The sequence below is a fragment of the Pistacia vera genome, unplaced genomic scaffold, assembly GCF_008641045.1.
Source record: "Pistacia vera cultivar Batoury unplaced genomic scaffold, PisVer_v2 Contig557, whole genome shotgun sequence".
Lineage (NCBI taxonomy): Eukaryota > Viridiplantae > Streptophyta > Magnoliopsida > Sapindales > Anacardiaceae > Pistacia > Pistacia vera.
The window spans coordinates 312,233-384,321 of record NW_022196398.1 but is presented as its reverse complement, the minus strand read 5'-3'; the positions used below and the strand labels follow the sequence as shown (position 1 = coordinate 384,321).

At 33.3% G+C, this 72,089-nt stretch overlaps 7 protein-coding genes across 8 annotated transcripts; 4 read left to right on the top strand and 3 right to left on the bottom strand.

Moving 5' to 3' along the window:
* The first annotated feature begins 13,334 nt into the window (after positions 1-13,334).
* Positions 13,335-14,907, top strand: LOC116108198 (UPF0481 protein At3g47200-like). The gene has a single exon (XM_031394467.1). The coding sequence runs from the start codon at positions 13,335-13,337 to the stop codon at positions 14,757-14,759; it is 1,425 nt and encodes a 474-aa protein (XP_031250327.1). The 3' UTR covers positions 14,760-14,907.
* Positions 14,908-21,961: 7,054 nt separating this feature from the next.
* On the bottom strand, positions 21,962-24,992 carry LOC116108218 (probable voltage-gated potassium channel subunit beta). Its single transcript, XM_031394486.1, has 5 exons — positions 24,564-24,992; positions 24,094-24,289; positions 23,191-23,334; positions 22,455-22,619; positions 21,962-22,275 (listed from the first exon to the last, which is right to left on the bottom strand). Exons 1-5 carry the CDS (start codon positions 24,929-24,931, stop codon positions 22,162-22,164), a joined length of 987 nt encoding a protein of 328 aa, XP_031250346.1. The 5' UTR covers positions 24,932-24,992; the 3' UTR covers positions 21,962-22,161.
* Positions 24,993-41,831: 16,839 nt separating this feature from the next.
* LOC116108216 (purple acid phosphatase 23) lies at positions 41,832-47,618 on the bottom strand. 2 transcript variants are annotated; one of them, XM_031394483.1, is made up of 8 exons: positions 47,208-47,617; positions 46,928-47,119; positions 45,833-46,169; positions 44,549-44,766; positions 44,211-44,401; positions 43,200-43,481; positions 42,544-42,670; positions 41,832-42,019 (listed from the first exon to the last, which is right to left on the bottom strand). In XM_031394483.1, exons 1-8 carry the CDS (start codon positions 47,470-47,472, stop codon positions 41,898-41,900), a joined length of 1,734 nt encoding a protein of 577 aa, XP_031250343.1. In that variant the 5' UTR covers positions 47,473-47,617; the 3' UTR covers positions 41,832-41,897. The 2 variants fall into 2 exon arrangements, with proteins under 2 accessions (XP_031250343.1, XP_031250344.1); XM_031394484.1 differs by lacking the exons at positions 41,832-42,019; positions 42,544-42,670 and having other exon boundaries at positions 43,255-43,363; positions 47,208-47,618.
* Positions 47,619-47,700: 82 nt separating this feature from the next.
* LOC116108197 (probable cinnamyl alcohol dehydrogenase 1) lies at positions 47,701-55,132 on the top strand. Its single transcript, XM_031394466.1, has 7 exons — positions 47,701-47,716; positions 52,846-52,942; positions 53,041-53,154; positions 53,234-53,461; positions 53,665-53,950; positions 54,023-54,173; positions 54,930-55,132. The coding sequence occupies exons 1-7, from the start codon at positions 47,701-47,703 to the stop codon at positions 55,130-55,132; spliced, it is 1,095 nt and encodes a 364-aa protein (XP_031250326.1).
* Positions 55,133-55,714: 582 nt separating this feature from the next.
* On the bottom strand, positions 55,715-58,419 carry LOC116108223 (probable small nuclear ribonucleoprotein G). Its single transcript, XM_031394491.1, has 5 exons — positions 58,377-58,419; positions 57,319-57,371; positions 57,179-57,201; positions 55,896-56,017; positions 55,715-55,791 (listed from the first exon to the last, which is right to left on the bottom strand). The coding sequence occupies exons 2-5, from the start codon at positions 57,351-57,353 to the stop codon at positions 55,729-55,731; spliced, it is 243 nt and encodes an 80-aa protein (XP_031250351.1). The 5' UTR covers positions 57,354-57,371; positions 58,377-58,419; the 3' UTR covers positions 55,715-55,728.
* Positions 58,420-61,044: 2,625 nt separating this feature from the next.
* LOC116108196 (protein FAR-RED IMPAIRED RESPONSE 1-like) lies at positions 61,045-62,031 on the top strand. The gene has a single exon (XM_031394465.1). The coding sequence runs from the start codon at positions 61,045-61,047 to the stop codon at positions 62,029-62,031; it is 987 nt and encodes a 328-aa protein (XP_031250325.1).
* Positions 62,032-62,455: 424 nt separating this feature from the next.
* On the top strand, positions 62,456-64,361 carry LOC116108195 (protein FAR1-RELATED SEQUENCE 1-like). Its single transcript, XM_031394464.1, has 2 exons — positions 62,456-63,057; positions 64,208-64,361. Exons 1-2 carry the CDS (start codon positions 62,456-62,458, stop codon positions 64,359-64,361), a joined length of 756 nt encoding a protein of 251 aa, XP_031250324.1.
* The last annotated feature ends 7,728 nt before the right edge of the window (positions 64,362-72,089 follow it).

The following is a 72,089-nucleotide window of genomic DNA, read 5'->3' as shown; positions in this document are numbered from 1 at the left end:
TTCTAGGTGGAAAAGAATCCTAGAAAACAAGGATTCACATCCTATTAGGTGTTAATTATCATATTAGGAAAAGAATGTTGACATATGTAGCTCATTTTCTTATGTGTTTTCTTGTAAAAATGTTATAGAAATGTGAATCTATTAGGAATAAGAAAACAAGAGTATAATAGGAATAGAATAAGATTCCTATTAGAAGTAGAATATCATGTATTATCTATGAATACATAGGTGATAATCAATTCAAGATTATCAAAGAAGGATGGGTTGCACATGGTATGTGATGTAAAAGGTTGTTAAACACCATACGGTGAGGGTAGGATTGGGATTATTTACACTTTATTGATTATATACTAGATAGGTACTAGGTTAAAGTGTGTGCTCTTGTATTATCCTGTTGAGTTTACATAATAAATTTCTCTCTAATCTGTGAATGTATACGAGTTATATGTGAATTACGTTAAATATCGTATATCTTTGATGTAAATTTATATTCATGCTATTAATCTAGATGGATGTTTTCCATTGCGATATCTCCTAGGGATGAGTATTCCAACTTAAATTTTTAATTTAAACTTTTACACAAATTTCAACGTAGATTTAATACAATGCAAAGGTGTAAGAATCGCAGAGGTGGCAAACTTAATAATTATCTCCAAACTCTTTCTAAAATTTATGGGATTTTTTAATTTAAAATATCTCATATTATATATATATGAATTAATGTCCTACCTAGGCAATTTATTTATATTTGTGAGCGTGGACGATATGAGGAAAATGTATAAAAGCTAAAATAAAAAAGATCGTTACACTGAGGAGACATAGTAATTAAGTCTGACCCCTTTAAAAATAAATTCATGTTTCAAGAAAATGCAAAAGACATGTATGCATGAGAATCCAAAGAGCCATCCTACAAAAAAGAATTTAAAAGAATACTACACTTAGAGAATCCCTACAGAAAAAAATCTAGAATACAATGGGGGCATTACCATCCTTCAATGAAATTATAAAACCTTTAAAAAATTTCTCTCACTTCTATTTTTAAATTATTTGTGATCGGTAGTTATTAGCTATAATAACTACTTGTTATGCATTTATTGTCTTCTGATATCATGTGAGCAGTACAATTGTGATACTACAGACTTTTTTAAACCTATGGAAATGATCTCCAAGTATGAAGTATATTGGTATTTTAAAAGAAGCAGGTTGATCAAAAGTTTTCGATGGAGAATAATGTTAAATGTTAAAAGAAGCAGTACTGAAGATGACAATTGTGGCTGCCATAGGCTATTAAGGTTGCGTTTGGGAAGCAGAACTGAATTGGATTGGATTAGGATATGATTAGATTAAAATAATATTTTTTTGTGTTTGGTGAAATATGAGATTGGATAAGAATATTTATAGTAAAAATTAATTGAAAACTTTTAAACCTAATTTTACATTTATTTTAAAATTATAAAATACTTTATACCATTTTCATAATCTTAATTTTAATAATAATGTTTAAATTATTTCTATCAATAATTATTATATTTATATAGTAATTAACTATAAAAAACTATAATGGGATATACAATCAACATTAAAAAATTAATTATAATCATAATTTAATCTAATAGTAACAATAGTTCATATTTGTTAATCTAATAGTGATAAAAGAGATAAAGGTAGTTACATTTAATGTTAACTCAGAAATTTTTATCACTGTAAAATCAATAATAATAAATGATTCACAATGAGTGACAAAAATTAAGTCACAATATTGTAACTTGATGCACAAATAGTTTTATACTATGAACAAACATATTCATTATCATTCAATATAATGCTAGTAACTCTAGATAATAAATTAGAATTAGACATAAACAAACCAAATAAGATTATGAATTCAAATTTTTAATATCAATATTTTAAAATAATAAATAAATAAATTTAATATTTTAAATATTTATAAAAATGCTTATATTTCATTATATGTATACTATATTACTTATTAAAATATTACAAGAATAACATATCGTGACAAGAATAAAGAAGGTCCCACCTTGGGACAAGGAATCCCATGCCTGCCGTTGGATTCCTTATCCGAATATGTTGGTTCTAAGCCTGAAGATTGTCATTAATCATTTAATCTTAATTCCAATCCCATTCTCTAAAAATTAAAACAAACGAAAGGATTGGAATAATTGTAAAAGTTTAATCCAATCTTACCCCTTTATCTCTCAACCCCCAAACGTATCCGAAATGTTAATAGAACTCTCCTAATTGTTAAGTTAATGTCTACTTTGGTGATTAATTTGACTTCAAATTACACTGGAATTTTTAATGTAGGGGTTTTAATTAGTTTTTTTTTTCTTCCAAAATCAGGCAGGACATTGCATTTCACTAATTTATGAAAGTTTTTTGCTTTCTTTTTTCCTAAATTTAATTTTTTTTTTCTAGACTCATAATTTTGTGCTAATCTTAAATTGAAGAGCGTGTAGTAGAAAGTTTATAATCGAAGGCACTGAGAATGTCCGATTTTAGCTCAATCCACAATAAACCAATTATCCAATGTAGTCTAAAGTTTTTAAAGAGTGACACTTATCTGTTTGGTTCATTATTATGATATTTTTTAGAATAGTATTTTAGAAAAAGTAAAGTTGAGTTGAGTTGAGTTGAATTATTTTTATGAAAATGATAATCGTTAATGTTTTGAGTTGAATAAAATAAGATTGAATTTTAAGAATATTAAACTAAATACATTTTTAAGTTCTTAAGATAAAAAAGTGAAATAAGATAGTAGGAAAATATGGAATTGAAACAAATGAAGCCGTTTTTTTTTTCTTTTTTAAATTTTCCATTAACCTCTCTGAATTCTCATGAGTTATGACTCCTGAGTTCTCATTATTACTATATTTATTATGTTTTGATTTATGCAGCAATGTTGTTTAAATGATTCGTACCAAATTACAGTTGGAATCAACTTTATTGACCTGGTTTGTATTTACTTTTTCTTATTTCCCTCTGCAGCTCTGTTTCCTTCTAGGAAGATTATCAGTATTTCAATTGTTAAAATTGCTGGAATAATGTGAAATATATAAAATTTGTAACGTGTTATTTAACGAATGAAAAAATATAAACAAAAGTTTAAACTTTTAATGATACTGATATGATCACAGTTTACGTAAAACAAAAATAAAAATTAATTAGTGTAATTTTTGGAAAGTATTATAGGCTGGGAGATCCAATTAATTAGTGTTTTTTTAATAAAAGAACTTGAAAACATAAGTTCTTCTTTTATTTATTTATTTATTATTATTATTTTTTTAACAACATCCTTTCACCCAAAGTTTGTCCTAAAGACTCTTTACTATCAAAAAAGTTTGAAACCGAAATATACCCACTTTCCGTCTAAATCTACTACTGAAAACGTAAAATTTGCTAGCAAATTTGGACAAAAAATGGGTATTTTTCATTTTCAAACATGTTGGGCAGTGAATTGTTTCCCCAAGCTTAACATTTCTTTGAATTGTCTTGATAATTGATTATGTTGACTTGATTATATATTGAGAGGAAGCGGGTGTTTGTCATTTTTAAAACTTTTGTTTTCTTCTGTTAATTGATGAGATGTAATTTCTTTTCGGGTTCTGTGCAAGTGAAAATGAAATGCAAACTCACGAGGTATGCAGTAGATACCGCCCGATTTGAGAAAATGTGGCTATAATTGAGATTTGCATCAAATCAATACCAAATATCATAAACTGATGTCAAGAATGATTCCTATTAATCAGACCCCAAAATATGTTTGTTATTGTCTTTGGGCCCTACAATAATTGTAGCCCTCCAGTAATTAAACTGATGTCAAGAATCATTCGTATTTATCATACCCCAAAATATGTTTGTTATTGTCTTTGGGCCCTACAATAATTGTAGCCCTCCAGTAATTAAACTGATGTCAAGAATCATTCCTATTTATCATACCCCAAAATATGTTTGTTATTGTCTTTGGGCCCTACAATAATTGTAGCCCTCCAGTAATTAAACTGATGTCAAGAATCATTCGTATTTATCATACCCCAAAATATGTTTGTTATTGTCTTTGGGCCCTACAATAATTGTAGCCCTCCAGTAATTAAACTGATGTCAAGAATCATTCCTATTTATCATACCCCAAAATATGTTTGTTATTGTCTTTGGGCCCTACAATAATTGTAGCCCTCCAGTAATCATAAAATGACTAAATGAGGGATCGTCACATAATTTCTCCGGCGTTTTCTTCCAGCGAGGAAATCGTTTTTGCCAGGAAGCTCCTAGACCTTGTCGGCCAGCAGCGGCTATACTCAAACAAGTAAGTGACTGATCCTTTCCACGCGATATGTTAAATATTTAATTGTAGTTATACCATGAACTTAGGGCATGTTTGATTTGTGAATTAAAAATTGATCGAATGAAATTATTTTTTTTGTTTATAATAAAGAATATTGATGCAATAGAAAACAATTTGTTGCTTAACTTATATAACTTTATTTGTTCGTTTGAATATAAAATTTCAAAACTCAAAAAATTTATAAAATTATAAAATTATAAATTAAAAAATTTTAACCGGTCAACGCCGGTCAAAGTAGCTGGCCGACCACTTTCCATCACACTTTCAGCGTCACCGCCGACGCCTGAACGATCAGAAGCAACCGATCTACCGTATGGTCGGATCCCGGATGCCGAAGATCGGCAACGTGATGTCACGTTGCATTTGTCGTGATGGAGTACTACCGCGCGTGACGTCCCTACGCCAGTCTTCCATTTTCTGATATTTTGTGTTTTCGAAATTGTGGAGTTTATGGGTCTGTGGATTTGCTTGATAATAGAGGCTTTGTGAAGATGGGAAGACAGTGATAGTCTGATAGATGGTTTTCAGGGCTAGGAGGTAATGGTTTTTAAGGTCATGTTATCTGGCTTTCTGGGTTTATTTTGATTGACTTTTGCTTTTTATTTATTTGAATCTGGTTTTCGGGTTCTTCCTCCACCCGGCAGCCACGATCTTTTGAACCATTTCTTAATTGATTTATGAAAAAAAATTTGGTCGACCTTTTGGAAGGTTTGGGCAGCCATGATTTTCTGAAGTATGGGGAGGTTTCAGAGGCTTGTAACTTGTAAGGCGGCTTATTTTGGGAGGAAAATGAGTAACTTATTATGGTTAAAAAAAAAAAAAAAAGATATTTCATTTTGGCAAAGACAAAAAGGAAAAACTAATTTATTTTAATATGGGAATAAAATGAAAGAAAATGAAAGTAATTTATTTTATTAAGTGAATAAATAAAATTCAGTTTTTATTTTAACTTATTTTGGCAAAAAAAAAAAAAGAAAGAGATAAAAAGTAATTTATTTTATTAAGTGAATAAAATGAAAGAAAATAAAAGTAATTTAATTTGTGAGAAAAAAAAATCAGTATTTTATTTTAGGCGTAAATTCGTCATTTCAGTGATGAGGGTATTTCAATATTTTTAATTTTACATACGTTTATGTAAGGGCATTAAGGTAATTGGATACAATCAAAGGACCTTACTTGACTTCTGGTGTCGGATGTTCGGAGTGACTAATACTTGCCACATAATTTTGGACAAAAATGCTCTTAATTTAATATATGTAATAAATATAATTTTGTTTTGTTTTGTTTTGTTTAAATATAAAATTTCAAAATTTAAATTCAAAAATGCTCTTTTTTCTTTACGGTTATTGGCTTCAAGTATGTTTGTTCTTCTTGAACTTGAAGCCATAAACTAATCTAATTTTTATTTTATTTTTCTTTTAAAAAGGCAAAATTTCCTATTTATCATATTATCTCACTTGGGTTGGAGTTTTTTGAAGTGATTGAAGTTCTTTTAGAAATACATAACATTGTACTTAATAGTTATTAGTTGATGGAAGAAATATAGAAAATCTATTTAGTAATTAGAAGACCAAATCTTGAGTTTAGGAGACTTAAAAGAAAAAATATATATTTACCATGCAAAATAAAATAGAAGATGATCTACATCTAAAAAAAAAATAGGAATTAGGGGTCAAAAAAGACCTATTCTAGTCTAAAAGGGTAATTTTGGATTAATTGAGGTTTAAAATGAGAATTTAAAAATATATACACGATGTACTTAATGATAGGGGCCACTGATCAATTATATGGGGCTGAAAATGACTCCCCCTCCCAAACTAGGGTTGTTTAAAATGACCCATAAGTTATTTATCATATTGATTAATTTATTCTAAATATAATATTATATTGGATTTTTTTTTTTTTTAATTGAACAAAGCGTTTGCCTCCGTTAAATTACCCAAATGGGCTAAACCTCTCCATTTCTTAAGAATGAATAATATGATTTTTATTAACAATTCTAAAATTAAAAAAAAAAAATGTTTTTGTTTTTATTAGGATTTGTGTTTTGTTTTGTTCACTAATTTCAGTACTCATTTATAATTGCGTTAGGTGATTTTGTCAATAAATCTAGGAGAGATTTCATAAACTATCACCAAACTTTCTGCTAATCATTGAAGTAATGACACTTCAAAGAGAGTCAACGTTGTTTGTTTCCATGTTCTAAATACTATTTTATCCATCTTATTCAAAATATATATTTGTTTCAATATTCTAAAAATATAATCATATTCTCTTTAACTCAAAATATTTAGATTTTTTTAATCCCTTAGGTTTGTTAATTTAACTAAACACCCCAATAATAAAAGTTTATAAATTGACAAAAACACCCTCACTCACCCACATATTCTTGGCTGCCGACCACCACCGTCAGAAGGTGGTCAGAATCTGCATGAATGGCTCACGATCTGACCTTTTTCAGCCAGATCTACAACCAAAGATTTGGTTGTTGACTGGCCATCGTCAACAGCTAGATCTTTGGTTGTAGATTTAGCATTTTTTTGCCAGATTGACGCACTATCGGCTAGATCCAACTAGTCGTACGTCATTCCGACAACTTCCAACGATGTTGGTCGGCTATCGACATTTAATGGGTGATGGGAGTATTTTTGTTAATTTTAAAACTTTTATAGTTTAGGGTGTTTAGCTAAATTAACAAATGTAGGGGATTAAAAAAAATTTAAATATTTTCAGAAAATATTTTTCAAAAATTTACTAAACACATTTTCAAATTTAAATTCTTCTCGTAATAACAACCTAGCTCAAGTTTTACAAAAATATTATTCTAAGTACTCTATTAAACACAACCCAAGAAATTATGGCTTGTTCTTTTGCGCTCTTATTCTATTCTTTTTTTTTACATTGTTAAATGTAAACATTATGGGTGTTCAAAAGAACCAGTTGGAACCGGAACCGGCGGGTATCCTGGGTTTGGTTCCGGTTCCTACCTAGAACCAATCGTCAATGGGTAGGTTCCGGTTTCAAATTTTTGGAACCGTTACTGTACGATTCTGGTTCTTATAGTTAGGAACCGGAACCGGAACCAAGAACCAGGAACCGAGACTAATATAAAATAAAATTAAATATTAGGGGGGTTAATAAAAACTTTTGTAGAAAAAGTAATGTGAATATATTTATATTTATATTTATATTTCATAACATTTAAAGTAAGTTGGTTTGACTTTTGAGAATCTACCTTTACAAAGTAATGGAGTTTGTCATTTTGAATTTATAATTTGTAATTTTATTTTTGTTAACAAGTGCCAGGTAGGGGGGGTATTTATAAGTTTTTAAGGGTTTTTTTGCCATTTTAAAAACTTTTGGGGGATCATGAAATTTTACAGGGTACCCAGAACCGGAACCGGAACCGTTGTTACAGGTTCTGATTCTGGGTACCTAGGAACCGGAACCGTCGGTTTCGGTTCTGGTTCCAAATTTCAAGGAACCGTCGGTTCAGGTTCCGGTTCCGGTTCCGGTTCCGATTCCTTCAAAAAGTGTAGGGTACCCGAAACCGAACACCCCTAGTAAACATATGTTCGGTAGTGAATTTTATTTTCTTTTCTATAATACAAAAGAAAACGAGTTCACTTCTTGGTAGTGAATTTTATTTTCTTTTCTGTAATACAAAAGAAAACGAGTTCACTTTTTTGTCCTTTCTTACCTTTTCTCTAACCCTCTCTCATCTCATATAAAAAACATCTTCTCTTCACCAACACTCTTTCCTCTCTTACAAAAATAGCTCCACTTCTCTCAGTTTCTCTCTCTTCTCTTACAAAAACATCGCCTTTCATTTAAATAATGTTTTTTTACAACATTAATTTGAAAATCAACAAATGAAACATTCAAGGTAAGCTCCTCAAGAGAACCAATTTGAATACAAATTATGATGTGTTTATTGTGTTGTTCTGGTGGAGGTAGGGTGGTCTGTTAAATGTTGGTAATACTTATTGGAAGTAGGTAACGATAACCAAAGAAGGCCGCCAGGATGGCCACAATGCAGCCACCATAAGTTGCCAACAAAGCTGCAACATGGCCATGCATGGTGGCCACACCCAGCAATGCTGGCAGCCAACGGGACTCCTTCTTGTGGCCACGCTTCAACAAGGAGATGTTGCTACCACCTTGTGTGTTGCCAATTTGTTTGCTAGATCTAGGGATTGTGTGTGCTCCTAGTTGATTTTAGGTCCAGGGTTTTGTTTTAAGAAAAAGATGACGTGCTAGAGAAATTGAGTTGCAGTGATTAGGAACCTAGCCCAACCTGGTCGGTTGAACTGATTCAGCCAGGACTTAAGGCCTTCACCGAGTCAGGTTACAAATTTTTCTATTCATTCAAAACTTTAGAAATTAGGATATCAATCCGTGAACAATTGAAGGCTAGAATGTTAGGGCTTTTGGAGAGGAATGGTCAATAAGTGGCCTAGCTAGGTCATTGCACGGGTCGATTTTCTGATTATTGTTAAGTTGTGGAAGAAGAAGAAGTAATAAGTAAAATAAAATATATTGTTAATTTATACAATAAAGATTGACTCACAACTCAATCTTATAAACTTTCTCTCATGACCTGATATAGCAGCTCGTAATTCATCAGCTTGTAATGGGTCGCGGGACTTATTGCGAACTGACCAATTGTGAATTATTACGTTGGAGTTGTAAAATAAAGTTTGTAAGATTAGGTTGTAAGTATAGTATTGCCCATTTTATGATATACTAATTAAATGACCCCAAACAACTCACTTCTCAACCATTTTCATATTTAATCAACTATGATTCTCGGTTACCAATAAGAAATCAAAATTTGGAACTTTGAAGAATAAAAAAGGGCTCCAACTCTTTATTTTCAAAAACAAGATAAAAGTAAGGGGGAAGTGTCGTAGTAGTCGATATAATTTATAGGGTTTGGGGTGTTGGTCAGTTTTGTAATGAGTAAACAACTTTTTTCCACCCAAATAATGGTTTAATGACACTTTTTTACCCATGGATTTTTAAAAATATCATTTTATTATCCAAATTTGTATTCCGTTTACTATCCAATCGTCAGCCGATTCTAAAATTGTTACAACCTCAAACTACCATCATTCTCTTCTCCGATTATCACTCAGCAAAACTGTAATAGCCACTACTACTCAAAATCTCATAATAAAATATAAATGAAATAATATAAAGAAATTGGGCCCAAAATTTTCTTTTTATTAAATATGTATATATATTCTTTACAAACATATACATTTTTACACAAACTTATAATGTGTACAAAAACTATTAAAACATGGTGGACAGTGTAACCGCTTCCCCTCGCGTGTCGACATCCATCCGACTGCATCCTCACCTGGATCCTGTAAAACATAGGAAAACAACGGGGTGAGCACTAAAACAATGCTCAATAAGTAAATCCTCTACTCATCTATCCCCGTAACTCTTTCTCTAATTCTTTCCTTACAACTTCTCATACCATTTCTCTTTGGTACTTCTCTTTCTCTTTCTCTTAGAACTCCTTTTTAGTAACTCTCTCTCCAATAAGTCACGGCCCCATCTTACCGGGGGCACGGCCGGGACTCACTCCCACTCTACGTGACCTCTACTTATTCTCGATAATGGAGATAAGTTTAGTTTTGGAGAGGGCCATCGATTGAGTATGTTGATTAGTAGTGTAAAGGCGAGAAAGATGTTGAGAAAGGGGTGTTCTGGATACATTGCTCATGTAGTACAGAGTGGTGATGTTCCACAGTNACATTTCTTTGATTTGTCTTGATAATTGATTATGTTGACTTGATTATATATTGAGAGGAAGCGGTGTTTGTCATTTTTAAAACTTTTGTTTTCTTATGTTAATTGATGAAATGTAATTTCTTTTCGGGTTCTGTGCAAGTGAAAATGAAATGAAAACTCACGAGGTATGCAGTAGATACCGCCCGATTTGAGAAAATGTGGCTATAATTGAAATTTGCATCAAATCAATACCAAATATCATAAACTGATGTCAAGAATCATTCCTAGTAATCATAAAATGAGGGATCGTCACATAATTTCTCCAGCGTTTTCTTCCAGCGAGGAAATCGTTTTTGCCAGGAAGCTCCTAGACCTTGTCGGCCAGCAGCGGCTATACTCAAACAAGTAAGTGACTGATCCTTTCCACGCGATATGTTAAATATTTAATTGTAGTTATACCATGAACTTAGGGCATGTTTGATTTGTGAATTAAAAATTGATCGAATGAAATTATTTTTTTTTGTTTATAATAAAGAATAGAAAACAATTTGTTGTTTAACTTATATAACTTTATATGTTCGTTTGAATATAAAATTTCAAAACTCAAAATATTTATAAAATTATAAATTAAAATTTTTTAACCGGTCAAAGGAGCCGGCCGACCACTTTCCATCACACTTTCGGCGTCACCGCCGACGCCCGAACGATCAGAAGCAACCGATCTACCGTATGGCCGGATCCCGGATGCCGAAGATCGGCAATGTGATGTCACGTTGCAGTTGTCGTGATGGAGTATTACCGCGCGTGACGTCCCTACGCCAGTCTTCCATTTTCTGATGTTTTGTGTTTTCGAAATTTTGGAGTTTATGGGTCTGTGGATTTACTTGATAATAGAGGCTTTGTGAAGATGGGAGAGACGGTGATAGTCTGATAGATGGTTTTCAGGGCTAGGAGGTAATGGTTTTTAAGGTCATGTTATCTGGCTTTCTGGGTTTATTTTAATTCACTTTTGTTTTATATTTATTTGAATATGGTTTTCGGGTTCTTCCTTCACCCGGCAGCCACGATCTTTTGAACCATTTCTTAATTGATTTATGAAAAAAAAATTGGACGACTTTTTGGGCAGCCATGATTTTCTCAAGTATGGGGAGGTTTCAGAGGCTTGTAACTTGTAAGGCGGCTTATTTTGGGAGGAAAAACAGTAACTTATTATGGTTAAAAAAAAAAAAATAAGATATTTCATTTTGGCAAAGACAAAAAGGAAAAACTAATTTATTTTGATATGGGAATAAAACGAAAGAAAATAAAAGTAATTTAGTTTTTGAAAAAAAAAAAATCAGTATTTTATTTTAACTTATTTTGGCAAAAAAAAAAAGAGATAAAAAGTATTTTATTTTATCGAGGGAATAAAATGAAAGTAATTTAATTTGTGAGAAAAAAAAATAAGTATTTTATTTCAGGGGTAAATTCGTCATTTCAGTGATGAGGGTATTTCTATATTTTTAATTTTACATTTGTTTATTTAAGGGCATTTAGGTAATTGGATACCATCAAAGGACCTTACTTGACTTTTGGTATCGGAGGTTCGGAGTAGACCTGGCAAAACGGGTGGGTGTGTCGGGTACGGGTCGGGTTGGGTCAAACGGGTTCGGGTTTATATACGTATCGAATTATACAGGTCCAACATATTGGACCCGTGCCCTACCCTATACGGGTACGGGTGGACCCGTTTTTTCTCTCTCCATATTTTAGTTTTTACAGTTTCACCCATAACAGTTTTCAATTATAACAGTTACACCCCCAAAATTCCTGCAGTTTTAATTTTTTACATTTACACCCCCTAAATCAACTACTCTAAATTCAATTCAATTTAGAACATAAAAAAATAAGAACCAAAATAAACAAATTACACATAAACAAACAATAACATATAATACAAAATTACAAATACCAACCAAAATAAACAAATACAAAATCACTAATACATAATTATACATAAACAAACAAAATAAGTCAATAAACTATAAATACTAACTAAAATAAACAAATACATAATCTAATATTCAACAAAAAATATTCTTAGGACAGCAAATGTTCATCCCACAGTAGGCGCGATAGAGTCTCTTGATTCCACAGTCTCGAGATTAGTTAATAGCACATCAAGATCATCATCCGAATCATCATTCACCTCATCATCTACAAAACAATGATCAACTACAAATATTAATAAATGTACATAATAAAATATATGAAATATTATGTTAACAATGATCAACTACAAATATTATGTAAATAATAAAATATATGAAACAATGATCAACTACAAAACAATGTGGACATGAAGTAATATCCAATTTATCATAAAACATGATGAAAATGGTTTTCTTCTACTTGTCTATAATTTCATGCCATTATTTGTATTCAACCTTGTGACGAGACTTTGTCTCTCCCCACTAAAAATGTGAACATAATTGAAAGTTGTACTCATCATGTTTTAAAAATATCATTTTATTATTTAAATTTGTATTCCGTTTACTATCCAATCGTCAGTTGATTCTGAAATTGTTACAATCTCAAACTACCATCATTCTCTTCTCTGATTATCACTCATCAAAACCCTAAAACCTTACTTTTATCGATCTCATCAATTACCAATAATTGGGTGATTAAGGATTGTGCAGTCGCTCTTCCTAGTCAAATTCCCTACTACTTTACAACTAATACTAAATTGTGCTTACGCATTTTACTTTAATGTACCTATTATGTTAAGAAGTTTGTACTTTGACGAATGAAACTCCAATCATGATATGTTTTGACAACTGACACTTTGCTTAGACTACTCGTTACCATGCAGATAATTAATTAATTTTGTAGAAAAGCAGGAGCTTCGACTTGCCGTATCAAAAGCCTATTTGACTATAACTACTTATTCAATTTATACTTTATTTTCATTTAGTTCAGCCACATGGTTTGCGCAGTAATTATGTTTTTGTGAATTTATATATGTTTGGGAGCATGATATCTCATTTGTAACTCCAGATAGAAATAAATAGTTAAAAATTATTATATCATACAGCATGAAATTCGATCCTTATTTGGTAGTACTTTTCATTTCTTATTTAATTAATGTTTTAGCTTGCTATTTTTAATCGAATGCATGATAATTCTGATATAATTTTATAATTTGGTTGGCTTCCAAATGACAATAGAATAATAGAAGGCGATGGCAAATGAAATAGCTGATTGTCATTCGTCTCGTCAAATTGGCATCGAGATACGGGTGGCTAATGAAACTGGTCATCCCTCATTTACCGATGAATATGATCATCGATTATCTAGTCGTATTCTAGGAAAGCTAGTTGATGTAACTTCAAAATCGCATAATCGTTATATATTTAAGGTACCTGAACATCAACGTAATGTGAATGGTAAGGCCTATGAACCGTATATAGTTGCAATAGGTCCTTATCACCGGGGTAAGAAACACTTAATGGGGATGGAAGAACACAAAAAACGGTATCTGAAAGAGCTTCTCGATCGAAAACCGGAAAAAGATGTGATAAGTTATGTCAAAACCTTAAGATCATTGGAAAAAGAAGCTCGGGATTGTTATGAAGATGATTTTGCAAATATCACGACCGATGAATTTGTGGAAATGATGCTCCTTGATGGTTGCTTCATCGTTGAGCTACTTCGCAGGTGCGTGGGTCTGGTGACGGGACAGAGAGACGGTGCCAATGACCCCGAAAGGGAATCTCTTATTTCTTTGGGTTGGATGACCAAGAAATTGGGCTGCGACTTGTTATTAGTTGAAAATCAACTCCCCTTCTTTGTTCTTCAAGAGTTGTTTAACAGGACGTCGGAAGAGCGAGAACAAGAGTATAATTTCCAGGATATGATTTTGTATTTCTTCGCTTTTTCTGTATTGCCCAACGGATGGCCAGTCTCTAAAAAATCGGATGAAAATTCAACCGAATTAAGCAATCATCTACTAAGCTTATTGCATGATAACTGGCTTCTTTGCTGTTATCCCGAGCGTGGGATCAAACCTGACGTCAATGAAAAATATTGGAGGTTTAGGCGTTGGGTCTATGCAAAGAATCGAATGAAACCTTGTATCAATGAAAATTGGTGGTTCAAACGTTGGTGCGATGCAATTTTTTGGATGTTCAAACGTGGCAACATTTATTTGAAGCTCATGCGTTGCTACATTTATTTGAAGTTCATGCGTTGCTCTACAGAGCTTGAGGAGGCTGGAATCAAGTTTGAGAGTGCTCTGGATGATAGGTTGTTTGATATAAAGTTTGAAAACGGAATAATGAAAATCCCAAGATTAGAAATTACAGGAGAAACCGAATCTATCTTCCGAAATCTCATTGTTTATGAGCAGTTCTCTCCAAATGAAAATTTTAATGGCAGACCTGTGATCAGTGATTATATGAAATTCATGGATTGCCTCATTAATTCCGAAAGGGATGTAGAATTACTTTGTCGGTGCAATATTCTTCATAATTGTTTAGGCGATGATGAAGTAGTTGCCAAAATGTTCTATAGTATTGGTGATTTCGTCAAGCTCTCCCGTGACAACTATTACTTCAGTATATTCTTCGATGTGAACAAGCATTGTGCCCAACGTCGTCACAAATGATTTGCACACTTACGGCACAAATATTTTAACAGTCCATGGGCATACGTTTCCTTCTTCGCTGCTGTTTTATTGCTGCTATTTACCTTGGCTCAAACTGTGTATTCTGTTCTCGCTTATTATAAAAAATGAATCAAAGCTCTGCTCTAAATATGGAGGCCCCCTCATGGAGACAAGTGTCAGGAATAAGGTGCTACTTTTTATGATTATCAAATGCTACTTCTTGCAATTTCTTAAAGGAGAATGCTTACTTTCGTATAACTGCATTTTCATTTAATCTTGTTTCCAACTCTTGCTAACAAATTCATGCAGCATATTGGATGTGTTCATGAATAATGTTTACATCATTATTTTTCTAAATCTTTTTTGTTTTTACATCAATTTTAAACACACTTTTTTTAAATCATGTTATATATTATATTTTTTAGGTATTAAACTAAGAGGGAGATCCTCTCTACTCATCTAACTTCGCATTTTTTTAACAGATCCATTGATACGTGGTTCATTTATTATTCAATGGCTTGGATCAGTGATTATATTTTTTCATCAATTTGATTTTCTAATATATGTATCTGTTCATTAAATTTTGATGTTTGGATAAACGTCAAAAACGATATGTTTTTTTTATGAATAAATTTTAACCAGGTGATAGAATTGTCACATGGTAGAACCTCTAAATATTAGTAAAATTACATGAACAGAGGATCCAAGTCTATTAAGTCAAACATATATATTTGGTTTTATTAAGGGTCTAATTTTGTTTTATTCTTGTTAAAGTAAGACTTGTTTAATTTGTGATAATTGCTATTATTTGATTAATATTAGTATTTCTAGTTTGACTAGAATATAAATGAATTTGTTTGTCCATTAATATTTAAAAGAATAAATAATGGAAAGCGATTTTTTAACCCCACTCATTTTATTTTATTTTTATAAATAAGGATCTAATATTGTAAGATGAAATTGTAAATTTACGAGGATTTCAAAGACTCTTTGGCTTCTTCCACACCCTTTCTACTCACCACCAGTTTTCGAATCCGCTCATATGATTAGCAATGCCTTGGCTTTGATCAATAGATATGCTTCTGTTCGTGGTTAATAATTAAACTTGTGTGAAAATTGGATATTTATGTACATTTCTTATTAAACACTTGGTGTCAGCGATCAGCCAAGCCACTGCTGGGCACGGTGCAAGTAAAAATGAAAGAGATTTAGAGACCTCAGAATTAGTACGTACAAGTGTTTGTGAGATTGCTTTGTATTTGCAGAATCTGTGCTCTACCTTGTAATCAGTGACGGACCTAAGATTTTTACCCAAGAGGGGCCTCCGCAGATTTGCCATTGTTTGCCAATAAACTAGTAAAAACTTTTAAAAAACCACTAAACCTTAAACCAAGGAAATAATACAATATCAAAAAACTGAAAAGAAAGTATACAATAATATAATACTTTTCTACTTGAATAATTCTATGAGAAACAAAATTTTGAGCAAATGTGTTGAAAATAACATCCAATTCAAAGAAAACACAAGAAAATTTTTATGTAGAAAAACCTCTTTAATGTAAAGAGTAGAAAAAACCCTAAACTTAAACCCTAAATCTTGACTTAATTTGCTTTCAATTCAAATTTTTCCCTTAATGTTATTGATGTATGAAATTAGAAGGGAAGAAATGAAGGCCGAATGGAAAAATGAGTTGAGTTGTATGCACTTTTAAAGTAATGTTTTATACGATTAAGTCCTTTAAAAAATTAAATAGTAAACAATTATGCTTGCTCTTAACATTAGATTGTCATGATCAAAGTTCAATGGATAACTTGAATTGAATTATAATCTGATTATTTTTTTTAATTATGTCATGTTATTGTCATTAGTTAGATGATTGATTTATGAAAAGAGTATAACATAATCATTCAAAATTTATTAAAATCAAGGAAAATAATGATAATTATTAAGTAGATTATTAGTTTATAATTATATAAATTATTAACTTTTATTTCTATTAAAAATAGGTATAAGTTACAGCATAGAATCTTTTACTAATAGAGAGAATTGACGCGTGTTAAGTAATTAATTACGTAGAGGGATGAAAGACATAAAGGTAAATACAAATGAAATGACAGTACTGAGGTTAGGTCATAGAATTAAAAATCACAGTTAATAGTGATTTATGTGATATATTATATGGATTAAATTGAGAGAAAATGAGAGGATAGAAATGCCAAATTAATAAGATAGGTAGAATCCCAAAGCATAAAGAGAGATTCTAAAGAAAACTTTTCCATAGATTAAATTGTTTTTTTTTTTAAAATAAATTTGAGGCCTACACTCAAAGGGGTTGGGTCCGCCCCTGCTTGTAATAGAATTTATACAAATTATAAGCTTCATGCTACAAATATTTTGGAGTTTTCACTTCATTGTTTTAGGGTTTTTTGCTTCATTTGTTTCACATTTTTTATCTTCCTTATGATATGTCTTCTTTTTCTTCTTCTTAGACCCATAAGTGTTTTCTTCTTCTTCTTTAATTACTTGTTGATCCGATTGCGTTTTGTGTCCATTTTTGGTTCCTTCTTATGCTTCTTTTTTAAAATTTATTTTAATACAATTTTATCCTTAAATTGGGGGCTACTAATAATAGTGGGGATGGGAAAATCACTTCCCATAAATAATAAGTCTTAATAATAATAATTTCTGTTTAAAAAAAAAAAAAAAAAAGTGATGATCTGCCCTGTCCCTAATTTTATTCTTAAATTGTCCTTGTTTTAACCTCCTTGTAAACGAAAGTATCACTTGACCGAAGTTCATTCAATTTATGGTCTAAAGATGAGCTCAAGAAATAAAAAAATGGCATTTGATGTTTTCCACTTTATCAACTCTTAATTTCCAGAAACTAGTATTAGTGAAAAAGAGTTAATCACTTTTTCCCACCCAAATAATGGTTTAATAACACTTTACCTATAAACTTTTAAAGCATAGCTTTATTATCCAAATTTATATTTCGACAGCAAACAAAAAACAAACTTTGTCCAGACTGTTGAGGCTTTTGAAGAATGGAGACTGATGAGTCTTTTGGTGGTGGAATGTTAAATTTTGGTGGTTATGATTAATCAGAATTTGACTTGAGTGTGGTGGTTGCGCAAACCTTAATTGCTAGATTGCTGACAATTGGCTGGGTCGGCAGAAGTAAGTTTAATGGGTTTTGGTGAGTGATGATCGGAGAAGAAAATGATGGTGGTATGGGGTCGCAACAATGCTAGAATCGAAAATATAATATAAATTTGATTAGTATAATGGTATTTAGATGAAAAGGTATCATTAAACCATTATTTGGGTTGAGAATAAGTCGTTTAGTGAAAAATAAAAAATGGTNGTAAGATGAAATTGTAAATTTACGAGGATTTCAAAGACTCTTTGGCTTCTTCCACACCCTTTCTACTCACCACCAGTTTTCGAATCCGCTCATATGATTAGCAATGCCTTGGCTTAGATCAATAGGTATGCTTCTGTACGTGGTTAATAATTAAACTTGTGTGAAAATTGGATATTTATGTATATTTCTTATTAAAAACTTGGTGTCAGCGATCAGCCAAGCCACTGCTGGGCACGGTGCAAGTAAAAATGAAAGAGATTTAGAGACCTCAGAATTAGTACGTACAAGTGTTTGCGAGGTTGCTTTTTATTTGCAGAATCTGTGTTCTACCTTGTAATCAGTGGTGGACCTAGGATTTTTACCCAAGAGGGGTCTCCGCAATTTTGCCATTGTTTGCCAATAAACTAGTAAAAACTTTTAAAAAACCACTAAACCTTAAACAAAGGAAATAATACAATATCAAGAAACTGAAAAGAAAGAATACAATAACATAATACTTTTCTACTTGAATAATTCTATGAGAAGCAAAACTTTGAGTAAATGTGTTGAAAATAACATCCAAATCAAAGAAAACACAAGAAAATTTTTATGTAGAAAAACCTCTTTAATGTGAAGAGAGGAAAAAACCTAAACTTAAACCCTAAATCTTGACCTAGTTTGCTTTCAATTCAAATTTTTCTCTTAATGTTATTGGTGTATGAAATTAGAAGGGAAGAAGTGAAGGCCGAATGGAAAAATGAGTTGAGTTGTATGCACTTTTAAAGTAATGTTTTATATGATTAAGTCCTTTAAAAAATTAACTAGTAAACAATTATGCTTACTCTTAACATTAGATTGTCATGATCAAAGTTCAATAGATAACTCGAATTGAATTATAATCTGATTATTTTGTTTAATTATGTCATGTTATTGTCATTAGTTAAATGATTGATTTAAAAAAAGAGTATAACATAATCATTCAAAATTTATTAAAATCAAGGAAAATAATGATAATTATTAAGTAGATTATTAGTTTATAATTATATAAATTATTAACTTTTATTTCTATTAAAAATGGGTATAAGTTACTGCATAGAATCTTTTACTAATAGAGGGAATTGACATCTGTTAAGTAATTAATTAGATAGAGGGATGAAAGACAGAAAGGTAAATACAAATGAAATAACAGTACTAAGGTTAGGTCATAGAATTAAAAATCACAGTTAATAGTGATTTATGTGATATATTATAGGGACTAAATTAAGAGAAAATGAGAGGATAGAAATGTCAAATTAATAAGATAGGTAGAATCCCAAAGCATAAAGAGAGGTTCTAAAGAAGACTTTTCCATAGATTAAATTGTTTTTTTTTTTAAATAAATTTGAGGCCTACCCTCAAAAGGGTTGGGTCCGCCCTGCTCGTAATAGAATTTATACAAATTATAAGCTTCATGCTGCAAATATTTTGGAGTTTTCACTTCATTGTTTTAGGGTTTTTTGCTTCATTTGTTTCACATTTTTTATCTTCCTTATGATATGTCTTCTTTTTCTTCTTCTTAGACCCATAAGTGTTTTCTTCTTCTTCTTTAATTACTTGTTGATCCGATTGCGTTTTGTGTCCATTTTTGGTTCCTTCTTATGCTTCTTTTTTAAAATTTATTTTAATACAATTTTATCCTTAAATTGGGGGCTACTAATAATAGTGGGGATGGGAAAATCACTTCCCATAAATAATAAGTCTTAATAATAATAATTTCTGTTTAAAAAAAAAAAAAAAAAGTGATGATCTGCCCTGTCCCTAATTTTATTCTTAAATTGTCCTTGTTTTAACCTCCTTGTAACGAAAGTATCATTGACCGAAGTTCATTCAATTTATGGTCTAAAGATGAGCTCAAGAAATAAAAAAATGGCATTTGATGTTCCACTTTATCAACTCTTAATTTCCAGAAAATGTATTAGTGAAAAAGAGTTAATCTTTTTCCCACCCAAAATAGGTTTATAACACTTACCTATAAACTTTTAAAGCAGCTATTATCACCAATTATATTTCGACAGCAAACAAAAACAAACTTTGTCCAGACTGTTGAGGCTTTTGAGAAGAATGGAGACTGATGAGTCTTTTGGTGGAATGTTAAATTTTGTGGGTTATGATTAATCAGAATTGACTTGAGGTGGTGGTTGCGCAAACCTTAATTGCTGATTGCTGACAATGGCGGGTCGGCAGAAGTAAGTTTAATGGGTTTTGGTGAGTGATGTCGGAGAAGATGATGTGTGGTATGGGGTCGCAACATGTAGAATCGAAAATATAATATAAATTTGATTTGTATAAGGTATTAGATGAAACGTGTCATTAAACATTATTTGGGTGAGAAATAAGCGTTTGTGAAAAATAAAAAATGGTGGGCTTTGCCGCAGTGGCAAACGATTAAAAAAATGCTGCAGTTTCAAACATTACGATTGACGTCAATATTATGTTACGAAGGTGGAACTGAAATTGTTGGTAAAATTGCAATTCATGTGAATCAGATAAAGATGGGAGGAACATACAAATAACTTAGAAGCTCTGTGCCATGTTTTAAGTTTTAACATAACAACAGTTTAGATGCTTTGAGCCACCGAATTAACAGTGTTTCTGTTACAACAGTTTAAATTGTGGGCAAATTAAAACCGAATCATTGCTGGCTTGCGAATAGTTGTGACCAATAATCTTTCAGACATTTAGTACGATTGCTGTCTTGTGAATAGTTGCGAGAATAATGTTTCAGGAATTTAGTACGACCTTAAAATAAACAAATGCGACACAGTTTGATTTTTTGGCTGAATCAAACCACGTATTACTCTAAAAAATAAATTGTAAACAAAACTGTACCATACCATGTAAGTAATATAACCAAACCATGTAGGTAATATAACCAAACCATAACAAAAAAATATGATACGGTACAGTTTGGGTTTTCAGTTTTTTTCAGGGGGACTTTTGATAATATTAGGGGATATTTTGAAAAAAAATTAAAAAACAAATAGACAAACGTTTAGGTACGGCGTCATACCGTACAGTTATTAGAAAAAAGAACCCCTACATCTTTAGTTCACCACCAATGATAATTCATAATCAAGAAATTAAAATCACCAACTGTAAGATGGGCCAAATGCAAGGATCAAATTGGTTTTCATATCACAACTCAGAAGTTTTATCCTTGCACTTAAGGTGGGAATTAGGCCCGGACCCAAAAAGCTCAGTCCAAAAAACCAGTCCTAAGACCAGACCAGGCCCAAGGGAGAGGGCCTGGGCCCAAACCCCTCTCCTTAATTTCCTTAGCCCCTGTAAATTATCCAAAATCCCCCTATTTAATATGAAATTCACAATAAATATAAGAATTAAAATAAAATTTTACCCAAAAATTTGTCCTATGGGCCCATGACCGGACCAGTCCCCGATTATTTAGGCCCGGGCCTTTAAGGACAGACGAAAATGGGCCCAAACCTTGAGGGCCCAGGCCCAAGACCGACTGGGCCCGGACCTTGAGGGCCCAGGACCGACTGGGCCAGGACCTTTCCCACCTCTACTTGCATTCTTCAGAAGATTACAACATCATTTATACAGTAATAACATGTTAAAGTGGACTTTTTCAACTTTTGGTCATGCTATAACAATCACATATTCATCAAGCCTCATTGTTAAGGTGTGGATGATGACAGTTTTCAGAAGTGAGAAAGGTCTACAGGGAATCCTTCACTTCAGTAAGGACTGACCCAGAAATATATTCAAGACAGACAACGGCAATTATCACTTAAAACAATTCAAATTAAACGTCTAAAGCAACCATGTGATAATAATTAGTTCAAAGTTCAAACCATATAGAGTATATGATTTCTTTTTTTTTCTTTCAAGATATCATATCCGAAAATCTCCAAAGTCAAAAGCAGAGAAAGAGTAACTAAAAAATCAGACGCACGTGGTGATAACAAAACAAGACATACGTGCATCAGGTACACTAAAACAATGAAGCATCCTAAAAAGCACCCAGTAATACAAAGGAGCTGATAAATATTCTGCATCTACCTATATGAATCTGGACGCTTTGGTTTGCTTTGAACAACATTCTCAATCTTCTCCAACACCGCAGGGGTCAACAATGGAATGGCATTGATGGCTTTCATGTTCTCTTGAATCTGCATAGAGGAAGGAAACATTTAGGATCCAGAACAAACAACAGAGACCACAGTCCAGTTAAACCTTACAAAGACAGCACATCAAATCCATATTATAAACAAGCATGTAATAGGGGTAGCAGCTCCAGCCGAAATTTGGTTACACAAATATGTTTCAAAGTTATATGTTCAACAATAACCTGAGATTCCTTGGTGGCACCAGTAATAACTGAAGACACATGAGGATTTGTTGCACACCATGCAATTCCAAGTTGAGCTAAGGATATGCCTAGCTCATCAGCAATTGGCTTCAGCCCGTTAACTTTCTTCAGCACATCATCAACCAATGATCGGTTTGCGAGATTCTAGAAGGCATTTAAAACAACACTTTAGCTTTTCAACCACAAAAGAAGAGGTTAAAAACAGATATACACTAATCAGATGCAAGAGATATTTAGAGATTCCCAAGTTATTCAACTGCACTGTATTATTTCATGTGTTGAATTAGCTTTATGATCAAATATTGAAACATTTAATCAATTCTAATATTTTAAAAATAATACTAGCACAAACATGAAACTACAGACATGCTGCACACATGAAAAATCTATGACAGAGATTCACTTGATGATCAAGCAAAAATTTTCCAATTTAATTCATGCTATTAGACAATAGTAGACAGTATCTTTTTCAGGCAACGAATTAGCTACACCTATATATTATCACAGAAGTTTTGCAAATGACAAAAAAAGGAAATCCAAATAATTACACAACAAGAAGTGTGAAGTTTCAACGGTCAATACACAGGAACACACCACTAACTAGAAAAATGGAAAAGTCAATTTTGAATTTAAACAAGTCAAGACTTTTATGTTAGTAAGAGCAGAGTCTTTGGGCTATAGCATACAAAGTGTCTTCCAAATCCAATTAACTTACTTTGTAATTTTCCAATGCGAACCGACTGTCAGGTGGTATAGTTCCCTTATTGTACTTTCCAGTGAGCACCCCAGATGCAAGTGGACTCCATGTAGAAAGACCTATGCCATAGTTGTTGTAGATGGGAAGGTACTCGGATTCAACCTGCATTAATAACACAAGATGAGATCATTATTGAAAGCCCAGAGTTCATTTTTTAATTTAAAAAAAAAAATAAGGCAAACACAAGCATACACACATGGGGCCAAATTAAATTCATCTCATTGTAAGCTATTACTGCAAATGCTTTTTTACAACTTTACTTAACATATTTAATATAAGCCATTAGCATTTGAATGATCAAACTTGCAGATACAAGGTAGATCAAAGAATAAGTGAGAATTGATCCTTCCTATAATGTCATCCAATTCACCCAAGAATGTAGAAAAGCAGACTAAAAAGGAAATCTAGTGCAGCCGGTGACTCATGAAAGGCACACTAACACTCCCTGTATCAGCAGTAAATAAAAACAGAAATACATTAAATTAAAGATAATAAGATAATAGTACTTACAATCATTCAATCAACCAGATGTCACAAAAAGCACAAAAACCATCCAGGAGAATCAAAAACATTGAATGAAATCCAAAATTTAGCTATAAAGTCGTATTTGATTTCTCATATTTAATTTTCTGAAACTGTTGAAAAGCTATGGTCTACATCAATATTTGATTTCTCATACCACAAACACTATAACAATGATATTCTCAAAGCTACAAAACCATATCTCTAAACTACCATAACCCGTCCAAAATGAAGTCAATTCATGTCATGTAAAGACAAATTATTAATAAAACTAGAAACTGTACCAATAACAAGAATTCAATTCATAGATAATTCTGGGCGCGCATAGAAACCACTCACCTTGTGCCTGGACAACAAATTATACTCAGGTTGTTCAACTATTGGCCCAACCAAATCCAACCTCTCCGCTATTCCCCAAGCCTCAGTGATCTGTTGTGCAGACCACTCACTTGTCCCCCAGTAAAATGCCCATCCCTTATCAATCACATAATTCATCGCCCTGACTGTTTCTTCAGTCGGCGTTGATGTGTCTGGCCTATCACAGTAAATCAAATAAATCTATTCAAAAACCCTCATCCACAGAAAATTACTCAACCCATCAAGCAAAATAAAAAAAAACATTAAAAAAAAAAAAAATCAATGGCAGAGGAAAAAAATCAGAATTCAACTAGTCCACATTCACCCTCCCCCATAGGAAACAACAAATCACCAGCAATCAACACAAAAATCAAACCCGCAATCAATCAATTCACAAAAAAAAGACGTAAACTTTCTTCATAAAAGTCAACCAAAAGAGAAAAAAATTCAACCTGTGACAATAAATAACATCGACATAATCCATATCAAGGCGTTTCAAGGAAGCTTTGGTGCCCTCAACAATATGCTTCCTGGAGAGACCCTTATCGTTGGGGCCCGGTCCACCCCAGAAGATCTTGGTGGAAACAACGATATCAGAACGCTTCCAACCCAGTTCACGGATAGCCTGTCCCATAATTTCCTCGGCACGGCCGTTGGCGTAGACCTCGGCATTGTCGAAAAAGTTGACGCCGTGGTCCCGGCAACACTGCAGGATCGACTTTGCTTCCTTGACATCGAGCTGGTTGCCGAAGCTCACCCATGATCCGTAGGCGAGTTGACTCACTTTGAGCCCCGATCGGCCGAGGTTCTTGTACTGCATTTTGGTCGGTTTCGAGTGTGGGAGTTTGACAGAGTACAAGAAAAATGAATGAAGGAATGAAGGAATGAACAAGGCAAGTGCAAGTGAAAGTGTTGATGAGCTGTTGGAGAAGTGTCTGACGATATACGTGGACGGTGGAGATTCGATATGACTGACTGTTGTATTTTAATATAAGAAATTAAAGGATATTCGTTCTAGTATTAGTATTTTCTGCTTGCTTTTGTGAAATATGATAAGGTGATGTAATTTAATTTTTTGATGCAAATTTTAAATCTTAAACATGTTTTTTAATCTCTATATTTCTTCAATAAATTTTAATAATTTATTTATAAAAGAGTGGATAAATATTAAATTTCATAATAAATCATTAAAAATTTAATTATTAGTTATTAGTTATTTATTCTGGATCCATCTTGGAAGTTTCTTATTATTTCTAATAAGTAATATTAGGTTTACAACTTTCTCCCACAACCTCTAACATGACAATACATCATTGGTTATTTCGCAAATGGACTGATGAGACCTATTTTACGAGCTGACCAATGATAGACTATCACGAATTATGAGAGAAAATTATAGACCTAGTATTACTCAATTTCCAATACAGGGAAGGTGATATATAGTTAGGTAAGATGTGGAGAAGGTCAATAAATTTAGTACTTATTTATAAGATTTTTGATGTTATTGAAAAAAAAAAAAGGTCGCTAGAATTTGTGTAAAGTATTATTTAATTTTACAAGCGGTGTTACTGCTATATTTCCATTATTGGAGGAGTAATGCTATAGACACCGAGAATAGTATATTGAATTTATGTATTGAAAGACATAATATAATCTTAACTGTCGATTAATATTAAGTTATAATTAATTGATAGTTATAATTAAGCTACGTTATTCGGTATACAATTTTAGTGTCATACTCTATGATGTTTTTATTATTTTCCTTACTAGAGTGTTGGTGTAATGAAGTGGGGACAAAATATAAGTCTCTCAGGCATGACCATGTGGATTAATTATTCTATATTATTTTACTACATGTGGTGCCGGCCTTGCGTTTTTCTCAGAACAATCTTGTCTTCATACCTCAATAATTAGAACAAAGTACATCGTCATTAGTAATTAATTATATTTAATCTTTATTAATTAATATGTATATATGTGACCTGGATAACAGAGAACGAGTGTTAATATTCTTTTATTTTCTTTTATCTATTTCTTGAAGAATAAATAAATAAATTGCGATTTTTAATTATCAATTTAGGGTGTGCTTGCTTAGTTGGAGGTAATGTTGGATTATTGAATTAATGTATCTTATATTACTTGATCATTACGTTTATTTGTCAAGTAATATAAAATTTTGATAATCTTTGAAAACCAATAATAATTATCGTTGGTAATATATCTCCATTTTTTGAAGTATTTTAAGATTACTTAGTAATTTTATTTTTGTTACAATTTTACATCTTATTAATAAAAATTTTGAAAAATAATACCCTTGTTTTTAAAATAATTTACATTAATCTGTTATTATAATTTTATCCCTGTTTAATTAAGTTTTTTGATAATAATGCATTTATATTTAAAACATATTGTAGACCACCACCTCCACTCAGTCACCATTGCAAGCAGTTGGCCAACCACTACCAGAAGACGTTGAGAGTCTCCGATATGATCGTTTTCGACCATATTGATGGTTGAAATGGTCATATGGTCGTAAATCTGGTCAGAAATAGTCAAATAGATAGATTTGACTGTTAACAGTCAGATTGGCACACGAAGGCTATTTTCGGTCGATCATGTACCATTGGGTTGCTGGTGGCCAAAGGTGGATACCGATGGCTAATAGTGATTGGGTTGGTGGGGGTACATTCATTGATTTTTTAAATTTTTATTTTGAGAATATTTTTACTAAGTTTTTAAACGCAAAAGTTATATTAGTCTAAATAATAATATTTAATAAAAAAATAATTTAATTGATTATATAACATATACATTAATTTATTTCCCACAACTAAATATATTAATACAATTTATTGTAATCAGCTATATCCTTGATATTCGGATGGTAATTAAACCAAAAAACCAGAAAAGTTATTGATTTGACCATTAAAATTTACGAAGGCGACATTTTTGTCTTTTAATGTTTCGACAATTCTCCATAATTCAATATGATTAATGCAATTAAAAGAGTTGGTGAATAATAAACACTGAACATCTCAAACCACACGTGTTTTACAAAAAATTATAGCTACAAAATTTATTCTCTAAAAATAAGTTCACACTTTAACATGATTAAAGCACAAAAATTATTTGTTATTTCTCCAAAGCACTACCATCAAATTCACTTAAAAAAATGTTTTAAACTTTTTAAAGTACACTGTCAAATTAATTGTATATGTAGAGTTGAAAAAGATGTGGGTCTTTCTTGGTTAACAAAAAAAGGCATAATCTTCTTATGTGATGTATATAATGTCGGAGAAAGATCTTATCAATTAATTATTAAAATAAACTAAATGATTATTAGATTATTATGCATGTAAATGTAAATGTAATTACTAGATTTTAATGAAATTCTTGTGTTACTCAAATATGAGGAAGGTTTCGGTGTGTGTACGCGAACATCTCAAAGATATTCTGATGGTGGTAGGTATTACAAATTTATAAAAATTATTTTCTTGTGTTTATTAAAATGCCTTTTGGACCAAATCAAAGTGCATTAAATCTTAATTATCGCAAAAGGTGTCAAATTCATTAACATACTGATACATGAAACGGATAATCAAGGAGATAAGCATTAATTATTAATTGTTTTTATATGCTAATTATCAAAACCTAAATTAATGAGCACTATTAGAAGGGATATTTACCAAAACCCCCATTGGTTTCGGAATCTGTTAAGAAAACCCTATTAAACGTAAAAATGATGTTTGAGTAATATTAAGTCCATAATTTAATCTTATAATCTCTGATGTGACAGTTCGTTATTAGCTAGTTTATAAATGAGTAAGTATGATTTATTTTGTGAGTTAACTAATAACAAATTATTATATTAAAAACTATGAGAGAAGATTGTCAGACAGATGTCAACTCAGAATTACTCTAGTTATATTCTATTAATGAAGTTGAGAAAGGAAAGGAAGAAGAATAACGTGAGGGGGAAAAGAAAATTTAACTTTAATGTTCAATTAAATTGAAAGGTCAAAATTACCCTTCTTTATTGATCAAATATCAATAATACTTTGTTTCAGAAAATTTTAACAGAACGGGTCCAATTTCCGAAACCAACGAGAGTTTCGTGCGAAAAATCCCAACAGCGTAATTTTTGTTCATATCACATCAAATCAGAACTGACAAAATGTCAACGTAACAAGTTTACTTTTTTATGTATGCAATGACGTATTTAAGACTGGACATAAAGCATGCATTTAACTTTTAAGGACAACAGAATCTACAGCTTATAGATACTCCCTCCCTTCCAAAATATATGTCATTTTTGCAATTACACACTTTTTAATATACTAATTTTTTTTTTTTTTTTAATGTAAACAAATTTTATCTCTCCTACTTATTGACGGGTCCAGGAAAGTCTCCGTAGTTCTACCGTTGTTTACCAAATAATTAATAAAAATTATAAAAAATTATCAAATGTTAAGCAAAGAAAATAATACAATATTAAGAACTTAAGAAAAAAGAATATAATAACATAATACTTTTCTACTTGAATAAATATATAAGAAGTAAATTTTTGAGAAAATGTGTTGAGTATATATGGACCAAAACCTTCTTTTATTTTTTTATTATTATTTTTTTAGCTTTCAAATATTATAATATAAATTTTGACTTTGATCAGACATAACCTAAGCTAAAGTCAACCAAAACTTAAATCAAGTTAAAATTACCTTGACTTTTAATATAAATTAATAAAAAAAAAGGGGGAGAATTTCTTAGTATAAACATATATAGTAACTCAAATTTATTTAAAAATTTTGAGCAGCTGAACGGTGACGTTTGAAATTAGGAAAGTAGTGGATAAATGGTGAAGAATAGCGTCCTTTAAAATATAGTTAAGGTTTTAATTTGGAAAAGCAGGTTTATTTTTAAACACAAAATAAACTTACAATATCCATGTCTCTTTCCCTCAAATTAGAATAAAAAACCTCCAAAAAAAAAAAAAAAAAACTTAAAATAAATAAAATAAATTGAAATGAACAATACACATACTTAAAACTTATAAAATAGAAAATAAAGCTAATTGTGACACCTTGAGTAGTGAAAGCTTCAACAATTTCAGTATTTAAAAGTTTTAAGAGCGAATAGCATGAGAAAGAGAATGAGAGAGTAAAGAATTTTAGGGATAAAATCATAAAAAGCAGGCAAAGCCGTGGAGAAAAAGATTGGAGAGACTTTTAAATTTTTAATATGATATGGGCTTGAAATATATATATTAATAGCAAGTTTTTTGTAGGCCTAAATATATATATGATAATTCTTATTTTTTTAAACCCTACGGGTGAGCTTGGGTATATATATTAATAACAATTTTTTGTGGATCTATATATTATTAATTTTTTTGTTAACTATGAGGGTAGGCCTAGAGGGGTTGGATCCGCCCCTGCTCCTACTCCATCTCTTATTTACTCTTCGCTCTCAAAGTGTGGTGGGATAATTTTTGGTTTTCTGGCCTATGTAAAAGTGTATTACTCTTCCATCTCTGTCTTTTCACTACTCACCATGGCTAAATGATGTCATAATGAAAGATATGTGCTTCGGGAAATAGATTAGAATTTTCGTCCAGCATTAGAAGCTACGAATGAAGTTGATGACATAGCTGAGGAAGTTAATACACATGTGAGCTAGAAAAACATCACAAATGAATAAAGGCAGGCTATTTTTGAATCTCTGTTGAAGCAAAGTGTCAATGGACAATTGAAGAAAAACACTACATTTGAGGTGGCTCAATTATTTTCAGTTAGTATGCATACAGTCCAACTCATTTGACAATGGGGAAAAGAAAATGAAGTATTAGATTTTAACACTAATGTGTCTAGCAAAAGCCACTCAATTGCAGGCTCAAGCATCTTCATATTGACGTCAATCAATTTTGACATATTCCAATGCAAAGAAGGACGACACTTAGGTCTTTATCTACTGCCCCAAATTTGTAAGTGACAACGTTATTTAGGTTGTAAAAAAGGGCTCCATGCGTCATCATTCAAATGCTATAAAACATATATTAAAATGTGGAAAACATGAAATCCATAATACGCTTTTGTTTATCAATGATTGAACAAGGCAACAACCCCAGTTGTTTGAGGTTTGTAACCATCGAAAATATTATTCATGTTGATGAGAAGTGGTTCTACATGATAAAGCAGTCAAAGAAGTATTACCTCCTTCCTGACAAAGACGAGCCTTTACACATATGTATGAGTAAGACTTTTATTACTAAAGTCATGTTTATGGCTCCAGTGACACGCCCAAGGTTTGATGAATCAAAGAATGACTTATTTTCTGGAAAATCGGGATATTTCCCTTCATAAATAAAGAGCCTAGAAGGAGGAGTAGTAAAATCGTTTTGTAGGAACCATGGAGACTAAAACAATCAATTATATCAATAAAGAAATTTATCAATCTTTAGGCATGGCAATGTTCCTCGGGATTTCGGGGACCCGTCCTGCCCCGCCCTATATGGGGCGGGGAAGCCCCGGTTTTTTGGGGATAGGGGCGGGGGGTGTTTTAATCCCCGTCCTCGGGGATGGGGCAGGGGTAGGTGATGCCTTTCCCCCGGCCCGCCCCGTATATAATATATAAAATTAAAAAAATGTATATATATATATTTACTTTTCACTAATATTCCTATATTTCACCTAATTACACAATTATCCTACCTATATAAACCCATATTTTCCTAATTTCCCTCACCCTAAACAATTGAACAAGAACAAACTCTGACCCATATTTATGTATAATTAACTATGTTTAAACGATTAATTTAAGTGTTTGTCATGTGGACGAGAATTAACTATTGTGTTTGGTAATGCTCAAATTAATTTATAATATATAAAATTAAAAAAATGTATATATATATATTTACTTTTCACTAATATTCCTATATTTCACCTAATTACACAATTATCCTACCTATATAAACCCATATTTTCCTAATTTTCCTCACCCTAAACAATTGAACAAGAACAAACCCTGACCCATATTTATGTATAATTAATTATGTTTAAACGATTAATTTAAGTGTTTGTCATGTGGACGAAAATTAACTATTGTGTTTGGTAATGCTCAAATTAATTTATGTTTATATAAAATTAACGGGGCGGGGACGAGCCTCCAACATTCCCCTTTGGGACGGGGAAGGGGAATTCCTGTCATCCCCGTAACGGGGATGAGGCGGGGGTGGGGAATGATTTCAAGGGTCGGGATGGGTACGGTGAACGAGATCCCCGCCCCGCCTTGCCCCATTGTCATGCCTATCAATCTTACATAGTTGAGAAACTCTTACCGGCTATCCGAGATAAGTGGCCAAGAATTGATGCAAGAAGTCTAATATTTATCCAACAAGACAATGCAAAACCTTATATTGGTTTAGATGATGAGTATTTTCAAAAAAATGCTACTAAGGATGGCTTCGACATACGTTTGATTTCTCAGCCTTTGAATTCTCCCAATATGAATGTTCTAGACCTTGGTTTTTTTTAATGTGATACAGGCACTACAATACCAAAAGGCACCCAACTCTGTAGATGCGATCATAAAGGCTGTTCATATATCATTTGATGAATACTTGCCAACAAAATTGAATCATACGTTTTTAACTTTACAGTCATGTATGATTTCAATTTTGAAAGCCGGAGGTTTAAACAAATATAAGGTTCCGCACATGAAAAAACATAGGTTGGAGGGACAAAATTGCCTTCCCAAACAGTTAAAGGTCGACCCCGAGTTTACTGAAGAAGCAATTGCTCAATGTCAATGAGTGATCAAGATAATAATTTACTCAATTGGATTATAAGTGTTACAATTGACCTATTTGGTATTGTAGATTATTTTGTTTTGTCTATGATGTTCATATGAGTTCTAATAAGATATTGTGTTTTAGGAGTAGTTTGTCTTTCATTTTGATTTCTGTGTTTTTTGCTGTAAAAAAATTCTACCCTAACAAGCAAAAAAAGAACTTGTTCTATTTTCCATAGACTGCATAGTGGAGATTCCCATTTCTAATACTATGCTTTCTTTATCCATAACGCTTTTCTATACAGATTCCATTGATGAAAGAGTAATGAGAAATTAGACCTTAAATTATCATTTGAACAACCATTGATCTTAAAAGCTGGAAAAGGGATCATCGGTTATTGGAACCTGATGTAGTCAGTACCATTACCAAATTGTAAAAAATGCTTTAAAGAAAACTGGATCAAAAACTAAGTCCCTAAGCATAGACTGAATTGGAAATTTAATCATGCTATTGAAACGTATTCTGGAAACAAGTGATAAGATTGAATTGCACATCATACTGTATCAACTAGGCTCACAAATGAAAAATGATGGTAACCACACCATCTTAAAACTCTAACAACATCTAAACCTCCCACAAACATGACCCAAACCACATATACAATAGTATAAAAAACTCTTGCCCTTCTAATATTTCCAGCCTTCATCCAGCTCAAGAAAACCATCAAGCAACTTCAAAAAAATCTGCAACATAAACACCTGAAACACCCAACGATCACTCGCACCAAGGAGTACAAGACCCGATCATGTTGTGGAGGCCACACGAACCATATGTAATACCCACATTCAAAAATATGGTAGGGATTATTTTATAGTCGTAGTGAATATATTTAACTAGTTTTATAGTGAAATTCCATAAAAGTTTCAATAGGGTCAAAATGGTCATTTCACTTAGAATCACATGTTCAAGTGAAAAGTGAGTATGATAAATATAATATATTAAGTGTCCTAGCCATGAGAATAGAGTGGTAGAAAGGTTATGGACAATATATGTGATGTGATACCGAGATAAATACGTGTTTGTAAAGTAATATGAAGAAATTAAAGAATAAGGGTAAAATAGTCTTTTCACTCATAATTAGAGTTTATGATGGGAAGTGCAAAAGACCAAGAACATGTATTAAATCCATTGAAAGTAAGGGTATATCGGTAAATGCACGTATGACATAATTGAAATTATCATAAAAGTGCGAGGGCAAAATGGAAATATATATTTATTTAATTATAGGACTTCAGTTGACAAAACCCTAACCATTTGCACACCAAAACGCCAGCCACCTTCTTCCCCCGTTTCTCCTCCATTTCTTCAAAGTCTTCCAAAAGAATTACATGAGAATTCATGCCCAAGTGAATATATGTTCATTTTATGGCTTTCTAAGGTAAGAATTTTAGCAAAAGTTTGTGATTTGTGTTTTATAAGTATGAGTTCTCATGAATTTATGTGTTTTAGCATGAATCAATGGAGAAAGTGAGCAAAGGAAGAAAGAAAAGGATTCTTGCAAGAAAAAGGGTAAATGAATCAAACTTAAGCCTTGTTTTGAGCCATAATTGTAATTGTTGATTATTGTATGGTTGTATATGATGTATGGTGAGAATTGTTGGCCAATTAAATGCTTGAATGATGTGTAAAATTTCAGCCATGAAGAGTAGTTCATTTGTATGTGATGATTTGGCGAATTATAGATGAAATATGGAAGAAGTATGGATGGAGTGTTGGAATGATGATTTCGGCCAGATTAGGAGTTGAGTTTTTGGTGAGTTTTGTTCCAATTTTGAGGTATTTGGAGAGGTGTGGAAGTGTGGCCAACCAGGTACTTGTATGGGCATGTAAATTGTTTGATGAAAATTCAAAAAAAAATAAAAAAAATGCATATATTTGTTGAATATCGTTGAAAATATTGTTTGAGAACGGAAAGAATTGATGTTAAAATGTTGTATTAAACTTAACCAAGTATAAGTTTAAGTGTTTAAGAGTGCATCTTGTTATGCCAAAATTTAGAATAACACTTGGTTATGTTAGTGCATGGTTCCAGTTGCTTGAACTTTTAGCATTAGTTTGAGTGGCATATTTTATTTAGTCATTGAATTATGAGTTTTGAAACTTATAACTTTAGAAAAGTGATGGCAAGAATTGTACATTAAATTGTTGCAATAGTGTAGTGTTGATGATAGTAAAAGATAGGTGATTATATTATAATATTACAATATGCCACAATAAGTTGTCAAGCTTGTATGCTTAAAATTAGAAAGATTATCCAAAGAATGGCTTGGCCAAATGAATAGATTGTTATTTCTTGTTTTGAGATTAGTTATAAACAATATGTAATAAGTGATTTTATTGTATAAAGAATAGAAAAGTTTTCCCAAGTATAAATATCAAAAGAAACATCAAAGAAATAGAAGTTTGGTTTATGTATTAAATACATGACCGTTTTAGAAATTGATTGGTATAAGTATAATTTTCATGTCTTATTATATATTACAGGCTATAGAATTGTGCTAGAAGATCTTGAGAATATTTTGTATTGGCCAAAAATTTAGTTAAGAATGTTAGAAAGAAATTAGAATTTAGCCAAAGTATATATGTTGTGCCATATGTTAGATTGTATTTACAATTATTAATATGGTAATATAGATTAATGTATAGAATGTAGCCAAAAGAAAAGAAGAAATAAGGGCATGTATAACAATTGAAGTTGATGGTCATCTTAAGAGAATGCAAATTTATGGCATTAAAATTTGTATTTAGAAGGTTGTACAAGACATGTTTGTAACATTAGAAAATATTAAAGAGTAGTTTAATGACATGGTTATGTGATATATATATAAATTTGAGAAAATCTAGTAGCATAATTGGGCATGTTAGTAGACTTAATACCTAAGTTGTGGCTTAGATTTTTATAGAAGAAATTAGATTGCCTAAAATGTAGAATTCATTCCCTAGTTGAATTGTGTCGTTTTAATATCTCACTAATAGAATTATAGAAGGGTAGAATTTGTGAGAGATAATATAATTGTGTATGTGTACATTTTACATAACATGATAGAATTGAAGAATTACAGAATTATGTGGAAATTATATAATCGCGTACGTACACACGATACATAGAATTTAGAAATAAATAATAAAATAGAAAATGTTTAAGTTAAGCGTGTTAATAGAATAGAACTTTGGGCTTTCCAGAAAAGTATAGAAATAAAAGCCTTAGAATTAATAGAATACATGCCAGAGTTAGACACGTATTTTGGGATCATGCATAGGCATCATATAAATACATGACATAGCATAGCATGTATTTAAGAAATTTTAAAATTATTGGAAAATGTTTAGCTAGTTATTTTTCAAATTTACAGAGCATGTTTTTAGAGGGCTGTTGTGATGGGGAGCCTGTGAGCATTCGCTGAGTTAGTTAATGGCGATAGAGATGCAAAAGTTTCCCACATGCACACCGCCATTAGTGAGCGGCCTCAGAATAGAAAACAGAATTGTACAATCTGCTAGAAGTGCATGTGGATGAGGACTGTACCCAGAAAAAATTTCATAATACACTCACACGACTAGGGTTCCAAATCCATGCCTCAGCCTAGTCCGATCGGCAAACCAGAACAGAATACAAAAAGAGAATAAGAAAGAAAAATAGAAAACAAAAAGAATTTTAGAAAGAATTATAAAAGAATTTTCAGAAAGAATACAAACATGATTATTTGCATATGCATCAGACATTTTATGTGCATTGCATTTTATGCATTTATGCATAGATTATAGAGTTTATTTTACCATTGCTTGTCTGTTTAGCCAAGAAAAGAAAATAGAAGCACATTAAAATGGAGAAGAAAAGAAAATAGAAGTCTACAAGAATAGAAAAAGAAATTAGAAATATACAAGAAAAGAACAGAAATTAGATACATGCTAGCAAAGAATAAAAATTAGAAACATGACAAAAAGCAAGGAAACTTAGCGATTGGTTGAGTAGAGAAGGAAATAGAAAGATGTAATCTAGCAGAGAGAGAAATAAAATGATAAAAAATAGCACAGCACCAAAAAGATTTAGAAAGATTTGAGAAAAAATAGAAGACCGCTAAATAGTATGCCTAAGAATAAAGGGAGAAAGCAAGCAGAAATTTAGAAGCAGTATAGCGAAAACGGGGACAACAGAGTAAGAGCATAGTTAGATTTGATTTACTTATTGAGCGTTTATAGCTCACCCCGTTGCTTTCTTTATTTTTGCAGGTATTAGATTGTAGCGGTCGGGAGACATCAAGCTAGTGAAATGATTGCACACACTGTCTCAATGAAGGAATTAATGTGGATTTGTATATGTATTTTTGATAGTAATAATATTTAGAAAACATCTTCACGCTTTCCAATTCATTAGAAAATAATTCTTATTATTTTTATATATGTGAGAAATAGTCATTGTGTAATAATATTTTACAACTGGATTAAAGATAAAAATTTTAGACGAACACCCTTTTTAAGCTAGTAATTCTCTGGATTCTCTCTATAAGATACTCAGTGAATATTTGCCTAGTGAGAGATTACACCATAACAACAGCGAACAAATCCACACTAACAGGCACTTTACAAACTTCGTCATATGTAAAGGAATCAAGCAAATCACCCAATACACATTTTTGTTCATCATTCCTATTAAAGCTGTCAATTAGCTCTTGAGAGTAAGACAAACATTGGACTTCTTTAACACCATTTTCACGAGCTACATACAGTCCATGATATAAGGTAAGATATTCTGCATGTAGTGTGTTAGAACCTGACACATTCTCTTCTAGTAAAGTCAAATTTCCAATGCATGTATCATGCATTACAACGCCCATTGCTGATTTTTCCTGGTTATTCCAAACTCCAGAAATTTCAATTTCGACAATCAATTTTGATGCACCTTCTACATTGTTTTTTGCAACATATACTGTATAAGAGAAAATATTGTAAATAATTAACTGAATTGACGAAAGAAAATAAAGTGTATTGACATCCACTATAAAAATAATAATAAATAAATAAAACCTCCACTATTGACATCCACCATTCCAGATGATTTGGAATGCTTGTATTGCCTTCAATGTCAATTAATTTGGCCTCATTGTTGATGTTATGATTATCTTCAAAATCTAAACATTCATAAATTGAAAAGTCAAATGAGTCATACAACAATTAATGTACCATAATCAATTTTAAGAATAATAACCTTAAGAAGGTATTTAGTTGGGGGTTATATGAGATTATTAAGGTAATGTCATCTTATATTACTTGATTACCATATTTGGTTATCAAGTAATATAACATTCCTATAATCTTCCAATACCAATAGTAGTTACTGTTAGTAATATTAGAGATAATCTAATTACCTTCATTTTCTTAGGTATTGGAAGATTACTTGGTTATCTTATTTTAGTTACAATTTTATCTCTTATTAATAAATTTTTTGGACAATAATGCCCTTATTTTAAAATCAATTTATATTAATCCACCATTACAATTTTACCCTTGTTTAATTAAGTTTTTGGACAATAATGCCCTTATATTTAAAACAAATTACAGCCCACTACTGGTAGCTAGCCAACCACCATTGGCCGTCGCTGATAGTCACCGGGAGGCTCCGATATGTTTTCGACCATATTGATGGCCGTACGGCCAGATCCATCGATTTGGTCGGAAATGGCCAAACTAGATCTGGCCATTTCTGGTTAGATCTACGGCCATCTGGCTGTTTGGGCCATATCGGAGACTCCTGGCGATTTTCAACAACTTTCGACAACTTCCAAAGGTGGTGGCTGGCGGCCGATAGTAGCTTGGGGTGGGTGGGGGTGATTTTGTTATAAATTAAAGTTTTATATAAGCTGGGGTGTTTTAGCTAAATCTAAAATGTTAAAAGAAATTATTCAAAAATTAATAATAAAAATAACATTATATTAATATTTAAAAATGAGGGCAATTTAGTAATATGAATAACTTACCCACCAATTTATTTCAACTAATCAAAGACATTTTTTTAAAGATTCTCAATAATTTTCAAGGTAATCTAGCTTTTCATTAATATAAAATTCTTAGTAATCCAACATTCCTTGAACCAAACGCACCTTAAATAAACACAAAAAAGCCACTTACATGATAAAGGCACCCATATCCTCATTTGTTCTAATACTTCATTCTAAAGTTTATGACTCATAATTTCCATTGCATTTACAGCCTGGTCTCTATTTGCTGTGGTGGGATGATCTATCTGCTCAGATTTAGAAGGGTAACTTAAAAAAACAAAATATTGAAACTCAAGTTTAGAAACCTTTGATGCAAGAGGCAACTTAGTAACATTTGCAAAATTAGATTGTCTATTGAAGCTAAGCCAGAACAACACCAACAAGTGATTACAGGCTCTTCAATTCATTTCAAATAATATTACAAAAGTAATGATTTACAACTAATAAAATTCACTCTCTACATTTTTTAACCATATTCTTTTAGTTTAAATATCCGAATCTTGGATTTACTAAATGCACAATTTGTGGAAAAACTTCATGGCTAAGATCTTAACATTGGTATTTCTTTTTTTAGAATCATAACTAGAAATACAAAGTTCAATCATAATAATACCCATTGTTATAAATATGCATCTAAACAAAGTTCAATTTTACAGAACCTCAATTTCCACCTGGAAAACTAGGCAGCAGCGATAAGAGCCAAAAATTGACAAGCTAATTAAGGTTAAGGCTTATTCCAAAAGAAACTAACTTTCTGTTTGGCAACCAATTTCTAGAACACAATAAAGCAACAACATCAAACATAGTCAACCATAACATTTTTTCTTTCCTGCACACATTTTACTTCACAAACAAACAAAGCACAAAATAGTTGAGGCAAGACAATTAAATGCTATCAAAGCTACTTACTAGTGAGCTCTTCAAGCCAGCGTTAATGCTATCAAAGCTACTTCTTTTGGTAATGTCATAAACAGCGAGTGCAGCAACAACACCTCTATAGTAAGCAGAAGTAATAGCTTTGAACCTCTCTTGACCAGTAGTGTCCCAAATCTGAAACTAGAGAGAATTGTGAAGAGTTAAATGACGTTTGAAAGAGAAAGAGAGAGAGGAGGTGAGGGGCCAGAGAGAGAGAGAGAGAGAGGAGATGAAGGCCAGAGAGAGAGAGAGGAGAGACGAGGGACCAGAGAAAAAGAAAAAGAGAGGAGACAAGGGTCATAAAACGAGAAAGAGAGAGAAGGTTGCTCAACTTTTTGGTCAAACGACATTTATTTTGGAAAAAAAGTAACAAGTTTAAAATGAAATTTATTTGGAAACGGAGGGAGGGAGTATTATTTTAGCAGAAGTCAATTTATGTTACATAATTAATATTTTAAAAGCAAGAGTAAACGACATGTTCCCACCCTAGGATTAGCAAAATTCAAAGGTTAATATCCCTTATTTCATTTATTCCAGATTTTCACCCTTAAAATAACATCCTTTATTTTTAACAGTTAAAAGGCTAAACTAGTCTTTACCATAATTTGAAATTAAAAAGTCAAATAACCCCACATCTCAAACCCTTCAACCGTGTGTGAACAACTCTCACGCTCGATCTTGTCGTTTCCTGTCGGAATTAGACTTCATCGGCTTCAACGCCCTCACATGACCAAAACCCCCTATTTTCTGACTCATTAACTTCTTTGATTGCCGACGCCGTTAGGGTTTGGATTCGATCATTCTTTGTTGGATTTTGATCGTTTCCGACGACTAAAATCGAATTGGTCACCACTATTACAACCAGCAACTCCAACTCTTCAAAACCCTCATGTCCCCTTCAACTATTCAGTCGCCGTTCGTTGGCGATCTCCTTCGCGATTTTTGATCAATTGGCTAATTTTGATTATTGATTTAAAGAATTGATTAGTTTTTTAGAGTTCTAGTGGAGTGTTTGTTTGATTTGATCCGATTTTCAACATTTCTTCTGTTGGGTTAATTTGCTTTATGGTGGGTGTTGTTTTGGAGAGGTGGGTGTTGCTTTGTAGTGTGGGTTGGCTGTGATGATGGTTTGGAATGAGGTGGTGATGATGGTTTGGAACAATGTGAAAGGCAATTTGGTAATAGCACATCTCAAACCCAATCGTGATTGACAGTGTTTATTTAAGAATGAGAATCTAGAATTTATGAAACCTATATACTAACCTTATTTCAGTAAACCTTGGGTGGGAACATGTCCATTACTCAAGAAAATAATAACAAAATATATTTATTTGTAGGAAGACATTAGACATACATATACACGTACACCAATGGTGACAATTAGGTGGGTACAGCATTATTTTAGTTTTAGTTTGTCACATCACTAAAATGTCACTAATGAACTTTTCTATGTATGCAATGACGTATTTAAGATTGGACATAAAGCAAACATTTTAAGGACAACAGAATCTACACACATATTGAGACAGTATATCAGATATCACTTTAGGAGAACTCAATATATGTTACATAATTGATATTTTGGAAATAATTAAAATATATTTATTTATTTGTAGGAGTAGGAAGACATTAGACATACATATACACTATACCTCTACACCAATCGTAAAATAGGTGGATACAGCGGCCAAAGGCTTCCATGAAGAGTTAATTCTTTTCTTTTATTTAATATTTTAGTTTTTTCTGTCTTCTCAAAAATATTTTTTAGTGTTGTTTTTCTTAAAAAATAGTTATAACAATAAAAAATTATTTTTATAGTTATTACCAATTTATGGTCAAACAAAAATATCGTTTCTAGCTAAGGTTACGTTAGTCTTTTTTATGTTTTTTATTTATTAATAATTATAATAAATGACATTAAACCAGTTAATTTTAACGAACTTTAGTGTTAAATTTAAGTGACCCTTTTAAATTTTAATAGAGTTTTATAACTTCGTAATTTTTTTGAATTAACGACTTTCCTCTACCCAAATAATAGCTTAATGACATTTTCCACTTATAGACTTTTAAAATATCACTTTCTCATCTAAAAATACACTTTCCGATTTGACAGCAAACAGAGAGCAAACTCGATCTATTAGGGCTTTTAAAGAGGGGAAGTTGATGAGTCTTTTGGTGATAGAAGGTTAGATTTTGGTGGTCGTGATTGATCGGAATTTGACTTAGGGGAGGCGGTTGCACAAACCCTAATCGTTTGATTGCCGATGATTGGCTAGGTCGACAAGAGTAAGGTTTGATGGGTTTTAGTGAGTGATGATCGAGAAAGAGAATGATAGTGATGTAGGGTCGCAACGATATCAGAATCGATCGACAATTTATGGGATCGACGAGAAAGTGTCATTAAATTTATATTTTTCAATGAGAAAGTGATATTTTAAAAGTGTAGAGATGAGAATATATCACTATACCATTGTTTAGGTGGGAAAAAGTTGTTGACTCTTTTATTTTTTCTTCTTGTTTTTAAAACAAGTGGTCTAAAATTGACAATTTTCTATATATAATTATTGATTTGACTTGTAAATAATGTAATAACTGTTACATATAATTAACTTTTTTTCTATAATAAAATTGTACATTCAAGATATTTTAATTTAACATGGATGATTTTGTTTTGGTGAAAAATTGGGCTATCAAATTTTGGCCAAGCTAATCCTATGGGTTTTCAGTTTTGGGCCTATTTAGTGTATTATCTCCAACAATAGTAAAAGTGAAAACATTGCTCAAAACTATCCAGGATATCAATATTAAAAATTAACTTGAAATAGAATATCACTATTATAAAGTACAATTTGACATATATATATATATATCATTTGAGATGTTTCATTTACAACTCTAGGAAATTTCTTTGGTAGAATATATAAGCACATTGAAATCCATTATATTACATCCTTTAGATTGAACTTGGCAAGAATTATATACAGTGAAGAAGAGAAATTTAATCAGCACAATTACATGCATATTTAATATCATTTTACAGCAATGATATTGACAGCCATTATGAATAATATTATTGACAGTATCCACTTACATTTTCCTGATATAGCTGCTGCTTCACTGTTTGAGCTCCTAGTTGTTTCAGGTTGCTCCCCTGTCATCAGAAAATCAGAAAAGCTTAAAGTAAATGATCAATGTGCTAATTTGAATCGGATCTTAATGAAAAAATACATCAATGAAAAGTTATATTGTTTTTTCTATTATAAGAAAGCAGACCAAACTCATCCATCTCAAAAAGTGGGGGGAAAAAAAAAAAGCCCCTTTGCTAGAAGTTAGAAAGAACCCGCTATGAAAACAGGAGCGCTGGAGTTTACACATTAATTTTTTTCACATGTTGAACTGTATGCATCAAAAGGTGTCTATACTGCTCCTAAGAGAGACAATTTTATCCTATTCAACTGACTTCATCGAGAAACATTACTTTAATGATTTGATGATGAATGGTCTAGTTGCTGACTACAGTACAACCGATAAGTAATTGATCGATGACAGTTACCACAAAGATTCAAGAATGCTTTCATTCATTTTCTAACTATTAAGTTTGTAATGAGGCCATTTCATAAACGAGAACAACTAACAAATGACCATTTGAAACTAAAAGTTATATCAGAGAATCACTTTTAGAGGTGGAGGCAGAGCACAGTTCTGGCTGTCTCACAATATAGATTTGGTCACCATGACTATCTTCCTTGTAAATATCCTGATTTCTGTGCCAGGTCCATAATGCATACGTTGAATTTACTACCTGCATCAAGAAACGGACAAAATCTTGATGAAGAAAGACACAACTCAAAGAAGAAACTAGAAAGATCATAACAAATTCTGTGTCGGCAGGCTTTGCTTTATGCGAAATAGTGAAGAACCAAATACATGCCAGAGTGTTTCGTTAAGCCACAGCATATTAATTTAGCAAATTTCTACTCACAGATCTGCATTTTAACATAATTGTGCATGCATACACTCACAGGTTAAACCAGGATTGATGTAGCAAAGTAGGCATACTTTAGAAACCCTTGAAACTTTATATAGACACATTCAAATGCAACAAGAAGGGAGCCACTTCATTTAGATTGGTGCCGGAGTACCACGTTAGTGAAGTCTGTTATGAATAAATCTGAATATATGCAAACTCTGTGTGTTGTTTAACATATAAGTAACAAAATCCATGTTCAATGTTCCACATCTAAACCTAAAAGGCATTAGGGTTTGGTTAAGGGAAGAAACTTAGTATTGCATTTGCAGAATTGATGTTAAGATTCTTAAAGCATATATACCTCAAGTATTCCATGTCCAAAGCTGCTTTCTCTCAATGCACTCCATTCCGGCTGTTTGCTCCAGCAAAAGTTTCCTTTAGCAGGACCTGAAGAGAAATTCAAATGACATATGTTCCCAAATTCTGGTATGTTATCTTTAGCTGAGGGACACTTTCCAGGGTCATCCGCAAAATCAACATCAATTTTCTCAATATTTCCACCATCTCCAACTGTTATGTAAACAGGTCCACAAGGATCCAATGTATAATTATAAACTCTATTCATCCGCTCATAAGCATGAACCTGTATAGAAGGCAGCATATATTCAATGAGAAAGAAGAATATTTGTTTAAGTGTGAATTTTAGTAGTATCTAGTTTTCTTTTCAGCTTTCTTATATCTCTAACTTGCTCTGATATAAAGTATCAGCTAACACTTTTACCAACCATAGCAGATTCATTGTATATTCATCTTCACAATGTCACACGTGAATAACAAGGTTTTCAGTTCTAATTATATAACCCGTATAGGAACTCAGTCTTCAAAACAACGATATAGTTCTACAATTAAACTCATCCTCTGTTAAATTTTAGAAACTCAAATGGGAAGATATAAGAACAGAAGTGATAGAGATAGTGGTAGCAAGATATTGTCAAACTCCATCACAATGAAGGAGAGAAGGCAATGATCACCAGATAAGAGAATATAATCTTACTCTTAACAGTACAGATTTTTTTAGTTTTAATCTAGGAATTTTATCTTGTCCAGAAATAGCATAGTTTGAGACAACTAAATTTAAAAGGACATTAAGTAAAGGAACTCTCCAATACTTTTTAAGATGTTGACTATAACATCACTCTTAGTCTTTTCTTGCTTCAGAGAAACAACCACACATAACATCAACAACTAAACCTCCAAGCACTGCATGTGAATTGAAAATGCTCTAAAATCAAATTAGATGAATCTAACCCAAATAATTAAACTTTAAGGTTGTTTCTTATCTATATGATTAAAATAGATACGTTTAACTTACATGACCAGAGAAAACAATGTCAACACCATTTTGATACAGAAGTTCTTCCATTTCTTGCCTCATGCATTCAAATTCTTGATAGTGTGAAGAATAGCTATTATACCAAGGTGGATGCCATGCAGCTACCAGCCAAGGGGTCAGATCCCGGTCTACTTTATGTAGATCTTCCTTTAGCCAATCATACTGAGCTCCTACAATTGAGAACAGTCAGAATTAACAGCTGGATAGAGAATTTCAATATTAGAATTGGGATATACATCCTAGCATTGCATTCTAATCTGAAAAAATTAGACATGTCAGGGTTTATAGTTATGTCTTGATCATAAATTTTCAGTTACCAGTGCTATTGTAATCGACATATGCTCCTAACATGATGAAATGTATCCCTCCAGCATCAAAAGAGTAGTAGAAGTTACTGTGAGAATCACTCTCTTCTGACGGAACAGCAAATCGGGTCAAATAAGATTTGAAAGTGATTCCAGAAACTTGAGGCTCTATCTCATGATTGCCTTCAACGACCATCATAGGAACTCTTGAGATCAATGGCTCCATGAACCTAAAGTATGAATTTAACTGTGTTAATAATGAAACTATGTCAAGCAAATTGAAACTTAAGCTAGTACAGCATCCATAACTCCGTATTTCTGGTCCATTATGTAACTTCAGATAAGGGCGTTATACTTTATTTCAAGTCAGTACAGTCTCCAACTTTACGCCTTGCATTACAAGTACTAATCCTGGACTGATATACATAAACAGTGAAAGAGTATTGTAATTGGCTTTGATGGTACGAATATAGGCGACATTGGAGATTAGAAGTATTTGGACTCAGTAATCGTCAAAACAGAAGTGTTGGAAACCCAAAAAGAAATTTTAAGCTATCAAAGTCTCCATTGCATTCTGAATTTTCTCGGACTTGGGATTTGAAACAACCCTTGAAGAATTTTTCCTCTTAACATTTTTTCGGTTGAATCTAATAATGACTTCAAATCCTTTCATCAAGGTAACTTCTCAACATAGAAACAATTGTATAAAGAGAATATATCTATCCAAAAGACAACCACATCAGAAAAATGTCAAAAATCAAGTGTTAATAACAACCAGTAATCATAGCAGTGATAAATTTCGTAAATATTGGCCAATTAGAATTTGCTAAAACCAGTGAATAGAAGGGGGACTAATCATCATAAATTTGCCAATGCATTTTCAACTTTGAAAAGACTTTTTAGATATTAAACAAGTTACTGTGTTAGCTTCACTGACAGATTTCAAAATTAGATAATTGTCATCTACGATGCTATGGCTACCTTTATGAAAATTTTCCATAAAAAAGTTAAAACACTATAAATTAAACACAGATTCAAAGTGGTGTGTCAACTCATGTTAGCATTATGCAAGAAATGAGGATAATGGCAGTCAAGTATATGCCTAACTAACTACATTGACAACATTGTGTGCATGTATGAACTTTTATGGTAAATAAAACTCTTACAAGATACATTCATCAATAGAAAAGGATAGACTTATGGGGGAGTAAATTCAATTGCAAGACAGCTACTGAATTTGAGCAACATAAAATTAAAGATATAACTGTTAATTTACTGAAACATAGGAGATGTTACCTTCCCCATCCATCCCACCGGGGTTGATATGTCTCTCTAATAGGTGCATTTGGGAATGAACATGAGTAACAAGAAGCTCCTTTCCCACCGGTTGTAAGGTACTGATTTGCATAAGTTAAGTCTCCCACCATTAAGATCAATGAGGGATCATTCTGGGTCAGATGATCGATAGTTGTTGACGAATTGCTGGTGAGCCCTAGATCTCCAATAACTCCTATTCGGCGAGGATATAAAGTTGGGCTAGGCAATGGTAAAGTTTCAAAGACATGCTCTTCACTCATAGCTGGAAATTTGCTATCCCCACACTTGAAATAATATTTTGTTCCAGGTTCAAGATCTATCAAATTAGTTGACAAATTAGTAATCAATGGATATCTCTAGGTATTTATTGATTAAGCTAACTGTCTATACATGAAAAAGAAAGAGGTGGAAATTTTATACCTAATGGAGGAAGATATGAATATATAGCTGAGCCATATTTGAAAATGACACAGGCAAATTGAAGTTCGAAACTTTAAATGCCAAGAAAGGCAATGAACCACAGTGGCTTAAACTCACTTCACAGGAAAATTTAATTAGACAATTTTAACAACTTGACCTTCACTGATCACGAAGGACCTATATGCGATTTTTTCTATTAATTGATCAGAACATTCAATTTAGCCTCTTGGCCTCATAAATAATCTCTTCTCAGAAATACTTTCCTAAGCTTGTAAATTTTTCAACTAATTTCTTCACAGGCGTACCAGATTTGAAGAGTTTCTCATTACCAACTGATCAAAGATGATTGAATGATAGCAAAAACACCACAACCATTAATCAAACAACCCCATAGTTAGCTACCCCAGAAAAATACAGGTCTTTATATCTAGTTCCTTCATAAATTAGCAATAAGATATTTTCTTTCTAAGTTATGCTTCCAAAGCCTAACCAAAATGTAGTCTAGATAATTAGGCAAATCTTTGAATAAGCATGAAGTGTAGCTCGTCAATAAATCCATAAAGAATAACAAATTGCGACAAATGTTAATAACAATTGCCAGTGCATTCATAATAAGAGTAAAAAGAACACACCAAACTACAAAGTTAATCTTACCATCAATCCGCACATGGTGAATGATGCCGGAGGTATAATTCAAGAGGCCCTCAAATGGATACAATTGGCTATAAACACTTGCATTGCCACTACGTTTACTTGTATATTCTCCACTTCTTTTCCCATACAACACCTCACTCGCAACAGATGAAGGATCAAGAGCAGTCACATTAGACCCAATCTGGGCATCCCCTGAACCAAAACCAACCAACCCATTTCAAAAAATCTATCAAAGTACACAACAAGAAATCGTCCAAAACATAAATGTAAGAACAAGTACCAGTAACCCAAGAAACCCACATTGAAGTAGGTGAAGAGATAGCAAGAGCTATCTGTTCTGGGAAAATAGAAGTAACATTCTTCTTCAGCCTTGGATGATCCATAGGCAAGTCATCACTGCCTGTACGTAAAGAAGGATCAAAACGACGAGTTACAGGCTCAAATGGGCCTTCTAAAGTGGTTAGTATTGGTTGATTTTGGGCAACAATAATGGTTATGACAAAGAAAAAGCTTAACACAAAAATCTTTAGTGCAGAGTTCTCCATTAGAGTATGTTTAATTGTTTCTTCGTTGTTTCAGTTGAAGTTGATGATGTAAATGAGCATTGTTGTGTTTGTGATGTCTTCAAGATTCTTGAAAGATAAGCAAAGTTGATTGGCAACAGATTTGGTGTTGTGTCAGTTGTCTTAGGAATTGAATGATCGTTGTTTTGGCATATCTGCAACAGGATAATGGAATATGCCGCTTTGTTTGAATAAATTTATGGGCAGAGTATGCAACAGTCAAAGCGTACAAAACTTTATGGGTGTCTTTTATACAAGCCATAGCTTTAACAAATATAGCATATATCAAAGGGTAAGTTAGATAATGATGTTAGGATCAGTTCAATTTCTTATTATAGTTTTTTTAATAAAAAATATTTCTTGTTGCCAATCTCAGGATGATCCTTGAAATTTTGCAAAGATCTTTTGTAGGATCAAATATGTAACTAATTGCAACAAAAAGTATCTATTAACGATGGAATAACAGGGGAGGTAAGTGTGTGAAGTTAAAGCAGGAATTTTGGAAGCTACAAAGCGCGCTGTCTATTTATTTTGATGTTCCTTTCTTCGTAACGGGAAGGCTACCAAATTTGGTTGGTTGTGGAAGGAAAACAGAATATTGATAAACCCAACATCTTGAAAATACATTTCACGTAGCCAAGTGTAAAAACAACTATTGGTTAGAAATTTCACAAATATAAGTAATTCATTCCTACATTATTCGAAAATAAACAAAAAATATATATATCTCAAGATCTAATACTGGAGGTTATAATATTTAACTTTTTTATTAATATGTGGATGAATGTATCAAGATTTGATCAATCCCATATTGGAATAATTTGAGAAGTTACAGGTACTATGATCCACATAAGAAAAAGAATAATAATTGGTTTTATAATGAAATTATAAATTTTATTTTGAATCCATTGCATTCCGACGAAGCTTATGTTAATAGCCATGACATTGCCATTGCCCATCAAAACATCAGGCATCCACACCCCAACACAAAACATAAACACCACTAACCAGTCGTGACATAATGTGAAACAAGTTTGCCTTTTGCTTTTCATCTTTTGTAAAAGTAGTCAGGATAGGTCCCAAATTTTTTATCGATTCAATACATATTAAATTTAATCCTCAATCTTAATATATGCTTCAAATTGCAAACATTGAATCAAATATAATTTCTCTTTTTTTTTTTTTTTTTTTTAATCGTGGGTGTCTAGACTAGTTTGTACGTATCTCAACTTATCTTTTGGGATCCTGAAGTTGACATCCAGGTAAATCTCTTCAATGACCAGCCCTATTATCAACTCAGATGAATCGAATTCAAGACTTTTTAAATAATACATCTAAAAGTCTTAATTAACCGTTAAATCACTAAATAGTAGTTAACTTCCCTTTTATTCTGTTAAGTTCTTTTCATTTTTTTTTTAAAGTGATATACTAATCAATGCCATTTTTGTTAATGAATAGAATGGAGTTTATAGATAGAAAAATCTTACGTGGGATGCATTTTTTTTTTTAATTTTCTTTTATAATATATTTATCATTATTTTCAAATAAGTATTTATTCTCTGAATGTAAACTTTTCCATGTGTGACATGTTTAGTAGAACATGGATGTGTCATCCGTTACGAGTTACGACTGGGTCACTTCATACGCAATGGTTAGTCAGATAAAAAAAAAAAATTCCGCCGTCGGGGACTGGGCCCTTACATCTCATGATAAACAAAAAGAAAACTATTTTCCTAGTCAACGGTTTCGGGTAACCAGTAATCGACTTTTACTTAAATCATTTTTTGGCTTATGATTATGTTTAAAATACTATTTTATTATTTAAAATTTTTATTTTTATTTTGATTTCGATATCGCTGCTACTCTATATTGTTGTTATTTTCTTCTCTAATTATCACTTATTAAAACCTCTTAAACCTTACTCTTGTTGACTTTGTCAATCGTCGATAATTGAGTGATTATAATTTGAGCAACTGTCCTTATCAAATCGAATTCCGATCAATCACAATCATTAAAATCTAACATTTTATTATCAAAAGACTCAAAGATCTCACTTCTTTAAAAGCCCCAACAATTTGAACTGAGTTTATTATCTATTCTTCGTCAAAATATAAATTTGAGTAATAAAGTAATACTTTCAAATAGATGAGAAAATGTCATTAAGCCATTCGGGGGTGGGAAAAAGTTAACTCTCCAGGTAAACTATTTATATATTATAGTATTATTACCTTAATAAATCCACCAATTATATGCCTATTTTTCATGAGCATTGAACATTGGCCATCAATCTTATTCGGGCAGTTTATTAAAACAACCTTTCAAGTTTGAATTTAATTAAAAGGCTATCAAGTTTTAAAGTTTTACTAAATAACCATATTATTGATTAAGGGTAATTAAATTGATTAGTGCTTAATTAGGACTAATGAAGTATTATGTAATCTTTTAAAAATTATACTATATTCCCAAAAACCCGAAATTCTTGCAAACAAACCCAAACACCTTTTTCTTCCTCCCGCCATTAACGCATCTCCACCTTGGTTGCTGTTTCTTCTTAGCTTCGTCTACATCTTCTTCTTCATCTACATCTTCTTCTTCCTCCTTCGTCTACATCTTCTTCTTCCTCATTCCTCTATATCTTCTTGTTCCTTCGCCATTAACACTTTCTTCTTCCTCCACCATTAACATCTTCTCCGCCAAAGATCCCCCTCCTCCTCCTCCTCCTGACATTTCGTGTAAATATGTGTATCTCCTCTTTACATTTTATATTTAGATTTACAAAGATTTAAAAATGGATGGGGTTTGGGTTATGATTTTGATTTAGTTGTTTAGGTTGTTGGGTTGTGTTTGATGTAATGCAAGTTGAAAGGAGTGAAATTTGTTGAAAATTTGTTCTGGGTATGATGGACCGATTGTAGGTGGAGATGGCTGAAAATGTGTTTTAGAACTGATAGATCGCTTAAGCGATCTGATATATGACAGAAGATCGCTTAAGCGATGTGGTATAAGTCTGGTTTATGGTACCAGATCGCTTAAGCGATCTGGTATATGACAGAAGATCGCTTAAGCGATCAAATATAAGTCTCGTATATGGCAGCAGATCGCTTAAGCGATCAGATATATGGCAGCAGATCGCTTAAGCGATCAGGCTTATTTGTACTAGATCACTTAAGCGATATACTTGATTGTTTAAGCGATGCAGTAAACAATATACTTCAGTGATGGTCGACTGAACGCTTAAGCCTAAGGGTAATTTACTTCAATATTTATTTTCCATGTTTATGGACATATATTTAATATAGACGTAAAAGAACTAATTTAATTAAAATATAATAACGATCATAGTCCATTGAATGAATCGTACACCTGATATGTTTAATATAGACGTAAACATTCTACACCATATATGTTTAATATAGCCGTAAAAGAACTAATTTAATTAAAATATAATAACGGTCATGGTCCACTGAACGAATCGTACACCTGATATGTTTAATATAGACGTAAACATTCTACACCATATATGTTTAATATAGCTATAAAAGAACTAATTTAATTAAAATATAATAACGGTCATGGTCCACTAAACGAATCGTACACCTGATATATTTAATATAGACGTAAACATTCTACACCATATATGTTTAATATAGCCATAAAAGAACTAATTTAATTAAAATAAAATAACGGTCGGTCTTGGTCCACTAAACGAATCGTACACCTGGTAGATACTATAAATGTTTAATATAGCCGTAAAAGAACTAATTTAATTAAAATATAATAATGGTCATGGTCCACTGAATGAATCGTACACCTTATATGTCTAAAATAGCGTTAATCGCTTAACCAATCTAGTGAAATACAATAAAAATAATCCAAATACACTGGATCGCTTAAGAGATTTCATTTCTCGCTTAAGCGATCCTGTGTATTTAGACTTCATGAACAAGACAGAATCAATGTGCTGAGACTCACGATCGCTTAAGCTATTACAAATCGCTTAAGCGATCATGTCCGAGGCAAAATAAACTTCTGCCTAGATGCACAATCGCTTAAGCGATTCTTCGCTTTTACTATTGGTCGCTTAAGCGATCTTAAGTGATTAAGAACAAGACAATAAATAAGTGTCCAGACGCAGGATCGCTTAAGCGATTCTTCGCTTTTATTGTTGGTCGCTTAAGCGATCATGAACAAAACAATAAATAAGTGCCCAGGCGCATGATCGCTTAAGCGATCTTTTGCTTTTAACGTTGGTCGCTTTAAGCGATCGTGTCCGAGGCAGAATCAACTTCTGCCCAAATGCACGATCACCTAAGCGATCTAAATTCGCTTATACCAGATCGCTTAAGCGATCTTCTGTTATATACCAGATCGCTTAAGCGATCCTTTGCTTTTACTCTTTGTCGCTTAAGCGATTTTAGATAGCTTAAGCGATCATGTCCGACGCTTGGAATTTGTGTCAACATCCTCCTCTTCAGTTTCAATTTCAACTCTTGCCCTCCCTTGTTTCGCCAATAGAATGTCTTCCGTCGACGCCGTCTCCTCTCCTAGTGGAGCAACTTTAGTCATCGGAAGTTACTCCATCACAACTTCTTTTTCTCCATTTTTGGTAGACCCAATCGTGCCTATAATTTGGGGAGTATATGGGTTTTTTTCTGTTTCTTTAAGGACTCAGCCATTATAACTTAATCGGGAATGGCAAGGAATGAAAAAAATGCAAAAAGCAAAGAAATTGAGAAATTGCAGAAAATTAGAAGAAAAAATGAGAAAGAGAAAGAACCTGAGAGAAATGTGTTCTGCCTTTCAAATTTTAAATCAACTTCTCTTTATTATACTCTAACCCACAAATGTTTAAAACTTTTCACCCTAATCCTTTTTGGTGCTTTAATTACACTTAAGTATGCCACGTCATATTTTTTAACCCCAAAAAAATCAAAAAGATTTTCATGGCCATTTTGTTAAATGAAACTTGGGATGGCCGGACAACTAAATTTCCTCGTCTTATTCATCTCCCCCAGACTCCCAGCTCTAAATTCATGGCGCCTATCCCGCTATCCGTGCTGATCAAAGTGGGCGGTGGCTTTATTTCTTTAGTTATTCGATACAGTGATTCGTCAAACTTCATTTCATGTGATTTTTCCGTCGTTCTGGTACTAGGAAATCCACTATATATACTCTTACATATGAATGAATTTCTCCAAATCAAATTAAACTTCCACGCCATATTTACACTACCCACCATTAATTTCTTCTCTTCTATAAGGCCTTCTGCAAGGCGAGTTATTTTCTGTACAAACTCCCATTAGTTTCTGGTTGAATTCTTTGTTACAAATCGCTCAGTTTCGTTTATTTTAACAGAACCAAAAATGGCATCCGGCCAAGTGGGCAAAGATTGCTTTGGATGGGCCGCACGAGACCCCTCAGGAGTTATTTCACCTTACCAATTTAAGCGAAGGTAAAGATTTTGAACAATATAGAAAGCATGCATATTTTAATTTTATACATGGCGTTTCAGCGATTAATTTGTTTGTTGTATCACTTACTTTCCTGCAGGAGTGTTGGAAGTGACGATGTTTCATTAAAAATAACTCACTGTGGAGTTTGTTATGGTGATGTACTTTTTACCAGGAACAAAGTTTCAGAAACAAAATATCCTACAGTTCCTGGGTATGTGACTGATTTTCTAGTTAATTTCAAGAGCTCTTAATTAATATGATTTATTTACGATGTTTAATTTTCATAATAGGCATGAGATTGTTGGAATTGTGCAAGAGGTTGTCACCAATGTTGATGGCTTCAAGGCTGGTGAGCGTGTTGCAGTGGGAACATATGTTAATTCATGCAGGGATTGTGAGGATTGCAACCATGGCTTAGAAGTTCATTGTTCAAAGCTGGTTCATACTTACAATAGCGTTGACGTGGACGGTACAATCACTAAAGGAGGATACTCCAGTTTCCATGTAGTTGATAAGAGGTGAGCCACCTTTTCAAAATCCCAAGGTTAAATGTTTCCATGTAGCAACTGCAGTAACTGATACAACACATTGACATCAATCATTTCTAAATATTTTAAGTTTTAGATGAGTTTGGGATATAACAAATGGATTACTAAAACATATATATTCTTTATCTACTGATTCTATCATTTTTTTTTTTTTTTGTTTTTTTCATCTGCAGATACTGCTTCAAGATGCCAGAGAATTATCCATCAGCCTTGGCAGCGCCATTGGTATGCGCTGGAATTACAGTGTACACGCCCATGGTGCACCACAAGATGAACCAACCGGGTAAACGTCTAGGCGTAGTTGGGTTAGGTGGGCTTGGCCACATGGCTGTGCTATTCGGGAAGGCTTTCGGACTGCATGTTACAGTTTTCAGCACAAGTATATCGAAGAAAGAGGAAGCCTTGAACTCTCTTGGAGCTGACAGATTTGTACTCTCAACTGATGAGAACCAAATGAAGGTAAAATTAACCAGTTTTCAGAATTCAATTAATGGATTCATCATTAATGATTGTTGTTTTGTATATATGCAGGCCCTAGCTAAATCTTTGGATTTTATTATTGACTCAGCATCAGGCGAACACTCTTTTGACCTATACCTTTCACTCCTGAAGTCTAATGGCGTCTTGTCCCTGGTGGGCTACCCAAAAGAAATTAAACTTGCGCCTGCTAGCATTCAATCCGGTAGATAATATAATTAATAATATATAAGCTTTGAGGAATAAAATAACTGCTTATACAAATTGACATGTGCAGGTTTGAAATCCATTAGNCAACAGTCAAAGCGTACAAAACCTTATGGGTGTATTTTATATAAGCCATAGCTTTAACAAATATAGCATATATCAAAGGGTAAGTTAGATAATGATGTTAGGATCGGTTCAATTTCTTATTAAAGTTTTTTTAATAAAAAATATTTCTTGTTGCCAATCTCAGGATGATCCTTGAAATTTTGCAAAGATCTTTTGTAGGATCAAATATGTAACTAATTGCAACAAAAAGTATCTATTGACGATGGTAGATAAGTGTGTGAAGTTAAAGCAGGAATTTTAGAAGCTACAAAGCGCGCCGTCTTTTTATTTTGATGTTCCTTTCTTCGTAACGGGAAAACAGAATATTGATAAACCCAACATCTTGAAAATACATTTCATGTAGCTAAGTATTGGTTAGAAATTTCACAAATAAAAGTAATTCATTCCTACATTATTCGAAAATAAAGTAATTTCATTGCATTCCGACGAAGCTTACGTTAATAGCCATTGCCCATCAAAAACATCAGGCATCCACACCCCAACACAAAACATAAACACCACTAACCAGTCGTGACATAATGTGAAACAAGTTTGCCTTTTGCTTTTCATCTTTTGTAAAAGTAGTCAGGATAGGTCCCAATTTTTTTATCGATTCAATATAACTGCTTATACAAATTGACATGTGCAGGTTTGAAATCCATTAGTGGAAGCTGGACAGGTGGCACCAAACAGACGCAAGAAATGTTGGATTTTTGTGGTGTAAACAAAATATATCCGAAGGTGGAAATAATCCCAATTGAGTATGTGAATGAAGCTTTTGAGAGGATGGCAAAGAATGATGTTAAATATCGTTTCGTCATAGACATTGAGAACTCCCTCAACCTCAAGTGAAGCCATATACATATCATACACATATATGGCCTTTGTTTTTGTTTTCAAATACGGTCTCAAGTTATAGTAACTGAATAATCAAGTCCACCAATTAGCGATCTTTGGAGTCTCCTCCATTATTGACGTACTTGAACATAAATTTTGTTTTATTTCACTTGCTTTATTGTTTTCTTGGATCATTTTGTTTCTAAATAATAAAGACTCTCCCTAATCTGGTTTCTTCTTAGTTTTAGCATGTTTAAACATATATAAGTGATGCAGATAATATATTCAATTGCCAAAGGAAAATTATATTTATGCCCTTAAAATTTGTCCTCATGAGACGTGTGTTTTTTTCATTTGGCGCATGTTAATCATATAATTGCGTTTGTATATCATAATCTAGGGAAAATGGTTAGTATACTTTCATTGCGTACAATCTCATATATGGGATGGAATGATGTATAACACATTTATATAGACGCAAATAAAATAAAAAAGAGGATAATTGATATGGTATTGTTTATTAAGGTTTGAAACTAACTAAACTCATATTTTATCCATAATACATAACAGTAACAAAATACATTGGATCAGCATCAATGGGAAAACCAAGGTCACTGTGGTCTGCTAACTGGTTCAAGAGCTTCTACAGTGACGACACTGTTTCCTCTGATAACCTGCAGCAGAAATGTGATATCAATTAGAAAAGACCGCTACAATTTCACTACTCAAATGGAAGTTCAACCGTCTGCAAACAACAGGAAAAGGCAAAGAAACTCACCACCATCCCTATATCAGTTTTCTCATTGCCATTCACCTCCACTGTGTTGTCAATCACAAGATTCATAAACTGATCAAACCCACGCAGTGTTCCAACAACCATCCTATTAGCATTCAGCTTGACTGCAGTACAAATTCCAGTTGGTTTTCAATATTTTGAAAATAAATTAATAATCTTGCAACAGATATGTCCATGCTGTCTACAAAAGCTATGAGAAGCAACAGATTGAATGTTGACCATGCTACAAATCTGTACAACATACCCAGAGACATGCTTGTTTCTAATGGTTGTTTATGGACTGAATCACATAAGCAGTGCATAAACTCAAGAAGAGTTAAAAGTCAGCTTGGTTCCGTGAATTGCGACAGACAATACAAAGAAAAATTCACAGGCATCTTTCATTAATGATATCTAGCTACAGATTCTAAACCAAGCCCCATAGGAAATGTTCATATGGAAATCTAAAGCATGAACCCCATAAATAAGAGAGTTGCTGCAAGTGGCAGGAACTGAAGAATGCTCCAGAGAAACATAGATACAATGAAGACAGATTTTTCGGATGACACCAGAAAGAAAGGCACTCTTGATATTGCGTTAATGCCTATCTTCTAACTAATCACATTTAGTGAAGCAAAGTTATTCCCACAGCGACATAACATTTTGCACTACCCAAATTTCCATTTTGGATAAGTTTACATCTCAGACAAGAGAAAACTCACTAATAACACAATAATGTCAATAAAGAAATTTATATTTATTCATTTAAAAAAGCAGATTTCGTGCCCTATAGAGAGGAACAAGCATAATTGGCAATTTCAAATGGAAAATTTATGCAAACACTATGAAATTAAAAAATTAAAACAGAAAATTTTTGTAGAATGCAGAATAGATTATCCAGGAAATATCTCAGTTATATGTAGCCCAGAACGCAATTTTAACAAAACGATAAATTAAACTGACAACATATCAATAAACCCAACAGAATTCTAGAATGTAATATTCATGAAAAACCTCGACCAAGTATTTCTGAAAGATTGACATAATCAATATATGAAACCCATAACATAATCCCAACAAGCAAACACAGTAATTAAAATTAACCAGAAGCCAAAATGTTACGTGAATTAAACTACTACCAACATGACAAACTAAAGAAAAACTCGAGTCTAAAGAATTACAATTCTTTCAATTACACTAATTTTGGCATGAATTTAGCCGTTAATTTAATAAATAAGTGAAACAACAAATAGTAAAAAATTAAGATTGCATGAAAGAGAACTTACTCTGAAGCTTCTTGTCCATGTACCTGAATCAATCCAAAACCCAAAATCGAAATCAGAAATGGTGAATCAAACAAACAATATAAATTCAACATTGCAATAAAATATAAAAAATAGAAGAAACAGAGAGTGCAAGCAATTACTTCTTCAAATCTGGAGGCTGTCCTGATCTGCTCATGGTGGAGACTGCAACTGACTGAATGAGAAAGCAAGCAAGAGAGTGTGTAAGAGCCAGCAAGAGACAAAAAGAAACAGCAATAGGTCAGGGCATGAGCGAAGCCCCTCCCCAGCCCATTACACTCCAAAATTAAAAATTGAAAAAAAAAAAAAAAGTGTAGTCATAATTTTGAAAATACACAGAATTAAAAATGCAAATAAATGATTAACCAAGATCTCACAATGCAAGTATAACAGAACAATAATCTCTGCATAATATATTAATCATAAAGTCGTAATAAAAATCTTGAAACATCAATAAAAGAAATAAGGGAATTTTCCGAAAAAGATTCAACTTCATAAACCATCAAACAACCATAAAATAAAGTAAAATCAGCATCAAAACTAAAAAGAGAAAAACACACCAGCAAACTAGGGGGAGACAGTTAATCACAAACGTATTAGAAGATAACTATCTTAAGAGATTAAAAAATATATATTAACAGGTAATCTTACACTGCTGTGAAAATAGTAAGTTCTAAAAGGATTGAAATGTCATATCGATTATATGGAAAAACTGAGAAAATTCTAACCGAATAGAAAACGAGATTCAAAACTGCACTTTATAGTAACTAAACACACAACATTACACGACCCGAGCTGCTGTTGCCCATAGCGCTGCTGAGCTAAGATACCAAAACCCTAGTTCTAAATTGTTTATCAGTTTATATAATAATATATTGGGGATTGGTATAGTGTTCATAATTGGGAAATTGGGAAATATGATTATCAAAAACATTAATGCGAAATTCTTCATAAATCATAAGTTAAATAGTGACATCTATCAAACCAGAAGCTAACTTCTCCATCACCTTGAAAGAAAAATAAAAATCAAGCCACATGACTGTAAATGCTATTAGTCAGGTAACTCCTTTTCATTAATCAGTAACTCTCACAAATATGAAAGCTTGTTTTCGCACAAATTCACAACAGATAGAGGATTACAATTCTCAAGAATCTAAGTGAAAGAATAACACCAACTTACTTGAGAGGCAGTAGAAGGTGGAAGAGACCGGAGACGACGACCGGTGGCAGCTCTTGGTTTTTTGTGTTCTTGTGTTGTGTACAGTCCTCCAGGGTTTGTAAATTGAAATCTTTTGTTTTGATTATGGAGATGAGATATAGTGCGGGCAAATGTATTATAGACCTCTAAAAGTTAAAATCATTTCCATCCTTCTGGTTTAATAAAAGAATCAAGTTGGTTCCCAGATACTAAAGAAACCCCTTACGTTTCGAGATAGTGACATTTACACCCTTACCGTTAAATTTTGTTACTAAAACCCGTTAAAATCGTGACAAAAGACTAAAATACCCTTAAATTTATTGTCATACTAAAATAATCAATAAAAAATAAACCTACTCTAAATAAATAAATAAAAAAAATTACCATTGCAATCATTCAATCAATACAACCCAAAATTAAATATAAAAAATAAGTACGACCGTGGCAACCACCACCCATGGCAATAACTCACAAACTCAACTAAAAAATGCAAACTCATAAATTCATTTTGGAAACTCCCTAAACTCCAATTATTTGAAAGAGAGGATTTTGAACGCAAAAACTACAATTATATGGTTTCTGTAATATTTATCAAATGCTAATGAATGTGCATTTGCATAGCGATTATATGATTTCTATAGTATTTATCAAATGCTTTTGCATAGCAATGGACAAATAGCATTCGTAACCACTTTCTTTCGATAGCATATTGAATATTTATGGTTTGAGAAACACTATGCATACTACTGGTTTTTACTAACCAGCCTACAACATGACGTGACATCTGACGTGGAGATGCCAATTCATCTGCCATGTCAGATAATTTAAAAAAAAAATTTGTGAAAAATTTTTGTGCACAACTGGGTTTACAGAACAAAATTTTGCCTCCGTAATCTCAATCTTAATAACTTAAAATCTTCTCTCCCAAATCCCAATCTTAATAACCTAAATCTTCTCTCTCAAATCCCACTCTTAATAACCTAAATCTTCTCCCAAATTAAATCATACTCAAAACCCAAACTACCCATCCCGAATTTGAGCATTTGAACTGCCGGCTGCGACATCCATTGTCATTGTCGCATTTGTCTCTGTCGCTAACCAGTGAGAGTTCCTTTTGAGTGGTAAGAGCTTACTCACTCAATGATCTCTCTTACTTACTTGTTGCTGTTGGGAGAAGTGGAACACAACACTTGCTTGGTGCTTTTGAGTTGAGAACCATGTATAAGTGTGTACAAATTTTATGATAAACAATATTATAGTAAAAAGGAGCTTTGTAAATCCGATAAATTGAGGAAATTCCGTGCAAATTAAAACAGTGAAAGGAACTGCATAATTTGGGGAAGAAAAGGTGAAAAAAATGGGTTGAGATGTTTTATATAAGGTGTCGTGGAGCTTGCAAAGCTTAATATTCATAGTGTTTCTCAAACCAGTAGTATCCCAATCTTTGCCTCCAAAAAGTACTACTGCAAATGGCTGTTCATCAAAATGTCACATAATTCGTGAATCTTCAAAATTTGAACAATGCATTGTTGAAATATTTTTCCTTTTCATATTAGTTGTGGCCATTTCAAGTACTGCGTTAGATGGGTATAAGAATGAAGTAAGAAATGAGTAGATACTTGTTCCTAAATCTTCAAAGTAGCTAATCGAATATACACCTTGAATTGAAAGACATAGAGTTGTATATGGGTTTTACTTTGGTATTCCATAAGGAAAGGACCAAGATAAATATATATATGTTGACTTGAGTCAATTTACAACTTAATTATGTGAACAATTTATTTTAACAAAATTCTGAATTTAGTTTACATAGTATCAGAGCTAATTTGACTGACTTCAATGGCTGATTTCAAGTGCTTTTTGCTGTTGAAGTGCATGATCTCTATTGTAATGGAAGTGTGTCTAAATAGGACTTCAATTCTTGTTATTTATGTTCCCCTTGCTTATCTTTTTGTTATATGTTCGGAAGCATGTATAACTGAATCATTCTCTAGTTAGGTACGTATATGGAGTTCTTGAATTCAGAAATATGATCAGTTGTTATAACCATTTTTCGTTTTAGGGTTCTGGTTGGAAAAAGGTTGGCAATTTTTAAGGACCTTTCCAAACAGATTCACTCAGCGCCTTTCGGACAGACATTTCCAGATCAATACTATCAAGAGGGTATGTTACTACTGCTTATACCAATTCACTGCCTGTGAATAAAGGTGTAATTCTTTCAGGATTTTTCGTTCTTTTTCAATCAAATTGTGTTAAGACATAGATGGTTATCTTCTTGATTTAACTATAATTATTAATTGTCTTTTCTTAATTATTAATACACAAGTTTAGTTTAGTTCATTGCATCCAAAATGAATTTAAGTTGTTAAGGGTTTTGTAGAGGAGCAGAAACAAAGGTTGATAACATGCAAGAGCAGACAATGGAGGAGATAAATGAACAGTTAAAGGCTTCAGTTTCTAATACTGAAAGGGTAAGCATTGTAATGAAACGAAGTTATTATTATGTATCAATGAGTACCCATGTTTGTATGATAAATGATAAATTTTTGTATACGCACAAGTTAATGTAGTTTAAACAAAAATTTGGATGGTTTTGTTTCTATTATGTTTGTTATCTTATAATATTTTAATTCTGGGTATTATAATATAAATGAATCAGGATAATCAATTTGAAGAAGTTGAAGATAGAGGAAGTGCAGAGGAGGAATGGGAGCCGAAGCCTAGGATGGTTTTTGATTCACTTGATAATCTTTTCCAATACTACAGAAGCTATGGGAATAGAATGGGGTTTGAAGTTATTATAAGATCCTCAAGGAAAGGAGATGATGGAGAGGTGACAAACGCAACACTAGCTTGTTCTTGTACTAGGAAGTCGAGTAGTAACACCCGAAATGCTTTTAAATTGTACCCAGTGACAAAGATAGATTGTAAGGCTTGGGTTGGTGCAGCCGTATGTGGTAACAGAAAATGGCAAATATGTTCAGTGGGGTTGAATCATAACCATGAGCTGAGTAGCCCAACGAAAACTAGATATTTCAGGAGCAATCGTGGTATACAACCATATGTGAAAAGGAGACTTAAAGTAAATGATAGGGTCGGGATTAGGCCGAATAAAAATTTCAATTCCATGTTAGTTGAAGCAGGCGGTCCTGAGAATTTGACTTTCTTGCAAAAAGATTATAGGAACTATATTGAAAAAGTTAGGAGATTGCGACTTGGTGCCGGGGATGCTTATGCAATCCAAAAATATTTTTTAAAGATGCAAAAAGATAATGCAAATTTCTTTTACATGATGGATTTAGATGAGGAGGGTCGATTACAGAATATTATATGGGTGGATGCAAGAAGTAGGGTTGCATTTAAGGAATTTGGCGACGTTGTCACATTTGACACTACATACTTGACCAACAAGTATGATATGCCATTTGCGGCGTTTGTTGGTGTTGACTATCATGGGCATTCAATACTCTTAGGTTGTGGGTTAATCTCCCATGAGGACACGGAGACTTTTGTTTGGCTTTTTGAATCTTGGCTTGCATGTATGTGGAATTGTGCTCCAAATGCAATAATCACTGATCAAGACAAAACAATGCAGAATGCAATCGAGATTGTGTTTCCGGGTACATGGCATAGATGATGTTTGTGGCATATAATGAAGAAATTGCCAGAAAAGTTAAGGGGTTACAGTGAATACGAACGTATTAAGTTTGCTTTGCAAAACGTTGTGTATGATTCATTGACACGTGAGGAGTTCGAACAACGTTGGACTGGATTCATTGATAAATACAACCTTCACAACAATGAGTGGTTACTTGGACTATATAATGAAAGACAACGTTGGGTGCCATCGTTTGTAAAAGACACCTTTTGGGCGAGTTTGTCCACCACTCAGCGGAGTGAAAGTATGCATGCATTCTTTGATGGGTATGTAAATTCTAAAACCACTTTGAAACAGTTTGTAGAACGGTATGAGAATGCACTGTGTGATAAAGTAGAAAAAGAAAAGGAGGCTGATTTTAGATCATGGAAATCATGGATTCCTTGTATAAACCGGTTATCTAATGGAGAAACAATTTCAGGAGGCATACACGACCACAAAATTCAAAGAGTTTCAACAAAAGCTTACTGCTAAGTTGCATTGTGAGTTGTCTTCTTTGCGTGCCACTGAATCTGAAATAGAATATATTGTAAAGGAAGTTGTCGTGGTAGGGGAGACATGTCATAGTGTGCCTTTTGTGGTTTGCTGTGATGACCGTGGTTGTGATGTTCGTTGCAATTGTCGATTGTTTGAATTTAGAGGGATTATTTGTGGACATGTAATAACGGTATTGCTTCGTAAAGAGATTTATCATATACCTGAAAAGTTCATTTTAAGAAGGTGGAGGAAAAATGTATATAGATGCCACACGAAGATTAGAGTCAATTATAATAGCTGGAGCACGACTGCTGAAAGAGAACGGTTTGATCAGTTGTCTAATTCATTCTCTGAGGTAGTTGATTTAGCCTCAATCAATATTGATGATAGTAATATGGTGATGCATATAATTACTGACATGAAGAAGAAATTATTGTCAAATGAACGTGCTGGCAGGATTGATAGCCATGGTGACATGTCATGTCACAGTGATCAAATTTTGATAGTGTTCACGCCAATTCCACAAAGGCAAGCAATAAAATTTTAACTCCCCGGGCTGTTCGTTGCAAAGGTCAACCTCCATTCAAAAAGAAACAATCAAAGCTCGAACAAAATGTACGTAAAGGTAAACAAAAGAAATTTCATGAAAAAGTGTGTTGCGACATCCCTGAATCGATTGTATGACGGGGGTTCCCAAGAAACCAAGTAAGCAAATGAACATTTTCAAGATGCGATTAACTTCTAAGGATGTGAAGAAGGAGTTCATATATTAAGCCAGGTATGATTCATTAATTTTCTACCCTTTTCTTTTTGGTGTACAATTAATTTCTTAAGTCATTTTTTTGTACATTTTCCAGAATTACAGTGAAAGGTCAGTCGCTTACAGGCCGTATCCCACAGATTCAAACTTGTGAATGAAGAATAATGGGTGAAGACCATGGTGAAAAGAATAGACAGTTTGAAGATGTTATATCGTAAAGTTGTATTATATAATTTATTTTTGTTCGTTTATAATCCAAGTTAAAGATATCATGCTGTTCTTGGATAATATTTTGTTCTTGTACCATATATTGTGCATAGTTTCTTACCCTTGTATCATGAACAATAAATGTTGTTCTTGTATAATATTTTGTACATGCAAGACCTCAATTTAAAAGATGCAAGATTTACTATAAGCAAAAAAACATTTTATTAATACAATTGCTGGTATTAGCCATTTCTTGTACAATATTTTTACCAAACAATACATGACCCCACAACATAACATTGGGGAAAGAACATCTAAACCTTGAAGCATTTGAAAACCTAAATTAGAAGCAATAAATTACATCAATGAGTTGCAAAAATATGGTTCTCTTTAAAAAAGTTGAGTCCGGTGAGTTGACTTCTTGATTCTGAACAATCAATTTATGTGATTTTGTTGATGGCTACGAGTGGTTACAGGGGTGCTGGGGGTGTTAGGTTGGTGAAATATGGGTTAGGCAAGGCCAAGAAAGGTGGTTGGGGCGCGGGGAGGGCAGGGTGGCTTTGGGGGGGGGGGGTGTGCAGTTGTGGTGGCAGGTGATGCTTGGGAAAAGACTGCAGTGAAGGGGGGTAGTGTGTGGTGGTGGGTGATGGCTGGGAAGTGACTGCAATGGACAGAAAAATGAGGGCAGTGTGTGGTGGGCAATGGCTGCAGGTGGTTGCAGGGTGCTGGCGGTGTTAGGTTGGTAAGTTGGGCAAGGCCAAGAAAGGTGGTTTGGGGCGCTGGGAGGAGACGTACATGCCCTGGGAGCTGCTTGCATGCGCAGGCGCTTGCTTATTCCTTGGTTTTGGTTTTGGCAAATGGTTGAGCAAGTGGTGAGTAGAGAACATATTATGGTGGATATGGTGACTAATTGACTGGATGCATGGGGAAGTTTGGAAAACATTACAACCAATCAAACAACACAAACACTCCCAATATAATCAATTCCCATCAAACAAACTCCAAAATAAATATGTCAATCAAGCTGCCATTCCCACCATCCATTCCTCCCATAAGCCAAACCACTTTCACTATTCTTCCTAACTGTAAAGAGGTTAAAGTTGTTTTCAGCACCAAGGTATATGTCATCGTCAAGAATTTGCCATTGTATAACCGGATTTTTTGATTGATAGCAGCAAGCAATTTGCCATTGAAGGCATTCAATGAATAAACTGCTCCCTTAGTTTCCTTCTCCGCAATCAGTTGTAACTTACCATCTTCCATTATGAAAACCAATATCCTCCCCTACACAGAGAAAAGACACAATTGAAATATGAACATTGCTACAATATGTCAATCTCAAACTGAAAACAAAGATAACCTGCATCTAGTTTACCTTGGTAGGCTCATTTTCTTTCGGCAGAACATAGGCAGTCCCAACACAGTAATAAACATTACTATCATCAGAGAAGGAGCATCTGAGGATGGAGCAACCATACTCGAATGTGTCAAGTAGGTAAGTTGATATGAACTCAAATGTTTGGTCGTCTAACAAGCGGATGAAGTGCATTTCAGATTCTTCTACAGTAGACTGGTTCTTCAAACTACAAATAGCAAAAGTTCGGGAATGCTCTTGATGACAGATACGGCGTGCATGCTCCCCAAGAGGTATAGAACGGATATGAAGCTTCTGGATGTCATCAATTGTGCCAATAGTAAGCTCACCTTCTTTTGCAATTGCAAGGCTGTTGATAAAAAAAAAATTAATCAATGCCTCTTGAAATATATCTTCAGAAGTAAGATAAACTGAAAAGCACTCGGCTTGGTCATGTTTCAAATATACTTTTTGGATAATATTCATCTAGAAAACAGTCAATCAGAATGTGTTTTTGATGTCCTAGTTTATTGCATGTTAAAAAGATATCGGCCTGCTTCTTTATAAATTTAGAAGAAACTATTCTATTGTTAGATAACCAATATATATTGATTCAGTAAGCACTACTGGCTTAAACAAAAGATGTTCATAAACAACAACAGGGCAGAGATACATGGTATTGAATACCTCACTCCAAACAAACTGGATACAGGATGGCCATATAAAGAAGCGAGAATAGAAATTGACATGCATATTAATTAACTTGCAGACCATTGAGATATCTTAATCAACCAAGACTAATTCAGCATATTATAACATATAATACTTCTTTCAGCTAGAACCCAACTTATAACTCAACAAAAGTGACCAGATTACTCAACAATATTGTAAATTATATATATCAATGAATATACTTCAAAACCATATAAATTCATGAATAAATAGTAATCAAAACCGTGGCATATATGCAATTCACTATCACACAAAATACTGAAAAACATCAATCTTTTACAAGTATCCATGAGCAGACAATCATTGCTCAAGTTCTAAAATGAACTTCCTAGTTCCAGAAATTATTGCAATCAAAAGCATTAATCAATGGTTCTGCACAAATTGGTTTTACAAAGCATTGTTTTCCAAAAGAAGTTCCAGCATTTGATGGAACCAAGGATTGATTCAATTGACGAACAGAACCGATCCATGGAGCTGTAAACCAAAAAGAAAAATGGAAAAAAAAAAAAAAAACACTGCAGTTAATTGAAACAATCACAAACCCAGAAAACAAGTTCAAACATTGCATTGGTGGGTGATCTTCAGTGGGGATGATAGGGGTTTTTGTCAGGGGAGGCTGGTGAGGTGAAAGGTGGCGTCAGGGTAGATTTCTGATGTCGAAATCGACCGAAAATTGGTTTGAAGAGTGCGAACCCTAGATGAGCGGCGACCGACGATTGGTGGGTGATCTCCGGTGGGGATGATAGGGGTTTTGCTCAAAGAAAGCCGGTGAAGTGAAAGGTGGTGCCAGAGTTTATTTTCAGTGCCGGAGTGGTGGTTGGAGATTTAGAGGAAAATGAGATTCACAAATGGTTTTTTGGGCAAAAATTCGTAAGCGGGAATTTTTTGGGGAATTTTTTTTTAAAACTATCTGACGTGTCAAATGACTGATGTGGCATGAATTGGCATCTCCATGTCAGATGCCACGTCATAGTGTAGGTTGGTTAGTAAAAACCAGTAGTATGCATAATGTTTCTCTTATGGTTTATGTTTCTTTTTTGAACCTTTTTATAGCTTTCATTTTGACTTGTGTTTTGGTCCAAGTGTAATGAATACCATATCAAAAGCGTATGGGAAGGTCTTAGGCTCATAAAGTGAGGAAGTCCCTCTACCTAATAAGTTAGTCTTTTGGGTGTAAAACTCCCAGCCCATGACACAAAGGACTTTTACCATTATTAACTCATCCCAAAGTTCAAGTAAACTTGGGCTTTCACATTCTCTTTGCCACTTTTGATTAACACCATTAAGCTTGATTGATGATAGTCTGAAAGCCTTGTGAGTTTCTTTCTTTCTTTCATCGTTTACTTTGGATGGATTAAAAAATGCATGTAGATTCTAAAATCTACGGTTACGGAAGTAAGGTCTGTCCCGTAAGGTCTGTCCCAGCCCATGACACAAAGGACTTTTACCATTCTAGCCTATGTCATGAATTCTGACACCAACCTAACCAGAATTGAATCGCGACCTTGGGCTTGCATAGTAGAAAATGCATGTCTGGGCCTGATAAGGCCCAAGGTAATTTTTGACCACCACAGTTAGCTCCCCACTCTCTAAGCTAAAAAGTATTTAGCTTGGAAAGTAACTGGTCCGAAGGGAGGTTGACCAGGCTAAGTGGTAATCTACCAGGACGAGCAAGTGTTCCCTTAACTAAGTGAAGATGTCTCGTCATGACGGAAGGTGCGAGGTGCCTCTGTTGGTTGTACTCATTCGACCAAACGATCCAAGTGATAAAATGTGAAGTGCACTCTTATGTAGTTGAGGGCACTCGACTGAGTGAGTCGAGTGATAGGATATGAGGCACAATCCTTGTAGCTACGTCCACTCGGCTGACTAAGCCGAGTGATAGGGTGCGAGGCACAACCCTTTGTAATACTCAGTCAGCCGGTCAGACCGAGTGCTTGTGTGGTCTGAACTTCAAAGGGAAGATACTTGTCACCTTTGGATTGGAGATCGGGTCAGTTCATCTTATTGAGCCGAGTTCTATTTGAGTGATTTGATGACGCTATGATAACGAGACGCGTGTACTATAGGGTTTCATAAAGTTCAAGTGGGAAACAAAAGATTGTGATTCCCGAGGCAGGTTTTATCATGTGACACGTGTACGATTGGGATCTCATCTTTCTTTTAAGCGGGAATTTGAAAAGTCGTAGCCAATTGGTCGCTGCCGCGTGTGACTTTATCAGGCTGGATACTTGAAAAGGGAGGAACCCTTACGACGACTATTCATTTTCATCTTCTCTTCGTTTTCTTTTCCTCTCAAAAGCTTTTTTATCACTGTCGGAATTTTCTCAAGGACTATAGCAACCATTCGTAGTAAGATCTTTTTTCTTCATAGAAATCGATTTCTTTTTTCTTTGTTTTTGCACTTTTTTTTGTTTTCAAGGTAGTTTAGGCGAGTTTTTCTTCAAGTAGTTTGGTATATCCCTTTTTTTTTTTTTGGTTTATCTTTGAAGTTTTCAGAGGTTCGAGTGGATATTTCTAAATTTGGCTTGATTTCGAGGTTAGGACAAGGTTAGAATCTGGGGATTTTGAAAGATCCTTATAAGGTTTTCTTTAAAATAGAGGGGCAGTTGAAACGATACCTGGTGATTTTGGGAGTTGGGTTTTTTGAAGGAAGAAGGAAAGATCAAGTTACTCACTAACTCCACTCGGCTCGCCCGGGGTGCTTGATCAAGCCGAGCAACGACTTCTGGGGTTAGCATGATTTTAGAGTCCCTTGAGGCAAAGGTTGATTTTGTCAATTGGTCGATCAATCTTTCAGACCGACTCGAGTGTGGTGAAGGAGGTTTACTGTTAAATACTGCGATGTCGCATTCCAAGTCGAGCGAGGAGAGTCAGGCGGAAATGGAGACGGGTAGGGAGTATGAGAATGCTCCCACCATGTTGGTGTTGTCGAAGGATGGTAATGTGTCGATAGGGATTCCCAAAGGGCTAAGTGTAGCTATGGCCAAGTCGACTTCTGTTGAGTCGAGTGGTGATGACTCTAATAGATAAGGGGAGAATGGGGAAGACAGCGAAGAAAAGCCAGGTAACAGTCTCGTGGGAGTTCAAGGGATGAACATAACCGACCAAGCGGTGGAATCTTATCGTTAGATTATCCCCCAGAGCTCACTAAGGACGATGAGTGGAGAATAAGGACTATGTACCATATACACGACTCGATGGAGATACGTCTGTCAAGACATTATGAGCGAGTTGATTGGGACGTACCATGGTGGATAAGGAGTATGATATTTACTTCTACGATGGGCTGAGCTGTCGATTCCCCAACTGGTTTGGGAAGTATTAAACCACTTCATGATTGCGCCGACTTAGATCATGCCGAATAGGTGGAGACAATTGATCGCATTGGAGCTCCTTTGTACTATGATCCAAGTGAGATTCAGCTTGCATGAGTTCCTTTATTCCTATTATTTAAAGGAACATGATAAAGACAATGGTAGATATGTAGTCACCTTAAAGCACGATCAACTCCACCTGGTGACATGTCTGCGGTTGAGTGACAAAAACTGGAAAGGGAAATTCTTTTTTCTGAAGGGCGAGGGAGTCTTTGGAGAGAGAGGGCAGGGCGACATACCATCCACTTGGAGAGCAACTGGTGAGTGACCTTTTTACTTGTCTTTCGTACTTTGATTAATGAGTCTTTTCTTCCATTATTTTATAGATCCTTCGTTCAATAAGGTCGAGCAAAGTGGTGACGGACTGGACGAGTCCACCTGAGAAGTGCTTGTTATATCGTGGAAACAGAGAGACTGGAGAGTGGTGTTGTAAGAGGCAAACCTTAGGGCAAATCATCTTTGGAGCGAGGTAGTTGCAGTGTAAAGAGGTACACATTTCCCTTCACTAAAACAGACGTAGAGCATTTTGTTAATTCGCTACTGCAACTAGAGGTGTTCAAAAGCGTTAGAGTTATACATGTTACTAGAAAGAGGGGCAACCGAACCGGTTAACCGCTTTTCTGAGCCGAAACCAAACCGGTTTTAGGGAAAACCGTTTTTCCCTTTTTCTTTTTTCTTTTTTTGATAAAACTTTTTTTTTTAATTATGTCCTAAATTAAATTGTAAATATAAACAATACATATCCAAATAAAAATTAAACATTCATACATATCCAATGACTACTACTAACAATAAATTAAAAATTACAAATAAAAGTCTGGGATGTGGTGACTCATATCCCCATCCCGCCGCACCCTGAAGTGGCATAACATGTCAACAGCCCATTCCTCATTTGTCAGGGATGGGGATTCCCCGACATTCCCATCCCAGGGACAGACTGGGCTCGGGGAATCCCCTTGGGGGCTGGAACCAGGCCTGGAGATAGGGGTCCCCGGCCCGTGCCCATCCCAAGTCATCTTGTTAGATCTAGCAATGGTGGGATATAAGTGGATAAGGGAGAAAAGGAAGGAAACAAATTAAGGCTAGGGTGAATTAAAAAAACACCCTTTTATAAATGAAGTACGATTTATATTTAGTCTATTATTATTATAGAAAATTAACAGAATGGGGGTTAACAGTTTCAAAACTAGTGAGTGTTCATTGGTAGCTTAAATGCGTGGAGGTTAATGGAAAATTCCTAATATTTACTTAAAAATTGAATATTTTATTATAATTTAAATACTATAATTTTTTTTACTATTTAAGTAATTCATTAAATGTAATCTGTTTGTAGTCACAGGTGCCCTTCCTGTCTAATACAAACATTTAGTACCCTTTGACTTAGGGCCTAAGGGTAGGCGCTAGTTAAATTCTTTGCCAAATAATGAAATAAACGAAGGTGTCCAAATACATCTTAAAAGCAAACCAAACTATAAATTAAAGAAAATCTGTACAGTCCCATCCGTCGTAAAAAACACACCCTGCTGGGTTGAGGTAATATGGGCCTTGGGTTAGCTAAGAATAAATGGGCTCCATTCGAAAGCATCAAGACCTTTAAATCATGGGCTAGGCTTTAATGTCTTATAAATCCAATAACGTCTACCTCAAAATTGAAGTTAATTATTAATTGGATAAAATAATTAATAAAGAAAAAGTAAGAAATTGACAAGTGGAATTGACGTGATGGCGGCTACTTCATGGGATGGATACGTGGCAGTGGCAGGCTAAAGGGAAAAAATAAAGGTGGGTAGGGTCAATTGATTTGATATAATATTAGCATGTTACCCCAGCTATCCACATGCATGCATGTGCTTGCACCTCATTATCCTTATTTTTTTTAATATTTTTATTATACCATATTTACAATTAATAGTTTTCTCTCATATCATTTATTTATTTCTTGATTCATTCTTGGTGTTTTAGATGCTATAATAATCAATATTGTTGTCTAAAGATGCTTTTTGTAAGTAAGTGACAACCATATAGCAACACACTTGGACCTTGGTATATATATATATTATGCATGGGATAAAGCATCGAAGAATCATGAGGTGATTGCTTAATGTATAAGCACACATGCAACATTCAAATAATTAATTTACTTTTGGCATTATATTTGTTTGTTTTTTTTTTTTAACGGGGTGTTTTAGTCAATTTACGCACATCTCAACTAATCTATGAGGTATATTAAACACCCTACAAGCATGTTATTGTGATAGGTGACTTCTCTACAAGTCCAAAGAACCAAATAAATCACAATGTTATTGTGGTAGGTAACGTTAAGATTTAAATCTAGATATTTAAGGAATAGAACAAATCTCCTTAACCGCTAAGCCCATTATATTTGTTGTTTCATCCTTTACATTTCTGGTGCCTATAAAAACGTGATAATCTATGTACTTAAAATTGTATTCGGGGAGCATTGGAGGTATTTTTTTTTTTTTTTTTAATTTGTTATATAAACACACTTTTAATTTTAATTTTAATTTTAGAGTTGGTAAATTAGTTGGTCAGAGGTTGTTTGCTGTCGTTTTTCATTATCATTTTTTGTTTTTAAATTCCATAACACATTTATTCTAATTGACCAATTATAAACTCCATTGGATTCTTGAAGTAGAATTTCACTTCTAAGGTGAATTTAAAATTACTGATTGGACAAACCCACTTTCGTATTTGTTCTATATTCTTCTGAATTGGCCTCAAATGTTGTAGTGAAGCAGCGAATTTCAAGGAAAGTTCTAGTTGTAAATTAAACCATATGCTAAAGATGTACCATATTTATTCCCAATTCAATATATTGAATGATTTTTTATGCCAACATCTCAATAATTATATGTAATGAAAAAACATATTGATACACAATTAAACATGTCAAAATAATCTTTAATTTAAACATTAATTTAAAAAATCTTATTTCATCAATTTGTATGCAATTAATCGATGATGATACGGTCCATTGACGTTAAGGAATATGTATATTGTTTAATTAATGGCCGAACGACATGCACCCACCCATAGTTTGCTGTAAAAACAATTTGATGCTAAAAAAGTTTGAAAATGACAAACACCCACTTTTTAGCTTGATCCGACG

Coding starts and splice junctions, on each gene's coding strand:
- LOC116108198 (XM_031394467.1), top strand. CDS start 13,335: ATGGCAAATGAAATAGCTGATTGTCATTCGTCTCGTCAAATTGGCATC.
- LOC116108218 (XM_031394486.1), bottom strand. CDS start 24,931: ATGCAGTACAAGAACCTCGGCCGATCGGGGCTCAAAGTGAGTCAACTC. Junction 24,290..24,563: donor GATGTTATTTATTGTCACAG/GTTGAATTTTTT, acceptor TTACTGTGATAG/GCCAGACACATCAACGCCGA. Junction 22,276..22,454: donor GTGCCACCAAGGAATCTCAG/GTTATTGTTGAA, acceptor TCCTCTATGCAG/ATTCAAGAGAACATGAAAGC.
- LOC116108216 (XM_031394483.1), bottom strand. CDS start 47,472: ATGGAGAACTCTGCACTAAAGATTTTTGTGTTAAGCTTTTTCTTTGTC. Junction 47,120..47,207: donor GTGGGTTTCTTGGGTTACTG/GTACTTGTTCTT, acceptor GTTTTGGTTCAG/GGGATGCCCAGATTGGGTCT. Junction 46,170..46,927: donor TCACCATGTGCGGATTGATG/GTAAGATTAACT, acceptor CTAATTTGATAG/ATCTTGAACCTGGAACAAAA.
- LOC116108197 (XM_031394466.1), top strand. Junction 52,943..53,040: donor CCTTACCAATTTAAGCGAAG/GTAAAGATTTTG, acceptor ACTTTCCTGCAG/GAGTGTTGGAAGTGACGATG. Junction 54,174..54,929: donor GCCTGCTAGCATTCAATCCG/GTAGATAATATA, acceptor TGACATGTGCAG/GTTTGAAATCCATTAGTGGA.
- LOC116108223 (XM_031394491.1), bottom strand. CDS start 57,353: ATGAGCAGATCAGGACAGCCTCCAGATTTGAAGAA. Junction 56,018..57,178: donor CATGGACAAGAAGCTTCAGA/GTAAGTTCTCTT, acceptor TTTGTACTGCAG/TCAAGCTGAATGCTAATAGG. Junction 55,792..55,895: donor AAACTGATATAGGGATGGTG/GTGAGTTTCTTT, acceptor TTTCTGCTGCAG/GTTATCAGAGGAAACAGTGT.
- LOC116108196 (XM_031394465.1), top strand. CDS start 61,045: ATGAATCAGGATAATCAATTTGAAGAAGTTGAAGATAGAGGAAGTGCA.
- LOC116108195 (XM_031394464.1), top strand. CDS start 62,456: ATGGAGAAACAATTTCAGGAGGCATACACGACCACAAAATTCAAAGAG. Junction 63,058..64,207: donor TTCACGCCAATTCCACAAAG/GCAAGCAATAAA, acceptor CAATGGCTGCAG/GTGGTTGCAGGGTGCTGGCG.